Source organism: Triticum urartu, chromosome 3A (genome assembly GCF_056163025.1).
Source record: "Triticum urartu cultivar PI428250 chromosome 3A, HENAU_Tu73, whole genome shotgun sequence".
NCBI lineage: Eukaryota > Viridiplantae > Streptophyta > Magnoliopsida > Poales > Poaceae > Triticum > Triticum urartu.
Genome location: NC_141875.1, coordinates 187103913 through 187176001, shown reverse-complemented (window position 1 = coordinate 187176001; position 72089 = coordinate 187103913).

Genomic DNA, 72089 nt, shown 5'->3' with positions numbered 1-72089 from the left:
TTTGAGACACGTTTTGGTATAATCTCTTACAAACGGGAGATGGTTAATAACTTGCAACCAATATCTCATACGTATTATTTATTCGGGCCGTGTGCGTTGGACCATGCCATGCTTCGGTTAAGCAGTAAAGCGGCAGAATGAATCATGAATAACCGAAAAAATATACATGCTGCCATGGGCCCCGTGTGCCATGCGAGCAGGCATGAATTGACGGGACGCATGCGAGCAGCCCGCTGTGTAGGCAGACCGGGAGGCGTGCATGCAGGTTTGCGTATTGATGGGAGGCGTTTTTGCTGCAGCGTCACTAGGAGGCGTGCGAGTAGTTGTGTGAAATAATGGTAGGAACGGCAGAAGTTTGCCACGCAGGCTCACCGGGAGGCGAGACAGCCTTTAACCATTACCCGCCTTGCCCCCACTGGTCTGTATCAATTGCACATCTAAGCCGCCGACCATAATAGGCGGCCGCACCCCCGGTCCATAGTGGTCACCAACGTCTGGACTCTAGAGTGTATGAGGATGCCACCAAAGCATACCATCAGAGGGACTGGCGACGCCGAGGCTGGTGAAGCACCCACACAACGCGTGTAGCTGGTCACAGAGGTTGTCGTCACCGCCGATGAGGTCTCGCGCGGGCAGCAACATGACCTTGACTTCATCGGTGCTGTTGTGCCCCCCTAGCCAGAGCCGGAGGTCAATAGCAGCTCCGGCAATGACTGTGACTCTGACGGAAAACCGGTTAGTCATCTATATACCCATTTGTGCAGCAAACATATCATGTGTTTTCTCTAGTTACTCCCCCCTCTCTAATTTTTTTGGAATACAAATCCTATGGTTATGTTCTATCAGTCCATGAAATCAGAGTAATTAAGATCTGTTAGATGCATGTAGTGTATTTATTGTTTGAATGTTATCCGTATAGAGTGAGTGATTAATTGTTTGTTCTATACAAATGATTTTTGCTAATAATCTGACTAGGGTTAGTTTGCGTTCTAAAAATTCATGGCCAGATCTTGAGAATTGATTTTGAATTTCCTAAATATATGCTTGTGCCTTTTTTTCTTCTAGATCTTGAGAATTGATTTTGAATGTCCAACATGTATGTTTCTGCCATTTTTTGTTTCAGATTGTTATGTACATAGATGAGGCTCCGGCCAGCGCCGCCGCCGGATGTAGATCTTGGACCCAGCTGCGCGGCCAGAAGCGGCTACACCCTATGGACCTGAGGAACCTGTAGAATCTCCGGCAGACCGCATCAGCGATCTCCCGGACGGCATCCTTAGGGAGATCATCTCCCTTCTCCCCACCAAGGATGGCTTCCGCACACAAGTCCTCGCATCTCAGTGGCGCACTCAGTGGCGCGCCACACCTCTTAATCTCGACTGTCAGTTATCACTACAAAAAAAGACACATCCGTGACATTTTGGGCTGAACGATTTTTTTCTGTCATGCTTATGACACTTCTAAGACGATAATTGTGACAAAACCTGGTATCATCATAGATGTGGTGGGCTCCTACTTCTATGACAAAAAATCATGACAAAAAATGGGCTTTTCGTCCTGGGCGGGCCAGAGACGCAGTTGCATGACATTATTTCACTGGTGAAGAGACCTGCTATACAAATGGTTTTTAACCCCTTTCCATGATGGCGTTTGGAACTTTCGCCAAGTGAGTGTGGGCGATAGGGGGGTCCTTCCAACATGACCCAGAAACCGTCGGGGATAGGCCCTCCTGGCACACCGGCTGGGAAAAAATGAGCTCGTGTGCAATCTGGCGAGGCATCGAAACCCAATCGTTTCCGTTCGTATGTACATCCCACACGGCGAATCCCAGAAAAACATTTCAGTTCGTACATATGTCACACACAATTTTTTGTGTGGAAATGTTTGTGCAAGGTGGCCTAACGCAAACAATTCTCTGCCGGAAGACATGTGTGATTGTTAGTTGATCGAACACACCTACTTTCTAGAAACCATGTGGGTTGTTTGCGTTCATCGCCCACGGTGCTGACTGAGTAACCATCTGCAATAGAAAACCCCAATAAGCAGGGTAATTAGCCTATATTGATAATCCATGTACTAATCAAATGGATATTTCTTACAAAACATACCAGATATTTCATATCCGTATAACAACAACCAGGATTTCATAATCGAATTACATCAGATAGCTTCGGCACTCAGTTACGCCATTACACAACAACACCAAGTTTCACATGCAACATTGAAAACCTTTGGAAAGTAGAATTATACACAGTAAATAGACAGGTGAATCTCATCTGGGAAACTGCAGAAGCGGAAGGCAAATATAGAGCCTTCTGTGATGTTCAATGTCCTTGCAACTTTAGGCCAGTGGCTACGGATAATTGCCCGCCCAACCTTCATCCTCTTCAGGAAGACTACAATATTGTACCATGGGTGTTGAATTAATACCTTCCGCACCTCTTGACCATGCATGTGGTTTGAGAGGTAATCATCGGTGAACTGCTTGAAAAGACCGAAAACAAAGATATGCATGAATCGCTGTTATAAATTTTGAAATGGCGCAAGGGGTAAAAACAAGGTAAAAGAGTCAGTACAATCCTACAGTTGAATGATGTATTCTTTATTGTGCAAACAAAGATCTTGTTGTTATTCATCGCAAGTTTCTTCATCCTAACAATCTTTTTGAGTTTCTTGACTTGACTGATATTCATGGACATCTCATTTCACCATATGCAAAATGGGTCGAACAGTGGGTCTAAGCATCTGACAGTAGGACCTACATGTGCAATACCAAATTGTAACAAACCTAAATATTAGAATGATTCCTGCAACTGCACAATAATGTGTTATTAGTGAAAGGACCATGCATGAGCAAACCTCGATGGTAAACTGCAGTGTCTCCCATTGTTTCCCTGCAACCCACATAAGGAAGATCTTGATAAGGTTAGCTGAGAGTTGTCGTACTATCAGTAGAATATGTATTGAGTACAGCCAAATTCGATTTATTTCACATGCATATCAATACAAAATTGTACCCACAACAAATGAAAATCAAATTGCAGAATTGAACCAAACAGTTAAATGGATAGCAGACCAAATGAACCAAAACAGTTAACTGAACACAACATTGGAGAATAGAAACATGTACTAGAAGATAAGATAGTTAACAAAACAAAGAATTCTTCAGAACAGTACTATGAAATGTAGAAATTTGTCGGCGTTCCGGTAACGGGGGTCCCCTAGACTTGCCTGCCTGCGGCCCGTGGCGGGGCGGAGCCAGCAGGCCATACGGCCCATCTTCACCAACAACGCATCTAAGACCCTCGCGAGGGGCCAAGCCTCGCGAGGCGGATGACGCAAGACCTCCTCTCGAGCGGCCTAGTCACGCAGGCTCGCGAGGAGCGGAGATATCAAGGCGGGGCAAACCTCGCGAGGCTCTCGTGACGTGAGCCATGACGATCGACACTAGGCGGGCGCCAGGCGCGCAGCGTCCTCATTTCCTCTTTGGTGCAAAGGAGGCAAGCGCAGCCATGGAGTATTGAGGCCTCAGACAAAGGTTGCCATTTCGGTGCAAAAAGACCAAGACCATAGACTGCAAGACGGAGGTCATCGTGGAGCCCAAGACGGCGTCACCACCAGAGCTTTTCGCAGGCACATACTACCTTTTGTCAAGATAGCTTGTACTAGTTGTCCCCCTTCAAATTAGCCTGCCATTGTTGGCTCCTTCCCGCTCAATATTTGGGAAGAGGACCAGGGCCTATATAAGTAGAGCTAGCCACCACAGAAGAGGCACCTGATCTTAGGGGGATCGAATCCTCGCACTACAAGTTCATACGCACAAGAACACCTCAACCTCAGGAGGAAGCTCTCCCCTTGTAGTTTTCATCATCAGCCCGAGAGGCAATCCACCACCACCACACTGGAGTAGGGTATTACACCACAACGGTGGCCCGAACCAGTATAAACCCCATGTCTTTCTATGTTATGAGTTCGTCCGCAAGATCTTAGCGAGCTAGAGCGTGGATCGATAGGAGGTAAAGACTTTGCGCGCACCCAAGTGTTTGAACCTTAAGTGTTAGCCAGAACCCCACATCCGACATTTGGCACGCCAGGTAGGGGCGCGCCGTAGCTTCCTTTCCGCTAGTCCGTCGCTCCGTCGTCTCCATGTCATTCGCTCGCCGTGCTCGAGCTGAGCGTCGGGCTACACTTGCCGCCGGCGTCCCTTAGACGGCTCCCGTCAGCGGGCCACCTCGTCGTTCTCCGTCCCCTGCCGCCAACGCTGCCACCGGCCTGGTGGGGAACGAGCAGCAGGCGTCCTCGCAGCATCCATCGGTGCGGCAGGACGGCCGCACCGCTACTCCATCACTCACCCCTGCTGGTTCTTTGTCCCACGCGCACCATGCTCCCATGGAAGCACCGACCACGCTCATCGCGGCGAACGAGCTCCTGCGTTACCGCCCCGTCGACGACCTCTATGAGGAGTGGCTCGACCGCGTCGCCGAGCTCGTCCATGCCGCAGGGGGCTCTCCGGTGCTGTCCCACTCTCTGCCTCCCCCTCAACCAGCCGCGGGCGACGGGGCTCATGGCATGCCTCCACCGCCTCGACCCCAAGACGGTGCCTTGGCACCATGGCGCGCACCTCCGCGGCGTGATCCACCGCGCCCGGCGCCCGCGGGTGAAGAAAGAAGCTGCCAAGAAATCCCGTGGCCGCGAGAAGCTGAACCGGCGCTCCCCGCGCCACCTCGTCAAGACCTCGTGCCGCCTGCAGTGGCACAGCAAGGACCTCGCCAGGACCTAGCTCCACCTCCGAAGTGGGCCCCGGCAACCACGGCCGGCTGCCGCGCCTTCACCCCTGAGGTGCGTAGCGTTGCCTGGCTGGGCAAGTTCAATCCAGATCTACCTCCTCGATATGACGACACTGCCGACCCCGCGGAGTTCCTGCAGCTCTATGAGTTGAGCATCGAAGTGGCCAACAGCGACAAAAAAGTCATGGCGAACTGGTTTATCATGGCTCTCAAGGATGGGCCCCGCTCCTAGCTCCTGAACCTGCGGCACGGCTCGATCTCCTCCTATGACGAGATGCGCAACCGCTTCGTCGCCAACTTCCAGGGCACTGGCAACCGCCCACCGGCAGCGGGCGATCTACGCCGCATCAAGCAACAGCCAGGAGAGACCCTCCAGAAGTACATCCAGCGCTTCAACAACACACGCCTCAAGATCCCCAAGGTCACGGACCAGGCCATCATCTCCGCATTCTCCGACGGCGTCCGCGACGTCAAGATGAAGGAAGAACTGCCTATCCATGAGGAGCTTTGCACGTCTCGGGAGCTGTTCAACCGGCGACCAAGTGAGCAAGAGCTGACGAGGGGCGCCTCTCTCTCCTTGAGCTGCCAGCTGCAGGAGTGGAGGAGAAGAAGGCCAAGGCCAAGGACGTGAAGCGCAAAGAGGCAGTAGTGCTCCCAGTGGAGCCCAACACCAAGCGAGGCAGAGATCAGCCCGAGTCATCCAAGAGCGGCCGTCCGTTCTGCGCCTTCCACAACCTGAACACCCACAACACCGGTGACTATCAAGAGCTCAGAGCCATACGGGAAGGATGCTTCGGTCGACGCCCCGAGCGCAATGACCGGGGCTACGACCGCGGAGGAGGACGTGGAGGCGAACGCTGGGACGACCGTGGCCCGCGCCAGGAGTGGCGCGACCGGCCTTGTGAGGACCGCTGGCAAGACCAACCTCACGAGGGCGGCTGGAGGGACCCACCTCGTGAGGATCGCCCCCACTTCAATGCCGGTCGTCCCCCGTTGCCGCCACCAAGAAGGAACGGCCACCACCACCAGGACGAGGGGGCTGGGGGCTTCCAGAAGCCGTGTGCGATCACTTGCATCTTGGGCGGTACTCAGGCCCGAGCCTCTGAGCGCATCTCCAAACAGTTCGCTCGCGAGGGGAACGCGACGCTCCCCAAGCTCGAGGCCACGTGCCCGCTCAGGTGGTTGCTACCTCGTGAGCTTGCGTTGGATTTCCCCGAAGAGGAAAGGATGATGCAGCAGTGTAGCGTAAGTATTTCCCTCAGTTTTTGAGAACCAAGGTATCAATCCAGTAGGAGGCCACGCTCAATTCCCTCGTACCTGCACAAAACGATAGCTACTCGCAACCAACGCGATTAGGGTTTGTCAATCCCTTCACGGTCACTTACGAGAGTGAGATCTGATAGATATAATAATTTTGGTATTTTTGGAATAAAGATGCAAAGTGAAAAGTAAAGGCAAAGTAAAAAGCAAAGCAAGATTAAAGTAATGGAGATTGATATGATGAGAATAGACCCGGGGGCCATAGGTTTCACTAGTGGCTTCTCCTGAGAGCATAAGTATTCTACGGTGGGTGAACAAATTACTGTTGATCAATTGACAGAACTGAGCATAGTTATGAGAATATCTAGGCATGATCATGTATATAGGCATCACGTCCGTGACAAGTAGACCGAAACGATTCTACATCTACTACTATTACTCCACTCATCGACCGCTATCCAGCATGCATCTAGTGTATTAAGTTAAAAACAGAGTAACGCTTTAAGCAAGATGACATGATGTAGAGAGATAAATTCATGCAATATGAAATAAACCCCATCTTGTTATCCTTGATGGCAACGATGCAATATGTTCTTTGCTTCCCCTTCTGTCACTGGGAAAGGACACCGCAAGATCGAACCCAAAGCTAAGCACTTCTCCCATGGCAAGAACTACCAATATAGTCGGCCAAACCAAACGGATAATTCAAAGAGACTTGCAAAGATAACAAATCATACATAAAAGAATTCAGAGAAGATTCAAATATTATTCATAGATAGACTTGATCATAAACCCACAATTCATCGGTCTCAACAAACACACCGCAAAAAGAAGATTCCATCGAATAGATCTCCACAAGAGATGGGGAGAACTTTGTATTGAGATTCAAAGAGAGAGAAGAAGCCATCTAGCTACTAACTATGGACCCGAAGGTCTGAGGTAAAGTACTCACACTTCATCGGAGAGGCTATGATGATCTAGAAGCCCTCCGTGATGACGGCCCTCTTCCGGCGGAGCTCCGGAACAGGCCCCAAGATGGGATCTCGTGGATACAGAAAGTTGCGGCGGTGGAATTAGGTTTTTGGCTCCTCTTTTGTTCTTTTGGGGGTACGTAGGTATATATAGGAGGAAGGAGTACGTCAGTGGAGCTCCGAGGGGCCCACGAGGCAGGGGGCGCGCCCCACCCTCGTGACCGCCTCTGTTGTTCCTTGGAGCAGGGTCCAAGTCTCCTGGATCACGTTCGGTGAGAAAATCACGTTCCCGAAGGTTTTATTCCGTTTGGACTCCGTTTGATATTCCGTTTCTTCGAAACACTAAAATAGGCAAAAAAACAACAATTCTAGGCTGGGCCTCCAGTTAATAGGTTAGTCCAAAAAGTAATATAAAAGTGGAAAATAAAGCCCAATATAGTCCAAAACAGTAGATAATATAGCATGGAGCAATCAAAAATTATAGATACGTTGGAGACGTATCAGGCATCCCCAAGCTTAATTCCTGCTCGTCCTCGAGTAGTTAAACGATAAAAAGAGAATTTTTTATGCGGAGTGCTACTTGGCATAATTTCAATGCAAATCTTCTTAATTGTGATATGAATATTCAGATTAGAAAGATTCAAGACAAAAGTTCATATTGACATAAAAATTAATAATACTTCAAGCATACAAACAAAGCAATTATGTCTTCTCAAAATAACATGGCCAAAAGAAAGTTATCCCTACAAAATCATATAGTCTAGCTATGCTCTATCTTCACCATCCAAAATATTTAAATCATGCACAACCTCGATGACAAGCCAAGCAATTGTTTCATACTCTAACTTTTTCAAAACGTTTTCAATCTTCACGCAATACATGAGCGTGAGCCATGGACATAGCACTATAGGTGGAATAGAATGGTGGTTGTGGAGAAGACAAAAAGGGAGAAGATAGTCTCACATAAACTAGGCGTATCAACGGGCTATGGTGATGCCCATCAACAGATATCAATGTGAGTGAGTAGGGATTGCCATGCAACGGATGCACTAGAGCTATAAGTATATGAAAGCTCAAAAAGAAACTAAGTGGGTGTGCATCCAACTTGCTTGATCATGAAGACCTAGGGCAATTTGAGGAAGCCCATCATTGGAATATACAAGCCAAGTTCTATAATGAAAGATTCCCACTAGTATATGAAGGTGATAACATGAGAGACTCTCTACTATGAAGATCATGGTGCTACTTTGAAGCACAAGTGTGGTAAAAGGATAGTAACATTGTCCCTTCTCTCTTTTTCTCTCATTTTTTTATTTTTTTTATTTGGGCCTTTTCTCTTTCTTTTTTTGGCCTCTCCTTTTTTTATTTGGGCTTCTTTGGCCTCCCTTTTTTTATTTTTTTCGTCCGGAGTCTCATCCCGACTTGTGGGGGAATCATAGTCTGCATCATCCTTTCCTCGCTGGGACAATGCTCTAATAATGATGATAATCACACTTTTATTTTTCTTACAACTCAACAATTACAACTCGATACTTAGAACAAGATATGACTCTATATGAATGCCTCCGGCGGTGTACCGGATATGCAATATGACAATGATGGAGTGTGTCATAATAAACAGAACGGTGGAAAGTTGCATGGCAATATATCTCGGAATGGCTATGGAAATGCCATAATAGGTAGGTATGGTGGCTGTTTTGAGGAAGGTATATGGTGGGTGTATGATACCGGCGAAAGGTGCGCGGTATTAGAGAGGCTAGCAAAGGTGGAAGGGTGAGAGTGCGTGTAATCCATGGACTCAACATTAGTCATAAAGAACTCATATACTTATTGCAAAAATCTAGAAGTTATCAAAGCAAAGTATTACGCGCATGCTCCTAGAGGGATAGATTGGTAGGAAAAGACCATCGCTCGTCCCCGACCGCCACTCATAAGGAAGACAATGAATAAATAAATCATGCTCCGACTTCATCACATAACGGTTCACCATACGTGCATGCTACGGGAATCACAAACTTCAGCACAAGTATTCTTTAAATTCACAACAACTCAACTAGCATGACTTTAATATTATCACCTCCATATCTCAAAACAATTATCATGCTTCAATCTTTTCTTAGTATTCAACACACTCAAAAGGAAGTTTCACAAATCTTGAATACCAAGCATATTATTATTAAGCAAATTACCATGCTATTAAGAGAATCTCAAAATAATTTAAGTGAAGCATGAGAGATCAATAGTTTCTTTAAAGCAAATCCACCACCGTGCTCTAAAAGATCTAAGTGAAGCATATAGAGCAAAATTACATAGCTCAAAAGATATAAGTGAAGCACATAGAGCAAAACTACTTAGCTCAAAAGATATAAGTGAAGCACATAGAGTATTCTATCAAATTTTAATTCATGTATGGATCTCTCAAAAGGTGTGTATAGAAAGGATGATTGTGGCACACTAACAAACAAAGACACAAATAATACAAGACGCTCCAAGCAAAACACATATCATGTTGGTGAATAAAAATATAGCTCCAAGTAAAGTTACCGATAGAAGTAGACGAAAGAGGGGATCCCTTCTGGGGAATCCCCAAGATTTGGCTTTTAGGTGTCCTTAGATTATCTTGGGGGTTCCATGGGAATACCCAAGCTTAGGCTATTGCCACTCCTTGTTCCATAATCCATCAAATCCTTACCCAAAACTTGAAAACTTCACAACACAAAACTTAAGGCAGAAAACTCGTGAGCTCCGTTAGGGAAAGAAAACAAAAGAACACTTCAAGGTACTGTAATGAACTCATTATTTATTTATATTTGTGTTAAACCTACTGTATTCCAACTTCTCTATGGATTACAAACTATTTTACTAGCCATAGATTCATCAAAATAAGCAAACAACACACGAAAAACAGAATCTGTCAAAAACAGAACAGTCTGTAGTAATCTGTAGCTAGCGCAAGATCTAGAACCCAACAAATTCTAAAATAACTTTCTGGACTTGAGGAATTTATCTATTAATCATCTTCAAAAATAATTAACTAAATATCACTCTCCAAATAAAATGACAGCAGTTCTCGTGAGCGCTAAAGTTTCTGTTTTTTACAGCAAGTTCAACAAGACATTCCCCAAGTCTTCCCAACGGTTCTACTTGGCACAAACACTAATTAAACACAAAAAACACAACCAAAACAGTGGCTAAATAATTTATTTATTAAATAACAGCAAGGATAAATATTGGGTTGACTCCCAACAAGCGCTTTTCTTTAAAGCCTTATAGCTAGGCATAATATTTCAATGATGCTCACATGAAAGACAAGAATTGAAGCACAAAGAGAGCATCATAAAACAAGTGAAAAACACATTTAAGTCTAACATACTTCCTATTCATAGGCATCTTATAGGAAACAAATTATCCAGGCAAGCAAAAACTAGCATATGCAAGGAAGTGGAAAGAAACAATAGCAATCTCAACATAATGAGCGGTAATTTGGTAACATGAAAATTTCTACCACCATATTTTCCTCTCTCATAATAAATATATGTAGGATCATAAGGAAATTCAACAAAATAGCTATCACATAAAATATTTTCAACACGATCCACATGCATGCAAAGTTGACACTCTTCCAACATAGTGGGATTAACACTAACTAAAGTCATGACCTTTCCAAACCCACTTTTATCAAAACCTTCATAAGATTGAACAATCTCGAAATGTGTGGGATATAAAGTTGACATTCTTCCAAACCCACTTTCAATATTATTGCAAACATTATAATCAATCTCATATTCATCATGGGGTTTAAATAAATTTTCAAGATCAAAAGAAGAATCACCCCAATCTATTGCAACAAGTAGAGCACATAGCAAAACTAGCATCCCCAAGCTTAGGGTTTTGCATAATATTAGCACAATTGACATTAATAGAATTTATAATAGAATCATTGAAATCATGCTTTTTATTCAAAGATTTATCATGAATCGCTTCATGAGGTAATTCATCACACTTTTCAGATTCACGAATTTCAAGAAAAACATCATAAAGATAATCTAGTGCACAAAACTCACTAGAAATTGGTTTATCATAATTGGACCTCTTAAAAAGATTAGCAAGTGGATGAGGATCCATAGATCTTAGGTTCTCTATTTATTAATAAATAAACAACTATTCCAACCATATGAGCAAACAAGAAACAGGCAAAAGAAGCAAACAGAGAAAAAGAGGGAGGATAGAGAGAGATAGGGCAAATAAAACGGCAAGGGTGAAGTGGGGGAGAGGAAAACGAGAGGCAAATGGCAAATAATGTAATGCGAGAGATAGGGATTGTGATGCGTACTTGGTATGTTACCTTTTTGCGTAGACTCCCCGGCAACGGCGCGAGAAATTCTTCTTGCTACCTCTTGAGCTTGCGTTGGATTTCCCCGAAGAGGAAAGGATGATGAAGCAGAGTAGCGTAAGTATATCCCTCAGTTTTTGAGAACCAAGGTATCAATCCAGTAGGAGGCCACGCTCAAGTCCCTTGTACCTGCACAAAACGATAGTTACTCGCAACCAACGCGATTTGGGATTGTCAATCCCTTCACGGTCACTTACGAGAGTGAGATCTAATAGATATAATATTTTTGGTATTTTTGGTATAAAGATGCAAAGTGAAAACTAATGGCAAAGTAAAAAGCAAAGCAAGATTAAAGTAATGGAGACTGATATGATGAGAATAGACCCGGGGGCCATAGGTTTCACTAGTGGCTTCTCTCAAGAGCATAAGTATTCTACAGTGAGTGAACAAATTATTGTTGAGCAATTGACAGAATTGAGCATAGTTATGAGAATATCTAGGCATGATCATGTATATAGGCATCCCGTCCCTGACAAGTAGACCAAAACGAATCTGCATCTACTACTATTACTCCACTCTTCGACCGCTATCCAGCATGCATCTAGAGTATTAAGTTAAAAACAGAGTAACGCTTTAAGCAAGATGACATGATGTAGAGAGATAAATTCATGCAATATGAAATAAACCCCATCTTGTTATCCTCGATGGCAACGATGCAATACGTGCCTTGCTGCCCCTTCTGTCACTGGGAAAGGACACCGCAAGATCGAACCCAAAGCTAAGCACTTCTCCCATGGCAAGAACTACCAATCTAGTCGGCCAAACCAAACGGATAATTCGAAGAGACTTGCAAAGATAACCAATCATACATAAAAGAATTCAGAGAAGATTCAAATATTATTCATAGATAGACTTGATCATAAACCCACAATTCATAGGTCTCAACAAACACACCGCAAAAAGAAGATTACATCGAATAGATCTCCACAAGAGAGGGGGAGAACTTTGTATTGAGATTCAAAGAGAGAGAAGAAGCCATCTAGCTACTAAGTATGGACTCGAAGGTTTGAGGTAAACTACTCACACTTCATCGAAGAAGCTATGATGATGTAGAAGCACTCCGTGATGACGGCCCTCTTCCGGCAGAGCTCCGGAACAGGCCCCAAGATGGGATCTCATGGATACAGAAAGTTGCGGTGGTGGAATTAGGTTTTTGGCTCCTCTTTTGTTTGTTTGGGGGTACGTAGGTATATATAGGAGGAAGGAGTACGTCGGTGGAGCTCCGAGGGGCCCACGAGGCAGCGGGCGCGCCCTAGGGAGGGGGGGTGCCCCCCACCCTCGTGACTGCCTCTTTTGTTCCTTGGAGCACGGTCCAAGTCTCCTGATCACGTTTGGTGAGAAAATCACGTTCCCGAAGGTTTTATTCTGTTTGGACTCCGTTTGATATTCCATTTCTTCGAAACACTGAAATAGGCAAAAAACAGCAATTCTGGGCTGGGCCTCCGGTTAATAGGTTAGTCCCAAAAGTAATATAAAAGTGGAAAATAAAGCCCTATATAGTCCAAAACAGTAGATAATATAGCATGGAGCAATCAAAAATTATAGATATGTTGGAGACGTATTAGTGGTCCCAATGCGCCATCACCTTCAACTCGGCCGCCCAGCTCAAGTGCGCAGCCACCGCTGGCACCCTGCCTATGCTATGCTACCCAGTCATCAGCAATGTGCAAGTCACCAAGACTCTCATCGACGGCGGCGCAGGGCTCAACGTCCTGTCCGTCGACATGTTCGACAACCTCCAAGTGCCCTATGAGCAGCTCCAGCCAACCAAGCCTTTCTCGGGAGTGATCGACGGTTCCAGCACACCGATAGGGCGGGTCCGCCTGCCTGTCACCTTCGGGGAGCGCAAGAACTACCACACCGAGGTCATCGACTTCGACGTCGCGTACATCCGCCTGTCGTACAATGCCATCCTCGGGTATACATCCCTGGCCAAGTTCATGGCAGTCACTCACCATGGCTACAACGTCCTCAAGATGCCAGGAAGCGGGGGAATCATCACGGTCCCATGTGAAGAAAGGGATGCGGTGTGCTCCCTTGAGCGCGCCTTCCAAGCCGCAGCAATCGACAACCCTGACAGCAGAAGTGAAGGCCCTCCGGAGACCATCCCCATGAAGAAGCTGTCGTGCCACGCAGGACCCCAAGAAGATGGCGTCGCGTCTGGAGCCTCGTCAGGATCAGCGCCCGCTCCGGGGGCGCCTCCCTCCACCGCATAGGAAAGCGCGCCCGGTGCCCTCTTCGGGCAGGGCTCGGGGGCTCTCTTCTGGAGGGCCTCAGACCTTGTCAACCTCACGCGGGAGGCGCTTGGGCACCACTTGGAACCATGCTTCACGGCACACTTTCCTCAGGAGAGCACAGGGCAAGGAGTGCCCACCGCCCAGGAGTTCATCACCAAGACCACCGAAGAACTGCAAGCAACAAGGGCCATGCGCGGCCATGGCCGCTCACAAGGCGCAGCACCCCATCCAGGCGAAGATGCCGGGCTGCCCCTGTGTCGACATCCCAGGGCTCAACAGGGCCGCATCTTAGGAACGCTTCTGGCCATCACGTGCGGGCCGCTGTGAGGGTCCACCACACAGCTACGTTCGCATGCCCTTCGCCTTGCCGAGCGTAGCGTCGGCCTATCAGCACGACGCCTAGGAAGTCCTGGCGGCTCAGGAGGCCAGGTCCGATGCCGCTTTGGGGGAGATGGGGACGGTCTTCAGGGAACCTCCCGAGCCCCCAGAGCCTCCCAAGGCTCAGGGACCCGGTGGCTCATGAGGAACCATTCCTTCAACGCGCGGCTTCAGCTGCACCAACTCTACTTTGTCTACATGACCAGGTGATGTCTTCCAAGTGCATTTAAGCTGGGAGCGCCCCTCGGGCTGCATTATTCCCAGGCCACATGGGTCCGTCCCTGTGGCATGTATCCCTTTTGCTTATGTCTTTAGCTTACCTTGCTGGGGGCGCCCCTCGGGTTGCATCATCCCCACGCCGCTCGGGCCAGACCCAGTGGCACGTATCTTCCTACATTTATCCAAGTCGATCTGCTATTGATGCTTAACGTGCCAATTGCTATCACCTGCTCAATCATCGCCTCCCTCGGGGCCTCTACACAGGCACGACGCAGGTGCATGGGTCCGTCCCTGCCACAACCGAAAAATCTGAGTGGTCGAGCTCTGGCTCGCGGCACGCGTCGTGCACGTCACCTCACTAGGCCCACAAAGCCTTCACTTCATCCGGACCAACCAGCGGCAGGCATGCGGCAGTAATGGTAAACCATGTTTCTTCTTGTGCCTTCTCACAGGGACCCCACGGGAAGGATAGCAGGCGGCACCGCGAGTCTCCTTTTCTCTCGTGCGATTCTCTTGCGCGTTAAAAGGGGTGCTCCTGAGCATCGCGACTCAAGAGCTCTTACTGGCTCTCCAGCCCTCACCCCCTGGCCTTGACCACGGCATCACGACCTGGCATACAAGTGGCGGCTGAGCTCGCTCGAGGGCTGGGACCTGAGGACGTAGAGCACTAAGAAGGGCTCGGGAGAAGGAAAACTCATATGGACCAGCCTAGCTACGTCGCGTAAGTTGGCGCTCAGCCCTAGCGCAACATCAGGAATCACCGCGCAGTCGGCAAGATAAGTCTCGCCCTCGGATCGGCTAAATATTTGGGCCAAGTAGTTGCTCATGCCATGCCGCAACCCCGCTGCAGCCAAGTTATCTTCCTTTCTTTCCTTACAATGGCCGCTTGGGCGCTAAGGGGGACCTCCTGAGCATCGCGCCCCAGGGACGCTTACTGGACCTCAGGCCGCGCACCTCCTGGCCTCGACCACGGCATCGCGACCTGGCATACCAGCGACGACTGTAGCCACCTTGGGACCGGGACCCGTAAGCATAGAGCAACAAGCTATCGCGAGGAAAGAAAGGGGGGCCGAGCCTTAACGGGACACGCGTTCATCAAATCTTCATAACAAGGAAGATAAGTACAAAGGCATTGCAGATCCTTACATGCCCCCATGGGGTGATTCATGATTCTTCGTAGGAAACAGAAGCTGATGCTAAGGGGGATCCTATCTACATCCTTCCGTGGTTGACGCCATCATCAACAGTGGGCCACGGGAGGCCAGCGCCAACCCCATCCAGATCAGCGGTGGCGGTCGGACGCCGGAGCCCTGCACCGAGCACGACGGGAGCTCGGGGGGACGTAGCTGTCGTCGCTTGTCTCCGGAGTCTCGTAGAGCTTAGGAGAGCTGATGGACTCCCAAGGGCTGCTGCTACTGGAGTGGTCGCGAGCGGAGCGCGCGTCAGCCTCGCGCTCTTCTCCGGAGCAGCACTCCAGGTGACGGCCCTCGGCGTCGAATACCTTGAAGAAGAGCGTGGAGGCACCGTCGTACTCGAAGTGGATCGCGAGGGTGCCCCTCGCACGACAGACTCGAGCAACCTCGCCCCAGCCGCGAGTCATGAAGATCTTGCCGGTTGGACCGCTTCGATCTTCGCTCCAGTCGCCGGAGCACTGAAGTCGGCGTGCTGCAGCCAGAGCTCAAGAGGCCCCCTCAGCGGCATCACATCAGAGAAGAACCGCGGGAAGCGGATCCAGGAGCTCGAAGGCATCGACGCCCACAGCACCAACTCGCGCGAGCAGTCCGCGGCGTGGACGACACGCGTCGCCGAGGCGCGGCGACCCTGGATGCAGCATGGGCGGCGCTGCTCGTCGCTTCGTCCTCCCGAGCCCTCGGTTTGGGCATACAGGGGTAGAGGGTATCCTGGTGGAGGCCGCTTGCACAAAGGTCTCATCACCACTTGCATCGCCGCTTCGTCACGGTGATGCATCAACCTCTTCTTCGGCGGGAGTGGCTCCGGGACATCCCGGGGGGCTTTCCCCTTCTCTTTGGTGGAGAACCTTCTGATAGGAGCCATTGGAGCAAGTAGTAGAGTGAGGAAGAAGCAAGCAAGCGAGGAAGAGATGGGCGACGGGGGCTCGGCCCCCCTCTCCATTTATAGTGGGAGAAGGCCAACCGGCACCTCCCACGATTGCAGGTAATGATGGTTTCCCTTGCATGTCGCAGGGACTTGTCAAGTCGTGCAGTCGTCGAGGCAGCGTGGGGAAGCAGAGACGCCCACGTCCAATCAACCGCCATGCGTCAACCAAGGCCGCAGGCTTTTGGGGGGCCGTGGTGCTCCGAACATGACCCTTGGCTTCGCCGCGAAGCCAAGCCCATGCGCACCTTGGTCCTGGGGGCTACTGTCGGCGTTCTAGGAATGGGGGTCCCCAGACTTGCCTGCTTGTGGCCCGCGGCGTGGCGGAGCCAGCAGGCCGTACGGCACATCTTCATCAACAAGGCATCCAAGACCCTCGCGAGGGGCCAAGCCTCACGAGGCGGACGGTGCAAGACCTCCTCCCGAGCGGCCTAGTCAGGCAGGCTCGCGAGGAGCGGAGATATCAAGGCGGGGCAAACCTTGCGAGGCTCTCGTGACGTGAGCCATGAAGATCGACACCAGGCAGGCGCCAGGGGGGCGCCAGCGTGCGCAGCGTCCTTGTTTCCTCTTTGGTGCAAAGGAGGCAAGCGGATCCATGGAGTACAGAGGCCTCAGGCAAAGGTTGCCATTTCGGTGCAACAAGACCAGGAACATGGACTGCAAGACGAAGGTCATCGTGGAGCCCAAGACGGCGTCACCACCAGAGCTTTTCGCAGGCGCAGACTACCTTTTGTCAGGATAGCTTGTACTAGTTGTCCCCCTTCAAATTAGCCCGCCATTGTTGGCTCCCTTCCCTCTCAATATTTGGGAAGAGGACCAGGGCCTGTATAAGTAGAGCTAGCCACCATAGTAGAGGCACCTGATCTTAGGGGGATCGAATCCTCGCACTACAAGTTCATACGCACAAGAACACCTCAACCTTAGGAGGCAGTTCTTCCCATGTATTATTCATCATCAGCCCGAGAGGCAATCCACCACCACCACACTAGGGTTGGGTATTACACCACAACGGTGGCCCGAACCACTATAAACCCTGTGTCTTTCTGGGACGCGAGCTAGAGCGTGGATTGGTAGGAGGGAAAGACTTCGCGCGCACCCCAGTGTTCGAACCTTAAGGGTTAGCCGGAACCCCACATCCGACACAATTGTTGGACCAAACTGTTAACTGAACATTACATTTCAGAGGACCAAACTGTTAACTAAACATTAGATTGCATATTAACATTACGGAGGACAAATCACTAGAAGGCACTGGCGGTGGCCTCGAGAAAACAACACGAACTGCATTTTAAAGTAGACAACCGCGTGGCGGTGTTGACGGTGGCCTCAAAGACGAGGTGCTCCTCCAAGATCTGGCAGTCGGCATGCATGGCAGCCATAGTGACCTCGAGCGCGCATGCAACCGCGATTTGCTTCTTCGCTGCCAGATGCTACTGAGCTCAATGTTATACTACGTGCAAAATGGCTATGGGCGGCGCTTAATTGGAGGAGGGGGACAGTGATTTCGGCGGAAGGTGTCGCGCCGTCGGTTGGGGCATGTGGAACAGGGAAGGAGGAGGATGGTGTGGGTGGGGTGTGGATTACCTGGCCATATCGATGAGGCCACGCAACAAGAAGAAGGCTCAGCGGCAAGGAGGCGGCGTTGCTAGAAGAAGGGTTGCCGGCGAGGAGGCGACGTTGCAAGAAGAAGGGTCGCCGGTGAGGAGGCGGCACTGCAAGAAGAAGGGTAACCAACGAGGAGGCAGTGCTGCAAGAAGAAGGGTCGCTGGCAAGGAGGCTGAGCTGCTAGTAAGCAGTAGTGAAGGTTTGAACTTGGAAAGCAAGGAGGAACAGTGGAAATGTGGCTTTTCGTGGGAGGGAGGGGGCGGGGAGATAGATATTTCCGTGGTGGCAGAAAAGTTTTGCTCGATGCTGCATGAAACTGGCATGCAAGTGTGGTTCAAGTGGGGGCGGTGGACTGTAGACGACAAAGCTTCCTTCGTAAGCCAGAAAAGACAGTGTGCCAAGATATTTTATATCGCATCCCACACGATTCTTTCTAGTAAACGGTTTGTGGTATACCTGATTTGTTCATTATGTTTTGAAAGACAAAATGGTGTTATGGAGGGAAAGGATGGTGTTTGAATTGCTAGAACATTTATGTACAGTGAACATGCAACTACATGAGTGCCGTGTTTAAATTTGGAATTATTCCTGGTTCATTTGGAATTTTTAGGCATTAATTGGGTTTCTAGGCATTTAATGTGCATAATTCACAATTGAACTACAAGCACATGTTCGACTGCACCAAAGTTTGTTGAAAAATGACATGTGTGTCTTTGGGTAAATTTATAGCTCCCATGCAAGAAATGGGAATGAAATTCAAACATTTGGGCATCGTGGCTCGGACAGGAAAATTGATAAACTTAGTTTTAAAATTCCTGGAAATTCAAAACTCGCCTGAAAATCATGAAACTTGGCATGGTGTCATGACATGGCGCCAACATGATGTGGTAAATTTTTTGGCCGATTTGGGACAAGCTTTGGTACAAGATTCTTACAAACCATAGCTTCTCTCAAGAAGGCTCATGGTTCCGAGAGGGAACGCGTCACCTCCGTGTGCGAGACGACATACATACGCTGCCTTCTCCCGCCTTAATATTTTTACACAGGCAGATTAGACCAAATAGAAGTATCGTGCTAAATTTTGGAATTATTCTGGGTTTGTTTGGCCTTTTTTATACATTAATTGAATTTCTAGGCATTTAATGTGCATAATTCAAATTTGAACTACAAGCACATGATCCAGTGCACCAAAGTTGGTTGAAAAATCACATGTGTGTCCTTGGGTGAATTTCTAGGTCCCATGCAAGAAATGGGAATGAAATTCAAACATCTGGGCGTCGTGGCTTAGCTGGAAAGATTGAGAAACTTGGTTTTTTTTAATTCCTGTAAATCCAAAACATGCCTGAAAATCATGAAACTTGGCATGGTGTTTCATGACATGGCACCAACATGCTGTGGTAATTTTTTTAGGCGAATTAAGACAAGCTTTGGTATAAGCTTCTTGCAAACCAAAGCTTCTCTCAAGAAGGCTCATGGTTCCGAGAGGGAATGTGTCACCTCCGTGTGCGAAAATACATACACTGCCTTCTCCCGCCTTCATTTTTTTACACAGGTAGATTAGACCAAATATAAGTATCGTGCTAAATTTTAGAATTATTCGGGTTCGTTTGGCCCTTTTTATACATTAATTGAATTTCCAGGCATTTAATGTGCATACTTCAAATTTGAACTACAAGCACATGCACGAGTGCACCAAAGTTGGTTGAAAAACCACATGTGTGTCCTTGGGCGAATTTTTAGGTCCCATGCAAGAAATGGGAATGGAATTGAAAAATCTGGGCGTCGTGCGTTGGCTAGAAATATTGAGAAACTTGGTTTTTAAATTCTCGTAAATCCAAAACACGCCTGAAAATCATGAAACTTGGCATGGTGTCATGACACGGCACCAACATGCTGTGGTAATTTTTTTGGCCGAATTGGGACAAGCTTTGGTATAAGCTTCTTGCAAACCGGAGCTTCTCTCAAGAAGGCTCATGGTTCTGAGAGGGAACGTGTCACCTCCGTGTGAGAAACGACATACACCGCTTTCTCCCGCCTTCATTTTTTTACACATGCATCTTAGACCAAATAGGAGTTTCGTGTTTAAATTTGGAATTATTCCAGGTTCGTTTGTAATTTTTATGCATTAATTGACTTTCTAGGAATTTAATGTGCATAATTCAAATTTGAACTACAGGCACATGCTCCAGTGCACCAAAGTTTGTTGAAAAATCACATGTGTGTCTTTGGGTAAATCTAGAGGTCCCATGCAAGAAATGGGAATGAAATTCAAACTTCTGGGTGTTGTGGCTCGGCCGAGAACATTGAGAAACTTGGTTTTAAAATTCATGGAAATTAAAAACTCGCCTGAAAATCATGAAACTTGTCATGGTGTCATTTCATGGCACCAACATGTTGTGGTAATTTTTTGTCCGATTTGCGAAAGCGCACACATTAACAATCAACAAAGTCATTTTGGAACAAGTGCTGTCATGTTACAAATCGGAAACACAAGTATTATTGAAACCGTGGGCATTCTCATTACCAATTACGTGCCGCCACACGTCCCTTTTTTTATTGGCTAGGAGGTGTCGTGCGGGGTAGCTATTTGAGTACGGGACGCATGCGATCAGACCCTTGCGCGTACTTGATGTAAGATCCGACGGACCTATATAGCATCGACTGCGACTTATAGCAAGACTGATGAATATAAGGACAATGGAATGGATAATAATTGTCTTACATATTTAGGAACATAATTAAAAAGCCACATGCGGCAAAACCCGAAATACACAAGGGCAAAAGAAGAAGGAAGACAATGATTTGGCTCACTGATCTCTATTTTCTTGATGCGTTGCTGTAGGCCACGGGAACTAGTCTCCACGACGAGCGGCGATGAGCTCCTTCTTGTCCTCAAGATGCTGCTTGAGAGCATCCATGGATTTCTCCACCAGCGTATTGCGCTTGATGCACAACATGCCATTCTCGTCCATAAGTTTCTCGACGATGACGTGGGTCCTCTTCAACAAGGCAGTTGTCTCCTGCTGCTGCTCCGCACTTCTGACGATCTTGGCCCTCAGCAGGTCGCGCTCTGCCTGGAGCTTCGCACTACTCTCCCTTAGTTGCCAGATGATGCTGGTAGCCTCTTCTAACGAGGCTTTCATGTCGTCCTGCATCCTCGCCCAGCCGGAGATCTGATCCATCTGGCTATGGATGATCGCATGCATACAATTGTAAGAGTTCTCGCCTGCCCACGAGACATTTTTCTAGGCTGCCGCGGCGTGGGTGACATCTCTCCTGTATATGCGGCGCAGCGGGACTTCTCTGCTGCTTCCGCGGTGCAGCCGGACCAGTATGCTACATCGACGACGCGGCGGGACCTCCGTGCTGCTTTGGCGGTGCTACATGACCTGTGTGCTGCTACGGACGCATGGCGGGACATGTCGGTTGCTTTCGCGGTGAGGCGGGACATCTCTCGTGCTTCCGCTTCCATGCTCGCCTCTCCCTGGTGGCAATCTCTCGACCCAGAACTCACGCTGGCCATGGCAGACGCAAGGGAACGATGATGAATGACTTGTTTGTTTTTGTGGATGAGGAGTTGAGGAGGAATGTGCAGTCATCTTGGAGTAGTAGTATTTATTACCGAGTACTAATAAGTTGCTAAGTGGGAAACCGTTTAGGTTTTGATCAGTGTGAATAGGTTTGCAATTAAATATAGCATGGTAGTAAGTTGGAATGTGACGGGGCGCAGGCTCAAAATTTATTGACGGTTCTATAACTTCTAAGTGCGGCACTATTCCCGGACGACGTAACGTGGGCACACTTTCTCGGCCGCGTACATGGCGTTTGCACCATAGGGTGCACTGCAATAGGCAATGTCAACACACGTGTTGTTCCAACAACCATGTGCGCTCGTTATTACCATTGCGCACGCTTCTTTTAATTAGAATGTGTGCCCATCTAGCGCACACACGTTTATCTGTCTAACTGTTTCTGTTTGTTGTGGCTGATCGCAAATAGTTCATTCGTGTGATGTGTATGCCATCAATCACAGAAACTTTGATATAGCTGACCATTTCTGTCATGTTGCCTAATCGCAAACAGTTAATACTTCTGAAGCGTATGCCCTCAATCGCACACACCTTTATCTAGCTACCCATTTCTGTTGTTCCTCCTCATCACAAATAGTTAATCCGAGTGAACTGTTTGTCGTATATCGCACAAGCATTCATCTGGCTGCCCATTTCTGTTCTTCTTCCTCATCGCAAATAATTCATTGAACTAAACCGTATGCCCTACATCACACACGCATCTAAAATCTGAACCGTGTTTGATGCATCCGTCGTCGCAAAAGTTTTGCACCTTTTTTGATGGTATTTTACACCACTTTTTGCGATTATTGCATCACACAAAATTTCATCAAAGGGTCTCTGATCATTGTGTCGCGTTAGCAGCATCCTGCAGTAGTGTTTCGGCCGTCCATGATGGAGAAAATCGTGGTAGAAGCGAGGGCGAGGAAAATTTCAGAGAATTCCCGGTTATAGTGGGTGGTCAGGGCCGAGCGATGCACAGAGGGATTGCATGTTTCTCTCGTACACGTACGCGCACCCATGTGACCCCGGAGATGGGCTAGCTTGCCAATAATCATGCAAGTAGCTAGTCCCCGAAGACAACCAATGCGTGCGTGTGGCCCAAACATATGTATGGAGAGGTGTGTTTTGAATACACAATATGGAACAACTTTTTTGCGGCACCGTGCTCTCGAACCAGAAATCCCCACACTGAGTGAGGGTTAGGTTGATAATGCATATGTATGTCACACCACACTTCAAGCCGATGACGGGGATTCATGCATGCATGCGTGCATAGTATGCACTCAAACTTGATTAGGTCTGAATCTCACCATGACCTATACTATGATAACACGAACCAAAGGAAGAATCTGCCAGGGTAACCTATCTTGTTGTCAGTCAAGATGATCATGGATGTACACGCGGGCCCACGAATATATAGGCTTGGCACCAATAACCACGTGAGGGAGTGTACCGTTCAAAGACAACCACTACATGCATATGTATGGAGGTGATGCATGCGTGCATGCATGTTTGAATACCATTTCACAACATTGATATGGCGCGTGCGTCGAAAATCGTACAGTCCCCACACAGAGCGAGATTGGTTCATGACGTGTTGTGGTACTAGCCACTTCGACTCGATGGGAGGGATTCATGCGTACACTTGCATGTGTGTGCTCAAACTGTATCATGTCATCCCAGAGCATGACCTAAATATATGCTATATTACAAACAAAAAAATCCCCACCTAAGTCAAATTAACCTCTCTCGTTGGCACGCAAAGTAGTGATGGACCAAGCGGGCCCATGGATGGAAAGCATAGATATCACTGATAACCGCTTAAGTCGCTGCGAGAGGACAACCACCATCACTTTGCATGTGGGCCAAACATATGTTGAATACCCAAAATGGACAACTTTGATGTGGCACGTGCCTCGAAAACCGTAAAGTCCCCACACAAAGCGAGGTTCATGAAGCATACTACATATGATGGGCCCCTTCCCCCTCTTCGACGCATATTATATGCTCCTACCGTAATACAACCCAAAAAGAATCCTCCTTGATGGTGAAATTAATTAACCTCTCCCGATGTAGGTCAAAGTGATGCATTCATCGACGATGGCCTCGTGGGCCCACAGATGGAAGCGTCACATGTGAGTGTCCTAGGATAACCACTGCCTGTATGCATGTGGCCCAAAGAGGTGTTGTGTGATGTTTGAATAGACAATTTCACAACTTTGATGTGGCACGTGCCTCGGAAACCAAAAAGTCCTGACACTGACTGAGGTGTACTTGTTCATAGACGCGTACATATAGTATATATGCTAGTCCCCTCCCACCTCTTTGACGCGTACTATGTATATACTCCCACCATAACACAAACAAAAAAGATTCTAACTTGCTGGTCAAATTAACCTCACTCCCTGATTTTCATCAAAGTGATGGATGACAACCTCGCGGGCCCATAGAAACCGTCACACACGAGTACCGAGTGTCGTGTAGGACAACCATCGACTACATGTGGCCAAAACATGTATGTATTCACGACTCTGGTTTTTTAAATAATGAATTCATGACTCTGATGTGGCACCTGCCTCACAAAACGGCCAACCCACACAGTGGCCCGCGACTCGTAGTGTACTGCGAGCCACCCGCCACCCCCAGACGCACGCGCACGCGCGTGCACACACACACACACACTGCGAATCCACCGCAACTATGATGCATGTTAAATTATCCCGCGGTGAACATATGTTACCAAAGCATTGACGTTTTAATTTTGAAAAAACAGAGATCATTAAGACATTTTAGTACATTGATTGATTTTCTAGGGGTATAATGTGCAAAAATCAAATTTGAGCTACATCACACATGACAGTGCATGCCTAAATGGATTGCAAAAACACATGTGTCTCAGTGGGTGCATGTTTACTGCCCGTGCAAGAAATTTCAAACATTGAGGATCTTGATTTTTAAATTCTAGGACATCCAAAACTTATTTGAAATTCATAAAACTTATCGTGTTGTCATATGGACACCAATATAAAGTGGAATTGTACTATTTTTGTCGAGACCGATTTTGATGTAATCTTTTTCTTCTTACAAATGGGAGATTATTATTAATTGGGAACCAATATCCCAAACGGATTATTTATTCAAACCATGAGCGTTAGACCAACAATGGATACGTGCCATGCTTCGGTGAAACAATAAAGTGACAACATTAATCATCCAAATAGAAAAACAATATACGTGCCGCCACATGATCCGTGTGCCGTGCGAGCAGGCGTGAGTTGACGGGACGCATGCGAGCAGTCCGCCGCGCAGGCATACCGGGAGGCGTGCATGCAGGTGTGTGACTTGACAGAGGCGTGCCCGCTATGCAGTGTCATCGGGAGGTGTGTGAGTAGCTGTGTGAAACGCCGGTAGGCATGCCAGCAGTCTGGTGCGCAGGCTCACCGGGAGGCGAGCCAGTGGTTTGACCGTCACCCACCTCTCTCCCACTACATATTAATGGCGTGCCCGTGCGGGCGCACCCCCATCCTCGCCACAAACACAATCTCTCACTCCGCTTGCATCCTCGAGGCCACTCTCAGTCCTCAAACCGTCAATGTATGAGGATGCTTCTGGAGCGCCCCATCGGAGGGAGTGGCGATGCCGGGACTGTTGAAGCACCGGACCATGGTGTGTAGATGGAGACAGAGGTTGCCGTCACCGCCGGCGAGGTATCGCTGCACCCTGACGTCGTCGACGACGTTGAGCTTCCACAGCCGGAGGCGGAGTTCCACACCGACTCCGGTGACGACTCAGGCGACGACCCCGGCAATGACTCCGACGACGACGGACAACTGGTTAGTCATCTATTACCATTTAAGTGTCAGATAGATCCTAGGGTTTCTATGGTTACTCTGCCTCCCCCTTTTCAAAATAGAAATCATATGGTTATGTTCTCCCAATCCATGAAATATGAGTAAGTTTCGTTTGATCCGTGTAGTCTATTGATTGTTTGAATGGTACAAGTGATAAGTGATTAGTTGTTTATATGTGCAAATGATTTCTGCTAGTAATCCGACTAGGGTTACTGTCCGTGCTAATTATTCCTAGACAGGACTTGACAATTGATTTTGAATGACCTACATACATGCTTGTGCCATTATTTTCTTCAAGATTGGTCTATACATAGACGACTGTGCTTAAAAATCGAACCATAATCTTTGGATATGTATAAATAAATAGCCATAAATTCCTAATCCTACTTCACGGCATGTAAACAATGATTTGATGCCATTTTTTACTATTTGTATAGGTGTTGTCTGACGATGTGGACAGCGAGTGAAGATGGCCAAAGGAGGTACAAGAGGCAAATCTTGAGGGAGCTTTATGCGGGAATGCATAACAGGCATATTAGGACCTGGGACGACGGCCACCGATGCCCATTTTGTAACGACAAGATTCATGCCATGTATTAGTGTGTTCTGGCGCATGCAAGAGGACGGGTCGTTGGCTCCTTCAAGTAGAAGTATTTTCGTAGGATGGCGCATGGCACGTACGCCGAGTACCTAGTGAAGCTTTAGGATCGTGCCGACAGATGAGATGAGATGTGGGATCGAACTATGTACGCTTGAGTATGCTTAATGACGGTTGAACTATCTAATTATGGTTGAAATATGCTTGTGTACACTTATTATCTATGTCTGAGTATGTTTAATCTATGTTTACTTATGTCTAAATGTGGGATATGGATGCAATCAGTTCGGTTGATGGAATCTACCTCCGTCCTAGTTTATTGGTCCCCTTTATAATTTTTGTTAGATTTTGACCAAAGATTTAACTGACAAAATGTTAGTGCCGGTCATCAAAAATTATATAGTTGGATGCATATTTAAACATAGTGTTCAATGATATAATTTTTGGTGACATGCATAAACATTAGTTAGTTAAATATTTGGTCAAAATTCGGTACAAATTACAAAGGGGACCAATAAACCAGGACGGAGGTAGTACGTCAATCACACACGGTTCCCAAAATTGGAACCGTGTGCAATGACTTTCATTTTGCCTATTGCATCAATCACACATGGTTGGCTTTAGCAAACCATTGCCTTCGAAATTCTTTGTGGGACAGAAAACCCTCACCACCCAATTCAAAAAAGAAAAAAAATGAAAACCCTCACCATCTCCACGTCACAAAAACCCTCACCCCGCCCGCCACCCCCTCTGGTTCCCATTCACACCTGCGCAAGCTCCTCCGCGTCTACGCACGGTACCACCTATCGCGGCGGCAACCACTTAGCTCGACGCCTGCCGTTGCTGCCAGGCTTCCGGCAAACCCCACTGCATTTCGCCACTTCCACTTACCGCCGCCTATCGCCATCGACTTTCTGGACATTACTCGTGGTCGACCGAGCTCCACCCGGTTGGGGAATCTGCTATATTGAGTGTTTTTTCTCAAGGACAACAAGGTAACTAATTTAATGAGATATTATCTTATCTCTTATCCGAGTTCATCTGCCTCTTGTAATCAGTCGGCCGAAATTGCTGCGAATTCCTTTTTTATTCGAGCTGATTTGAGGGTATTCTTTCATTCATAGAGTGTACAGTGCGCGGCCACATCGGGACTTTGCCGCCTCGGACAGACATCCAGGGAGTTCCGTCTCACCGTATCAGATGGCTTGAGGATGCGCGTGGTATGTTCAATCTCACCCTAAATCGGTTGGCATGGCCTACTTTCTTGAACCTATACTAAGTATTGCTACATTTGGATAAAAGGTGCCCCATGAACCATATTGCACAGAGTTGGTTTCTTCAACTGTGTGCCCTATAGAGCGCAGAATTAATTATCGCACTCGAGTGTCCATCATCACCATTATGTGTAACTTTGACATCATCACCCACGGGTAAACTTATGATCAAAGTCATTCAACACACTTTGTTTTTACAAAGCTTTTTGCCAATAAATACCCATGTTTTGTCCCTCTTCTAGCCGACGCATGGCCAAACTAGCTAGGCGGGAAGCTTGCACGGTAAACTGCGTGGTAGCACGGGAACAGTCTCACCGATTATATATTTGGTGCCTCTTCGAGCCCACGTGTGGTCAAACAAAATGCGTGCGATGCGGTGTTGTCAAGCATGCACTGGAATCCTCTGCTATGAACGTCGTGATAAGACGTGACGATTACAGGCCGGCCGGCCCCCATTTATTACAGCGGCCATTTTACCCATGTGTCCCTTCAACCTTTCGATCGCGCCCCACCATTGCAACAAGCACACCCACCAAGACAAATTCTTAGAGGGTATCCTGCGCGGCTCCAATGGCGCTCCGAGCGGCTGCCGACGATGAGTAGCAGTTCACCATGCATGTTGTGGTGAACACCCACAGAAGGTTCAGGGAGCTCTCGGTGGTGTACACCAACAACCCGGTCTGGGTGGAGCACTCCATCCACATGATGGAGTTGTTGCTTGCCGAGGAGAAGTACAAGGTGGTCGAGTTCGACCTCGAGTACACCTGCGCTCGTGTCGGGTCTTGTCCCAAGGTCATCGTTGCCCAGATATGCGTGTGCAACCACGTCCTCGTCTACCACTACTGCCTGTCCACAAGGCCTTGCGAGAATTTTGCCAGGTTTGTCAACAACCCCCACTACATGTTTGCTACAATGGACATCACCAATGATGTAAAGGTGCTCAAGAATTCGAGCATCGCCCGCCGGAATCTTGTTGACATCCAGGGCTAATACAAGATCTGGGGCAGCAAGTGATGTCTACTATGCAACTTTATCCTTGTAGACGTTGTTGGGCCTCCAAGTGCAGAGTTTTGTAGGATATCAGCAAATTTCTCTCAAATGGCTGACCTATGGTTTATCTATCTGTGGGAGGCGTAGGATAAAGATGGTATCTCTCAAACAACCCTACAACCAAATAATAAAGAGTCTCTTGTGTCCCCAACACAGCCAATGAAATGGTAAATTGTATAGGTGCACTAGTTCGGCGAAGAGATGGTGATACAAGTGCAATATGGATGGGATATATTGGTTTTTGTAATCTGAAAATATAAGAAGAGCAAGGTAGCAAGTGGTAAAAGTGAGCAAAAACGGTATTGCAATGCTTGGAAACAAGGCCTATGGTTCATACTTTCACTAGTGCAAGTTCTCTCAACAATGATAACATAATTAGATCATATAACAATCCCTCAACGTGCAACAAAGAGTCACTCCAAAGTCACTAATAGCGGAGAATAAACAAAGAGATTATTGTAGGGTACGAAATGACCTCAAAGATATTATTTTCTGATTGATCTATTGGGCTATTCCTATAAGTGTCACAAACAACCCTAGAGTTCGTACCAAAATAACACCTTAAGACACACATCAACCAAAACCCTAATGTCACATAGATACTCCAATGTCACCACAAGTATCCACGGGTTTGATTATATGATATGCATCACACAATCTCGGATTCATCTATTCTACCCAACACAAAGAACTTCAAAGAGTGCCCCAAAGTTTCTACCGGAGAGTCAAGACGAAAGCGTGTGCCAAACCCTATGCATAAGTTCACAAGGTTATATAACCCGCAAGTTGATCACCAAAACATACATCAAGTAGATCATGTAAATATCCCAATGTCACCACAGATAAGCACATGCAAGACATACATCAAGTGTTCTCAAATCCTTAATGACTCAATCTGATAAGATAACTTTAAAGGAAAACTCAATTCATTACAAGAAGGTAGAGGGGGAGAAACATCATAAGATCCAACTATAATAGCAAAGCTCGCAGTACATCACTAGTGCAGAACCGAGCATTAGCACCGGTTCGTAAGGCCCTTTAGTGCCGGTTTGGTAACCGGTGCTAAAGTGTAGGCACTAAAGCCCCCCCCCCTTTAGTACCGGTTCAGCACGAACCGGTGCTAAAGGGCAACCACGTGGCACGAGCCAGCTTCGGGGGCAGGTAGCCCTTTAGTACCGGTTGGTGTCACCAACCGGTATTAAAAGATTGGGGGGTTTGGGTTTATGATTTCTTTTTCATTTAATTTTGTGTTTTCCATTTAATTCTTTTTCATTTGCTGGTATTTTACTATACTACATATTGTACACGTTATGCATATATATAAATAGAATTTCTAGTAGAACCGATCATAATATATATATATACAATTTCTCCTAATTGGTGCCTTCGGAGCCAGTGGCATTAGCCTAATTGGAGCCTTCGGAGCACGATAACAATTGGAAGTGGTTCATGGGGGCGGTAGCGAGTAATAGTATTCTCCTGTGGGATCTATGACCTGGTCGAGCAAAAATCCCGCTATTTCCTCTTTAATTACTTCTATGCGCTCCTCTGTTAGGAGCTTCTCCCGCACCTCTTTGAACTGTTAAGGAGATCAATATGCATGTGTATTAGTCGTGTGACTAGATATCGATAATGGTGTAAAAATTGTGAATAGTGTTCTGACAAACGTACCCACTCCTGTCTTTGAGATTTTCTCCTTTCGGACGCCATCATGCGAATGTTCTCGCAAATGTAGTATGCACACAGATTATCCCCGGCGCCTGCTTCAGGGCCTTTACGAGAATGGAATTTGATCAGATAATAATTAATCAAGCATGATAATTAAAGAGATGGCAGCTAGCTAGCACTACTTAATTACTTACCTGGAGTCGATACCATTTCAGATTTTGTTTCCATGGGCCTGGAGTGACCCTGATGAACTTTGCCCAAGCCCTGCCCGCCGACAAAGAAAATGAATAAAATGGGTTATTAAATAGTTGTTATCAGGAAATGTCAAACTAATTAAATAGGCCGAGATATAGTTAATAATGATTGAAATTACCTGTTGACTATCCCCTTCACGATGGTGTAGTCACTTGCTTTCTTAAGTAGTGAGTCTAGTACTTCAACTGTTCCTTCATCAACTTTAATGATTAGCAAGATCCAGTGAAATCTACATGCACACACATTTGCATGTCTTAATTAAGCGGCATATGTAAGCAAAAACATGTAGCTAGCTAGTAGGCAAAAACAGAATTTGTAGTACAAGACAGTGTGACTCACTCGAAGTTGTAAGGAAGTAGTATATCTTCATTGTATTTGAGGTGCTTGAAGAAGTCTAGCATGCTTTCCTCTACACTTTTTTCATAATATGAATCTATTTTCCATGTGTATTCATTAATGGTATTTGAGTCAACGAACCCAATGCCATAGCGTCCACCTTTTTTCATTTCATAAATCTTCATCCTACATAATACCACAGAAAAGAATATAGTGAGGATAATTACAGGTAATGATTGATCAAAATGATCACTACAGCTAGCTTGAGACTTAAGTTATAGAAAGAAATCACTTACAGACAATAGCAACTGACGATAGATTTGTCGAGTGCATCTTGATTGTATAGCTGAAATAATTCTGAATACTCAACGGTCACAGCTTTCTCATGGTAGTAATGATCCTTCTTGACATTCACCATGAGGGACTCTCGATTGGAAATCTTGGTAATGTCCATGTACCATTGATGCAATTCATACATTCTCGTTGGGAGCTTATTGACCTCGTCTGGCTCGACCAAAGGTTGGCCCCAGACATATTTCTGTTTTATTTCCTCCTCTCTAGTCAAAGACATGGGCTCGACATCGAGGAGTTGTCCAACAGTGATCCCGATCGTTTCAGCCTGCGCAATATGCTCCTCGGTTATTACCACATCGCCCACCCCAGGAACGTTAACCGTTTGCCCACAATAATATTGGGCGCGCCTACTCTCATGTGTTGTTGGCACAACAAGCGGGGGGATTGATTGCGCCGCCTATTCTCCCAGCTGGGGAACGGTTTTACCGCTCCTTTTGCCAGCTGATTTGCTCGAGCTCGAGCTCGCCTCTTTCTGTAGACGTGCTCGATTTAACTTCTTGATGTGGCGCTCATAGTCTGTGTCAACGGGCTTGGGAGCTGGTGCTCTAGCCATACGAATGAAGTGGTCAATCTTTTCCACACGCACTTTCTCCCTTGGCGGCGGTGGCGGTTTCGGTGCAAAATGGGCTTCCACCTCAGCCTTCGATATCGCTACGTTTTCCTCCTTGGAGTTGTCGTAAGGCCTATGCGGAAGAGGTGCGAGGCTTGGACCATATTGAAATCGCTTGCCTCCGCCTGTACCTCCAGTACTACCTCAACTTGTACCGCTACACACCATAGCGGGGGCGGCTCTCTTCCATGATTGCTGAGGCGGCAAAGACGGCTAATGTGGCTGAGTTGGAGGAGGAGTGGCCTGAAGCTGTGCCAAACTTGGAGGAGGAGTGGCCTGAAGCTGTGCTGGACTTGGAGGAGGAGTGGCCTGACGCGTTGGTGGACTTGGAGGAGCGGGAGTCTGCTGACTCGGTGGCGGACTTCGACGAGGAGTCGGATGACGCGGTGTCGGTGGCCTTCGAAAGATGATGCAATCCTTTATCCATAGGATGATACGATGGTTGGCCTCTCTCCCAGTGTGTGCTCATCGTCACCTCCAGGAATGTCAAGCTCTAGCGCCGAATATTGGTCCACCACCTCATCAACCAAGACACGAGCATAGCCCACTGGAATCGGGTTGCAATGGAAGGTTTCCTCGGGGGGATTTGTAAAAGCAAGGGAGTCTGCCACCTTCATGGATATGTTCTTCATTTTGAAGTGTAGCTCGCAGTTAGTGTTCTCCATGATGTCATCCACTCGGTAGCTATCCAGCAATGCGTCGCCCGGGGCGGAACCCACGCTGCTTCTCGGCATGGATGGGACGGTGCTATCCAATGGTGGATCATTCGCTAGCTCCTGAGACCCCCTTTGCTGGCTAAGTGAGTCGATCTACTCCTGCTGCCGCTGGAATTTGACTGCCAAGTCCGCGTGCGTTGATTCTAGGCCTTGAAGGCGTTCATAGTCTAGCTTCCTCTGCTCCTCCTCCATCTTCCTCTTCTTCTCCTGCGCAATCTTCTTTCTCGCACGGGTTCTGTAGTCGGCGTTCCAGTCCGAAAACCCCTCATACCATGGAATAGTGCCCATGCCTCGTGTTCTTCCCGGGTGTTCAGGATTTCCCAGGGCACGCGTAAGCTCGTCGTCCTCTCTGTTGGGCTCGAACACCCGCGTGCTATGTGGGTGAAATTATGATACCATGCCAACTTTCAACCTTTTATGAGTTCATTTGAAATGCTTTTCAATTTTAGGGTCATTTAGCTGAAAAAATCAGTAAATACATGAAAGAATTTGCTTGCACATAAAATTTCTTCGCGTTTCAACTGCCAAAACACATAACTAGCTACCCTAACTATTACAAAGATTCCCTCCTGGGTGTGAAACACAGAAGAAAGTGATGATAGTGAAGCCGATCACATCCCAGATCTTTGGGTGTGAAACGTTTTCTTCGCGTGTGTCCCTTTGCGCCGTAGCCATGGAAAATCTTCATCATTTAACTGGATGCTCGGGTCAATATTCACTGTGAATGGAGCAATTTCATCAAACATTTCATAATCTCCTGACATGTCTGTCTTGTCATCCACTCCCATGATGTTTCTCTTCCGAGAAAGAACTATGTGCCCCTTTGGCTCATCGTCCGATGCATTCGCTTCCTTATCTTTTCTTTTTCTCGGCTTGGTAGACATGTCCTTCACATAGAAAACCTGTGCCACATCCTTGGCTAGGACGAATGGTTCGTCTGCATACGCAAGATTGTTGAGATCCACTGTTGTCATTCCGTACTACGGGTCTTCCGTTACCCCGCCTCGTGTCATATTGACCCATTTGCACTGAAACAAAGGGACCTTCAAACCACGTCGATAGTCAAGTTCCCATATGTCCTGTATATAACCATAATATGTTTCCTTTCCCGTCTTGGTTTCTGCATCAAAGAGGACACCACTGTTTTGGCTGGTGCTCTTCTTATCTTGGGCGATCGTGTAAAATGTATTACCATTTATCTCGTACCCTTTGAAAGTCATTATGGGACAGCAAGTACAGGTCATCTTCAATAGAGGCGTCATGCATGGTACGTGTCTGCAACCAGCTGGCAAAACTCCTGGTTTGTTCACGTGTAATCCAGTCATCAGACCGCTCTGGGTGTTTGGAGCGTAGCAAATTCTTGTGTTCATCCATATACGGAGCCACCAAGGCGGAATTCTGTAGAACTGTGTAGTGTGCTTCAGTGAGAGAATGTCCGTCCATACATATTATTTGTTCCCCTCCTAGCGTGCCTTTTCCATCCAGTCTGCCCTTATGCCACGATTCAGGAACACCAATCGGCTTAAGGTCAGGAATAAAGTCAATACAAAACTCAATGACCTCCTCATTTTCATGGCCCTTGGAGATGCTTCCTTCTGGCCTAGCACGGTTATGAACATATTTCTTTAAGACTCCCATGAACCTCTCAAAGGGGAACATATTGTGTAGAAATACAAGACCCAAAATGTTAATATCTTCACATAGGTGAACTAGGACGTGCATCATGATGTTGAAGAAGGATGGTGGGAACACCAACTCGAAACTGACAAGACATTGCACCAAATCATTCTCTAACCTTGGTATGGTTTCTGGATCGATTACCTTCTGAGAGATTGCATTTAGGAATCCACATAGCTTCACAATGGCTAATCGAACGTTTTCCGGTAGAACCCCCCTCAATGCAACCGGAAGCAGTTGCGTCATAATCACATGGCAGTCATGATACTTTAGGTTCTGGAACTTTTTCTCTGCCATGTTTATTATTCCCTTTATATTCGACAAGAAGCCAGACGGTACCTTAATACTAAGCAGGCATTCAAAGAAGATTTCCTTCTCTTCTTTGGTAAGAGCGTAGCTTGCATGACCCTGATGTATGCCGTCTTTTCCGTGCATACGTTGCTGGTCCTCCAGTGCCTCAGGTGTATCTTTTGTCTTCCCATACACGCCCAAGAAGCCAAGCAGGTCACACAAAGATTCTTCGTCACGTGCATCACGTCGATTGCGAAGCAGACCTCTAGGTCTTTCCAATAGGGCAGGTCCTAAAATATATATTTCTTCTTCCACATGGGTGCGCGTCCGTCAGCGTCATTCGGAACAGGTTGTCCACCAGGACACTTTCCAAAGACCACCTTCAAATCCTTGACCATATCATGTACATCAGCACCAGTACGGTGGCGAGGCTTCGTCTGGTGATCCGCCTCACCTTTGAAATGCTTGCCTTTCTTCCTTATGGGATGCCTGCTCGGAAGAAATCGACGATGTCCTAGGTACACATTCTTCTTACAATTAGCCAAATATATACTGTCGGTATCGTCCAAACAGTGTGTGCATGCACGGTATCCCTTGTTTGTCTGTCCTGAAAGGTTACTGAGAGCGGGCCAATCATTGATGGTCACGAACAGCAACGCCTTTAGGTCAAATTATTCCACCATGTGTTCATCCCACGCACGTACACCTGTTCCATTCCACAGTTGTAAGAGTTCTTCAACTAATGGCCTTAGGTACACATCAATGTCATTGCCGGGTTGCTTAGGGCCTTGGATGAGCACTGGCATCATAATGAACTTCCGCTTCATGCACAACCAAGGAGGAAGGTTATACAAACATAGAGTCATAGGCCAGGTGCTATGGTTGCTTCTCTGCTCCCCAAAAGGATTAATGCCATCTGCGCTTAGACCAAACCATACATTCCTTGCGTCATCTGCAAACTCCTTCCCATACTTTCTATCAATTTTTCTCCACTGCGACCCGTCAGCGGGTATTCTCAACTTTCCGTCTTTCTTACGGTCTTCTCTGTGCCATCGCATCCCCTTGGCATGCTCTTTGTTTTGGAACAAACGTTTCAACCATGGTATTATAGGAGCATACCACATCACCTTGGAAGGAATCTTCTTCTTGGGGCGCTCGCCCTCGACATCACCAGGCTCATTGCGGCTGATCTTATAGCGCAATGCATCGCATACTGGGCAAGCGTTCAAATCCTCGTACTCACCGCGGTAGAGGATGCAATCATTAGGGCATGCATGTATCTTCTGCACCTCTAACCCTAGAGGGCAGACAGCCTTCTTTGCTTCGTACGTACTCTCGGGCAATTTGTTGTCCTTTGGAAGCATATTCTTTATCATTACCAGCAACTTTCCAAATCCCTTGTCAGATATACCATTCTCTGCCTTCCATTGTAGCAATTCCAGTGTGGTGCCCAGCCTTTTCTTGTCACCTACGCAATTCGGGTACAACAATTTTTTGTGATCCTCTAACATGCGCTGCAACTTCTTCTTCTCCAAATCACTTGCGCAGTTTCTCTTTGCATCGGCAATGGCCCGACCTAGATCATCAACGGGCTCATTCGATGCCTCTTCTTCAGCTTCTTCCCGCATTGTCGGCTCAGCTTCTTCCCGCATTACCGACTCAGCTTCTTCCCTCATTGTTGTATCATCATATTCAGGGAACCCATGGCCAGGATAGCTGTCGTCCTCCTCTTCTTCTTCATTGTATTCCATCATAACCCCTCTTTCTCCATGCTTGGTCCAAACATTATAGTGGGGCATGAAACTGGACTCAAACAGGTGGATGTGAATGGTTCTTGATGTAGAGTAATTGTGACCATTCTTATAGCCAGCACATGGACAAGGCATAAAACCATCCGCTCGCTTGTTTACCTCATCCGCAAGCAGAAAAGTACGCATGCCATTAATGAAATCGGGAGAGCATCGGTCATCATACATCCATTGCCGGCTCATCTTCAATACACAGCACCGAAAACACCAAATTAATACAATACATAAAGTTCATACATAATGATCATACAACACTTAAATGCAACAAACAAATAACTCTCTAGCTAAAGAATTTAAATGCAACAACAAATGCGATCAAGATCGCAACTAAGGTAACAATTGATCCAATAGCATAATGATACCAAGCCTCACTATGAATGGCATATTTTCTAATCTTTCTAATCTTCAAGCGCATTTCTCCATCTTAATCTTGTGATCATCGACGACATCAGCAACATGCAACTCCAATTCCATCTTCTCCCCCTCAATTCTTTTCAATTTTTCCTTCAAATCCTCGTTTTCTCTTTCAACTAAATTAAACCTCTCGACAATAGGGTCGGTTCGAACTTCCGGTTCAACTACCTCCTACATACAAATATCTATGTCAACTTGATGGGCATAATTTGTCATAAACACGAAATGCAATGAATAGTTTTAAAAGAGAATATACCACATCCGAATCATAACCCGGATGAGGGCCGACGGGGACGGATATCAAAACCATGGCACTATGTACAACAAACAACGTATGGGTAAGATAATTATACGAGTAACTATATATCCAAATCACATAAACATCAATTTTTTATATAAAACATCATGAACAAGAGGCTCACCACAAGGTGGTTCCGGCGACGGGACGTTGCGAGCGATCGACGGTGGTTACGACGGAGATTACTATGTAAACCACACCGACATATGCAAACTAAGTGTTATTTTTGACCACAAATTGCATATAACTCAAATACTAGCACATATATATAATTCCTCCCAAATTACTAAACTCAAAAATCAATCACTATATAAAGCATTGCACGAGCTAATCTAGCAATGAGAGATGAAAGGACAAAGTTGCTAACCTTTGTGATCATTTGAATGGATGGGGGCCTTCAAATCTTGACAAATTTTGGGCAAAATGTGTGATGAGCTTGAGAGGAAGAGGGAAAAGAACAGAGAGGAGAGGGGAAAGGGGAAGAACAGAGTGAGCTCGGGTGGACGAAGGGTCTATGTAGGACGACCTTTAGTACCGGTTCGTGATACGACCCGGTACTAAAGGTGCTGGAGGGGCCCCGGACTGACAACATCCTGTCACCACTCACTTTAGTACCAGTTCGTGGCACGAACCGGTGCTAAAGGTTCGCCACGAACCGGTACTAATGAGAGCGGTCGGCTAGCCGTTGGAACCGGCACTAATGCACACATTAGTGCCGGCTCAAATTCAAACCAGCACTAATGTGCTTCATGTTTGACCCTTTTTCTACTAGTACATCAAGATCATGCCAAATCAAGAACACGAGAGAGAGGGAGAGATCCAACACATAGCTACTGGTACATACCCTCAGCCCCGAGGGTGAACTACTCCCTCCTCATCATGGAGAGCGCCGGGATGATGAAGATGGCCACCTGTGATGATTCCCCCCTCCGGCAAGGTGCCAGAACAAGGTCCCGATTGGTTTTTTGTGCCTATAGAGGCCTGCGGTGGTGGAACTCCCGATCTAGGTTTATTCTGGAGGTTTTGGGATATATATAAGAGGTGTTGGCGTCGAGAACAAGTCAGGGGAGTCCACGAGGGCCCACAAGGTCGGAGGGCGCGCCCGGGGGGTAGGGCGCGCCCTCCACCCTTGTGGAGGTCTCGTGGCTCTTCTGGCCCAACTCTTTTGCTTCGGGGGCTTCTTCTGGTCCAAAAACAATCGTCGTGAAGTTTCAGGTCAATTGGACTCCGTTTGATATTCCTTTCCTGCGAAACTCAAAAACAAGGAAAAAACAGAAACTAGCACTAGGCTCTAGGTTAATAGGTTAGTCCCAAAAATCATATAAAATAGCATATAAAACATCCAAGATTGATAATATAACAGCATGGAATAATCAAAAATTATAGATACGCTGGAGACGTATCAAGCATCCCCAAGCTTAATTCCTACTCGTCCTCGAGTAGGTAAATGATAAAAACAGAATTTTCGATGTGGAATGATACCTAACATATTTATCCATGTAATATTCTTTATTGTGGCATGAATGTTCAATTCCATAAGGTTCAAAACAAAAGCTTAATATTGACATAAAAACAATAATACTTCAAGCATACTAACAAGGTAATTATGTCTTCTCAAAATAACATGGCCAAAGAAAGCTCATCCCTACAAAATCATATAGTCTGGCTATGCCATCTTCATCACACAAAATACTCAAATCATGCACAACCCCGATGACAAGCCAGGCAATTGTTTCATACTTTTGATATTATCAAACTTTTTCAACTTTCACGCAATAAATGAGCGTGAGCCATGGACATAGCACAATAGGTGGTATAGACGGTGGTTGTGGAGAAGACAAAAAGAAGGAGATAGTCTCACATCAACTAGGCATATCAGCGGGCTATGGAGATGCCCATAAATAGATATCGATGTGAGTGAATAGGTAAAAGTGCAATCATGCCCTTAATCGTATTTTCATGTTGATGACAACATGCATTTTGGGGCTAATCATGTTTATCAAGTAAATCTCAGGATTATGTCTCAAGGGCCGTGTGTGGATCGTGACTACGAACATATATATATATATATATATATATATATATATATATATATATATATATAACGCAAGAGCGGAGATACAAGACAACAAAGACAAAAAGCTTCGACTCCTTTTCGATTCGTTCTTGAGTATAGGGATCACGCACTATGAATGTGACAAGACACAAGATGGATTCAACTTGACTATGCGATTTCTCGTGGATAAGTTGCTTCACGCTCTTGCTCCGTATCATCACCAAATGGTGTGGGACATAAGACAACACCATTGATTAAAGGAAATGACTCCGGATGACATCATATCCACCTTCCAACTCTTTGAAGAGTCAAAGGCAAATGCTACAAAACATCTTGCCATGCATGGTACCTCAACATCAAAGATCAATCTTGCATTGAAGGCCAAGCATGTATGTGAAGAAGGAAAAAGTGGAGAACAAGAATAAGAAGATGATGATGAGGATGGTGATGAGATTGATTCATATGAGAGCCCATCATATGAAGACATTGCTCTCTTTTTCAAGAAGTTTAACGCGAGAAAATTCAAGGGAAGATTCTAGAAGAAGAAAGTGAGGAAATGCTACAACTGTGAAGAAACCAATCACTTCTCCAACGAGTGCCCTTATGAGAAGAGAGAAGATAAACCAAGGTTTCCCAAGAACTTTCCCAAGAAGAAGTTGCCAAATCCTTTGAACTCCATGCTCAAAAATAGAGATGGGAAAGCAATAGTTGATCACGAAGAATCCGATCCGGATGATGTCAGTGGTGTTGCCGGAGTTGCTCAAGATTCTCAAAACACGTTGAGGCTAGTCAACAAGAGTGGTGATGTTGTCACCTACAACTATATGAAGGACAACAACGGCAACGCTCACAAGTGCCTAATGGCAAAGGCCGTGGTAGAAGACGGAGAGAACCAAAGCTCTCCTGACAAGGTCAAGGTAACCCCACGATCAAACCCTCCTCTTTTCACTCCTCCTACTCCTAGTGATGAGTATCTTGATGCAGAGGATAGTTATGAGGATGATGATATAGATGGTCCTATGCATGCTAAACTAAATAAGTTCATGTGCTCCCTCAAAGGAAAGAAGCTCACTATGTTTTGTATGCTTATGGAAATGGTGAGTAAGCACACCATCACCATTAAGGAACACGAAACCCTCGTCATCGAGGAAAAGGAAAATATGAAATCCTTGAGCGGAAAGTCCAATATGAGGAAGCACGAAATGATGAACTATGCTTGAAAATTTGTGCAAACATTGATGTTCATACGAAATATCTTGCCTCCATGAAAAAGGCTATTGACTCTTGCAAAGAGTTGATGAATGATAAAAGTAAGCTTGTGAAGTCTAATGCTTCTCTCTCTAAGGATTGTGAGCTCCTATCCGTGTCCCTCAAGACTAAGGAAGAAGAGCTCACCCTTCTTACAAAGATTTTTGAGATGCTCAAGCTTACTTATCTTGAACTCTAGCCAAGGCTTACTCTTCTCCTATTATAAATGTTGATTCTTGTACTACTAACTCTAGTAGTGATCTAGCATCTATTCTTGAGGAGAATCGCTTTCTCAAAGCTCAAATCGAGAAAGGTCTCATGACATGTGCTCAAGGGCAAAAGAACCTTAATGAGGTATTGAGCCAACACAATGAGGTGTTTGCCAAAGAGGGACTCGGGTTTGACCCAAGCACAAGCAAGAAGAAGACGTCTTCTCAAAAGTGCACCACCCCTCTAAAAGAAACTTCTATACGAGAAGGGCACAAGGAGAAAGGTAAGGTTGTTAGTGGGAAGGCCACAAGGGGCATGCCCACTCTCAACAAGCCAAAAGAGTTCATGCCTCCATCCTATGTACTTCGTAATACTAAGGATGGATAGGTTTATGAAAAGTTCGTTGGTCCTCAAAATGCATTCTGGTTTTATGTTATATGGGTCCCTAAGACCCTTGTGACTAACTTGAGAGGTCCCATTGCAAAATGGGTGCCTCTAAACAAGTCATAATTGTGTGTAGGTTGCCTTCTCCGGTGGAGTAAAATGGGTGATTGATAGTGGATGTACCAACCATTTATGAACATTATGTTTGGTGGAGGATCAAAAGGACAGGTACTCGGGTTAGGCAAGGTGGCTATCATGAATGACATGTCTCTTACAAATGTCATGCTTGTCCAATCCCTTAATTACCATTTTCTTTCTGTTCGCCAATTGGCTTCTGTTGGTTATGATACACTCTTTGGACTAACAGATGTGAATGTCTTTAAGAGAGGAACTCTCGAAGTGGTCTTTGCTGGAGAGTTGGATGGCAACCTTTACACAGTTGATTTCTCAAAAGAGAGCACATTCCATGCAACTTGTCTAATGGCCAAGGCCGACAAGGGGTGGCTATGGCATCGCCGGCTAGCCCATGTCGGTATGAGAAATCTTCAAGATCTCTTAAAGGGTAATCACATCCTTGGACTAACAAATGTCTCTTTTGAGAAAGATCGTGTGTGTAGTGCATGAATAGCCAGGAAGCAACATCAATCAAAGCACCCACCCCAGAATATTGTGTCTACTTCAAGGCCTTTGGAGCTCCTTCATGTGGATCTTTTTGGGCCTCCTTCATGGGATAGTCTTGGTGGGAAAAAGTATGGGCTTGTCATTGTTGATGACTACTCAAGATATACATGGGTCTTCTTCCTGAAATCCAAGGATGAGACGAAGATCACCTTCATTGATTTTGCCAAGCAAGCACAACGCAAGTTTGATAAAGAAATCTTGGCAATAAGAAGTGATAATGGCTCTGAGTTCAAGAACTACACATAGGAAGAGTTTCTTAGTGATGAAGGGATTGAGCATCAATATTCAGCTCAATACACTCCCCCACAAAATGGTTTAGGAGAAAGGAAGAACCGGACACTTGTGGAGATGGCAAGGTCCATGTTGGATGAATACAAGTCGCCACATAGTTTTTGGGCCGAGGCTGACGACACCGCATGCCATGCATCAAACCGGCTCTTCCTCCACACTGTATTGGAAAAGACTCCATATGAGCTCCTAACTGGGAACAAGCCAAATGTCAAGTACTTTCGTGTATTTGGGTGCAAATGTTTCATCCTACACAAAAGAGAACGGTTAGGAAAATTTCAATCCAAAACCATTGAGGGCATATTTGTTGGCTATGGATCAAACTCTCACGCATATAGAGTCTACAAAAAATCCAATGGATGTGTTGTAGAAACTTGTGACGTGGTGTTTGATGAATTTAATGGCTCCATTGGGAGCAAGTTGATCTAAGTGATGTAGGTGAAGAAGATCCTTCTCAAGATATCTTGACCACGGGTGTTGGTGCACTTCTTCCAATGGAACAAGAACCTCATGATGATGAAGAAGAAGATGGAAGCTTCATGCATCATCAAACTACTTCAACACCCTTACCACCACAAGCTCCTATTGCTCAACCAATGCCCGTAGACCAAGTACAAGACGATGATCAAGTTCCTCTTCATGATAATCATCAAGAACAAGATCATCCTCAAGGGCAAGAACAAGAAAGTGCAATCATTGATGATGAATCTCAAAAAATGCAACATGAAGAAGAAGATCTTCCACCACACATTAATGATCCATATGTTGAGGACATGGATGATGGACATGTAGTTGAACCCTGCGAAAACCTCACCTCCATCATGCCTCGAGTGGCTGGTCGTGTTGATGTTGACAAAATTCTCACCGGCATATCGGAAGGTAGAGTCACTCGTAAACATTTGACAAACTTTTGTGCTCACTTCTCGTTTGTGCCTAGTGTTGAGCCTCTCAAGGTATAAGATGCATTGATGGACAATGATTGGCTCGTTGCTATGAAAGAAGAGTTGAACAGTTTTGAATGCAATCAAGTGTGGTCATTAGTTGAAAGGCTAACTACCGAGCACAACGTCATTGGAACAATGTGGATTTTCAAGAACAAGCAAGATGAGAATGATCTAATCATCCATAACAGGGCAAGGTTAGTGGCACAAGGGTACTCACAAGTTGAAGGTTTGGACTTTGGTGAGACCTTTGCCCCCGTTGCCCGTCTTGAATCCGTTCGCATCCTACTTGCTTATGCTTCTTTCAATGGTTTTACATTACATCAAATGGATGTGAAGAGTGCTTTCCTTAACGGTCCTCTACAAGAAGAAGTATATGTATCACAACCACCCGGGTTTGTTGATCCCGATCACAAATACTATGTGTATAAAATTCATAAGGCTTTGTATGGCCTCAAACAAGCACCTCGTGCTTGGTATGATCATCTTAAGAATTTTTTACTCGATGATGGTTTTGTTAGAGGGGTGATCGATCCCACTCTTTTTACTAAGAGGGACAAGGGTGATTTGATCTTATACCAAATATATGTAGATAATATCATTTTTGGTTCTCCTAACATTCAGTTGTGCATGAAGTTTGTGGCTTCCATGACCAAGAATTTTGAAATGTCACTCAATACGGATTTGAAGTTCTTCCTTGGATTTCAAATTCAACAATTTCAAGAAGGAATTTTCTTGTCTCAAGCAAAATACCTCAAGGATATCCTAGAGAAGTTTGGCATGTCTGATGCTAGCCCATGTAAGACACCCCTGCCAACCAAAATTGTACTCACTGAAGACACAAATGGTATTCCTTTCGACCCATCTATTTACCACTCTATGATTCGATCATTGCTTTATCTTTGTGCATCTAGACTAGACATCATGTTTAGTGTATGCATGTGTTCTAGATTTCAAGCTTTCCCTAGGGAAAGTCATCATAAGGCGGTTAAGCATATTCTTAGATACCTTGTTCACACCCCAAAGTTGGATCTATGGTACCCCAAGGATGCTAAGTTTGATCTCACTGGGTACACGGATGCGGATTGGGCTGGAGACAAAGTGGATCGTAAGTCCACCTCCGGTGCATGTAAATTTCTTGGATGCTCCTTGGTAAGTTGGTCCTCGAAGAAACAAAATTGTGTTTCCCTCTCCACCGCAGAAGCTGAATACATTGTAACCGCCAGTTCTGCAACTCAATTACTATGGATGAGGCAAACTTTAAAGGATTACAGTATCACCTATAGACATGTGCCTCTTCTATGTGATATGAAAGTGCCATCAATATTGCTGAGAACCCCAAAGATCATACCCGCACCAAGAACATTGATATTAGGTACCACTTCTTGAGAGATCATGTGGAGAAGGGTGATATTGACATTGCTCATGTTGGCACGGATATGCAACTTGCAGATATTTTCATGAAGCCATTGGATGAAGCAAGGTTTTGTCAACTTAGGCGTGAACTTGGTATCTTCGAGCTTGACAACATTATGTGAAAACTAGTACCCATGCATGCATTGTCATAATGTCTTGTCTCGATGTAGGCATATATTTAGGGGGAGACACTCAACTCATGAGTACTCTCACCCTATGAAATGCATAAATACAACAGACACTCTCAAAGCTAACATGTTATTCTAATTATGGTGCTTTCAATGATAGAGTACTGGTTATGCACCCAAAGTTCCAATCTTTGCGGAGCCATGTCACGTATACTCATACATGGTGGTTTTGGCCACCGCAATTGTCATTTAGAACAATATCTGAGCGGTATGTGTCTTATTATTGTTGGCATAGGATACTCATTACTTAACATATTATGTCTTTGCATCTTACTACGTACTGTAATCATCATCTCCCCATCATTGTTATTGGCATCAATAATTGCACCCTACTCTTCTAAAAAATTCCTACATGCTTCTGGACGTTGCTATGTACCGGACGTCCGTAAAATCCTTTCTGTTGCCCTCATACCAGACGTTCGATGAGACCGAACTTCCGTTAATTTCTGCCCTGTCCCATCCCGTCGGATGTCCGGTGTTTCCGGTTGTCCGCTATCTGGCGCTCTAGCCGGTTTTCTTAGGTCCCTAACGTCCGTTCCACACCGTTTGTCCGGTCAATTCCTGGCCCGCGTATATATAGCAGAGTGCGTGATTGAGCAGTTCCTAAACCTAAATCCGCCCGTTCCTCATCCCTTCTCTACCGCCGCTGCTACTCACTCTCCTCGCTGGAGGTGCGCGCCGGCCATGCTCCTCGCCGTCTTTGCGTAGGTGGGGTCGTCCCGGCTGCCGTTGGGGCTCCATTTGTCCTCGTCTTGTCCCCGGCGCATCTCCTCCTCGTCCGTTCGTCCTCCCGAGGTAGCACCTCCACTTATTCTCCCTCATCCATCGAATTTATTCAATCTATGACGATGGATAAGTGATTTGGGTCTTCCTTCTCCTCTAGGTCGAGATGCCAAAGACCAAGCACTGCACGCGCAAGCAAGTCACCGGTGGGCCATCTCGTCTGTCTCGTCATGGTGGCTCCGATGATTCACATGAGCGGGCTCGTCCTCGGAACCATGTCGCCCTCCCTCACAGCTCGGCTAGCGACTCCTCATCGGAGGAATCCGACTGTGAGGACGAGCTCGAAGATTTGGAGCATCCCGAGTTCATTGTTGTTCTCACCTATGCACCCAATCCGGGAACACGTCGTCCTACCTTCAAGCCTCCTCCTCCTTCGGTACAACCTCAAGGTGATGCCTGTCGCATCTCTCTTGAACCTCCACTTCCTCTCGGCCACAAAATTAAACGGTTCAATGAGGTTCCCATAGCTTCCTATCTTAATATTTGTCGTGACATTGATCAGTTCTCTGTTTTGAGCGATTCACACGATGCTCATTTTCGAACTAATGTCCAGGCAGACATTTTTACCACCATCATCATTCCTAAGGGTCTATCTCTCCATGTTTGCATTGACTTAGAGCATATTCGTGCTCATCCGGTGAAATATCCAGGTGCTATTGAGCTCATTGAGTCATCTAATCTTGCTGCTCCATTTGCATTTCAACATGATTTTAACCAAGCTGCCATTTGCTACCTCTTGAGCACTGCGTTGGATTTCCCCGAAGAGGAAGGGATGATGCAGCAAAGTAGCGTAAGTATTTCCCTCAGTTTTTGAGAACCAAAGTATCAATCCAGTAGGAGGCTGCGCTCGAGTCCCTCATACCTACACAAAAACAATAGCTCAACGCAACCAACGCGCTTAGGGGTTGTCAATCCCTTCACGGTCACTTACGAAAGTGAGATCTGATAGAGATGATAAATAATATTTTTTTGGTATTTTTGGTATAGAGATGCAAAGTAAATAAAGTAAAAGCAAAGTAAAAGCAAAGCAATAATAAAGTGATGGAGATTGATATGATGAGAAAGAGACCCGGGGGCCATAGGTTTCACTAGTGGCTTCTCTCAAGAGCATAAGTATTCTACGGTGGGTGAACAAATTACTGTTGAGCAATTGACAGAATTGAGCATAGTTATGAGAATATCTAGGTATGATCATGTATATAGGCATCACATCCGAGACAAGTAGACCGAAATGATTCTGCACCTACTACTATTACTCCACTCATCGACCGCTATCCAGCATGCATCTAGAGTATTAAGTTAAAAACAGAGTAACGCCATCTTGTTATCCTCAATGGCAATGATACAATACGTGCCTTGCTGCCCCTTCTCTCACAGGGAAAGGACACCGCAAGATCGAACCCAAAGCTAAGCACTTCTCCCATGGCAAGAAAAACCAATCTAGTAGGCAAAACCAAACTGATAATTCGAAGAGACTTGCAAAGATAACCAATCATACATAAAAGAATTCAGAGAAGATTCAAATATTATTCATAGATAGACTTGATCATAAACCCACAATTCATCGGCCTCAACAAACACACCGCAAAAAGAAGATTACATCGAATAGATCTCCACGAGAGAGGGGGAGAACATTGTATTGACATCCAAAAAGAGAGAAGAAGCCATCTAGTTACTAGCTATGGACCCGTAGGTCTGAAGTAAACTACTCACACTTCATCGGAGGGACTTGGATGATGATGTAGAAGCCCTCCGTGGTCGATGCCCCCTCCGGTGGAGCTCCGGAACAGGCCCCAAGATGGGATCTCATGGATACAGAAAGTTGCGGTGGTGGAATTAGGTTTTGGATCTGTCCCCGATCATTTGGGGGTACGTGGATATATATAGGAGGAAGAAGTATGTCGGTGGAGCTTCGAGGGGCCCACGAGGCAGGGGGCGTGCCCTAGGGGGGGCACGCCCCCAACCATCGTGACCACCTCGTGGCTTCCTTGACGGAGGGTCCAAGTCTCCTGGATCTTATCTGATGAGAAAATCACGTTTCCAAAGGTTTCATTCCGTTTGGACTCCGTTTGATATTCCTTTTCTTCAAAACCCTAAAACAGGCAAAAAACAACAATTCTGGGCTGGGCCTCCGGTTGATAGGTTAGTCCCAAAAATAATATAAAAGTGGATAATAAAGCCCAATAAGTATAAAACAGTAGATAATATAGCATGGAGCAATCAAAAATTATAGATATGTTGGAGACGTATCAAGCATCCCCAAGCTTAATTCCTTCTCGTCCTCGAGTAGGTAAATGATAAAAACAGAATTTTTGATGCGAACTGCTACTTGGCATAATTTTAATGTAATTCTTCTTAATTGTGGTATGAATATTCAGATCCGAAAGATTCAAGACAAAAGTTCATATTGACATAATAATGATAATAATTCAAGCATACTAACTAAGCAATTATGTCTTTCAAAATAACATGGCCAAAGAAAGTTCATCCCTACAAAATCATATAGTTTAGTCATGTTTCATTTTCGTCACACAAGAATGCTATCATCATGCACAACCCCGATGACAAGCCGAGCAATTGTTTCATACTTTAGTAATCTCAAACCTATAATCTTTCACGCAATATATGAGCGCGAGCCATGGAAATAGCACTATGGGTGGAATAGAATATAATGAGGGGGGTTATGTGGAGAAGACAAAAAAGGAGAAAGTCTCACATCAACGAGGCTAATCAATGGGCTATGGAGATGCCCACCGATTGATGTTAATGCAAGGAGTAGGGATTGCCATGCAACGGATGCACTAGAGCTATAAATGTATGAAAGCTCAACAAAAGAAACTAGTGGGTGTGCATCCAACTTGCTTGATCACGAAGACCTAGGGCACTTGAGGAGGCCCATTGTTGGAATATACAAGCCAAGTTCTATAATGAAAAACTCCCACTAGTATATGAAAGTGATAACATGAGAGACTCTCTACTATGAAGATCATGGTGCTACTTTGAACCACAAGTGTGGTAAAAGGATAGTAACATTGTCCCTTCTCTCTATTTCTCTCTTTTTTTTGTTTTTTTGGGCCTTTTCTTTTTTTATGGCCTTTCTCTTTTTTTGGGCCTTCTCTTTTTTATGGCCTTTCTTTTTTTATTCCTCACTTGGGACAATGCTCTAATAATGATGATCATCACACTTCTATTTATTTACAACTCAATGATTAGAACTCGATACTAGAACAAAGATGACTCTATATGAATGCCTCCGGCGGTGTACCGGGATATGCAATGAACCAATAGTGACATGTATGAAATAATTATGAATGGTGGCTTTGCCACAAATACTATGTCAACTACATGATCATGCTAAGCAATATGACAATTATGAATGTGTCATGATGAACGAAATGATGGAAAGGTACATGGCAATATATCTTGGAATGGCTATGGAAATGCCATAATAGGTAGGTATGGTGGCTGTTTTGAGGAAGATTTAAGGAGGTTTATGTGTGAAAGAGCATATCATATTATGGGGTTTGGATGCATCGGCGAAGTTTGCACCGACTCTCAATGTGAGAAAGGGCAATGCACGGTACCGAAGAGGTTAGCAAGGATGGAAGGGTGACAGTGCGTATGATCCATGGACTCAACATTAGTCATAAAGAACTCACATACTTATTGCAAAAATATACAAGTCATCAAAAACCTCGGCACTACGCGCATGCTCCTAGGGGGGTAGATTTGTAGGAAAAGACCATCGCTCGTCCCCGACCGCCACTCATATGGAAGACAATCAAATAACACCTCATGTTTCAAATTTGTTGCATAACATTTACCATACGTGCATGCTTCGGGACTTGCAAACCTCAACACAAGTATTTCTCAATTTCACAACTACTCAACTAGCAGGACTTTGATATTATTACCTCCATATCTCAAAACAATCATCAAGGATCAAACTTTTCTTAGTATTCAACACACTCATACGAAAGTTTTATTATTAATCTTGCATACCAAGCATATTAGGATTTTAAGAAAATTACCATGCTATTAAGACTCTCAAAATAATCTAAGTGAAGCATGAGAGATCAATAGTTTCAATAAAACAAATCCACCACCATGCTCTAAAAGATATATAAGTGAAGCACTAGAGCAAAACTATAAAGCTCAAAAGATATAAGTGAAGCACATAGAGTATTCTATCAAATTCCAAATCATGTATGGCTCTCTCAAAAGGTGTGTACAAAAAGGATGATTGTGGTAGACTAACAAGCAAAGAATCAAATCATAAAAGACGCTCCAAGCAAAACACATATCATGTGGTGCATAAAAATATAGCTCCAAGTAAAGTTACCGATAGAAGTAGACGAAAGAGGGGATGCCTTCCGGGGCATCCCCATGCTTTGGCTTTTAGGTGCCCTTATATTATCTTGGGGGTTCCATGGGCATCCCCAAGCTTATGCTCTTTCCACTCCTTGTTCCATAATCCATCAAATCTTTACCCAAAACTTGGAAACTTCACAACACAAAACTTAAAGTAGAAAACTCGTGAGCTCCGTTAGCGAAAGAAAACAAAAGACCACTTCAAGGTACTGTAATGAACTCATTATTTATTTATATGGGTGTTAAACCTACTGTATTCCAACTTCTCTATGGATTATAAACTATTTTACTAGCCATAGATTCATCAAAATAAGCAAACAACACACGAAAAACAGAATCTGTCAAAAACAGAATAGTCTGTAGTAATCTGTACCTAGCGCAATATCTTGAGCCCCAAAAATTATAAAATAAATTTCTGGACGTGCGGAATTTATCTATTAATAATCTGCAAAAATAATTAACTAAATAGCACTCTCCAAATAGAAATTACAGCAGTTCTCGTGAGCGCTAAAGTTTCTGTTTTTTATAGCAAGTTCAACAAGACTTTCCCCAAGTCTTCCCAACGGTTCTACTTGGCACAAACACTAATTAAACACAAAAAACACAACAAAAACAGAGGCTAGATAATTTATTTATTACTAAACAGGAGCAAAAAGCAAGGAATAAAAATAGAATTGGGTTTCCTCCCAACAAGCGCTATCATTTAACGCCCCTAGCTAGGCATAACAAGCAAGAATAGATCTAGGTATTGCCATCTTTTGTAGGCAATCCATAAGTGGCTCTCATGATAGATTCATATGGTAATTTTATTTTATTTCTAGGAAATTGTTCCGTGCCCTTTTTAATGGAAATTGAAATCTAATATTCCCTTCCTTCATGTGAATAATTGCACCAACCGTTCTAAGGAAAGGTCTACCAAGATTAATAGGGAAAGAAGGATTGCAATCTATATCAAGAGCGATAAAATCTACGGGCACATAATTCCTATTTGAAACAATAAGAACATCATTAATTCTTCCCATAGGTTTCTTAATAGTGGAATCCGCAAGATGCAAGTTTAGAGAGCAATCATCAAAATCACGGAAATCTAGTAAATCACACAAAGTTTTGGGAATAGTAGAGACACTAGCACCCAAATCACACAAAGCATAAAACTCATAATTTTTAATTTTAATCTTAGTAGTTGGTTCCCACTCATCATAAAGTTTTCTAGGGATAGAAACTTCCAATTCAAGTTTTTCTTCATAAGATTGCCTCAAGGCATCAACGATATGTTTAATAAACGCTTTATTTTGACTATAAGCGTGAGGAGATTTTAACATGGATTGCAACAAGGAAATACAATCAATCAAAGAGAAATTTTCATAGTTAAATTCCTTGAAATCCATAATATTGGGTTTAGCAACATCTAGGGTTTTAATTTCTTCAATCCCACTTTTATCAAATTTAGCATCAAGATCAACAAATTCCGAATTCTTATAACGCCTTCTAGGTAAAGGTGGATCATATTCAGTCCCATCATTATCAAGATTCATATTGCAAAACAACGATTTAATAGGGGTCACATCAATAACTTTTAGATCTTCATCATTATTTTCATAGGAATCCGGTTTAGCGGCCACCTTATTAACTAAGGTAGTTTGCATATCCGAAATTTGAGCAGTTAATTTTTCAAGATTGGCAATTTGGGACCTTATACCATAAAATTCTTTAGACATATCATCGAGCTCTTCATAGATATAATTCATGAAACTTTTTTGTTCCTGAAGCTCATTTCTAAAGAAATTATTATGCTCAAATTGCAAAACCATATAAACTTCATGACGTTGTTTTTGATCTCCTCTAACCTTTTAAGGTGAAGATCACCAAATCTTGGTAGAGCCATCACGACAGACAAGCAAATTAACACACGAGCAAACAAAAAGCAAACGGGCAAAAAGGAAAACAGAGAAAGAGAGGGAGGATAAAGAGAGAGAGGGCGAATAAAATGGCAAGGGTGAATTGGGGGAGAGGAAAACGAGAGGCAAATGGCAAATAATGTAATGCGGGAGATAGGGATTGTGATGGGTACTTGGTATGTTGACTTTTGCGCAAACTCCCCAGCAACGGCGCCAGAAATTCTTCTTGCCACCTCTTGAGCACTGCGTTGGATTTCCCCGAAGAGGAAGGGATGATGCAGCAAAGTAGTGTAAGTATTTCCCTCAGTTTTTGAGAACCAAGGTATCAATCCAGTAGGAGGCTGCGCTCGAGTCCCTCGTACCTACACAAAAACAATAGCTCAACCCAACCAACGCACTTAGGGGTTGTCAATCCCTTCACGGTCAGTTACGGAAATGAGATCTGATAGAGATGATAAATAATATTTTTTGGTATTTTTGGTATAGAGATGCAAAGTAAATAAATAAAAGCAAAGTAAAAGCAAAGCAATAATAAAGTGATGGAGATTGATATGATGAGAAAGAGACCCAGGGGCCATAGGTTTCACTAGTGGCTTATCTCAAGAGCATAAGTATTCTACGATGGGTGAACAAATTACTGTTGAGCAATTGACAGAATTGAGCATAGTTATGAGAATATCTAGGTATGATCATGTATATAGGCATCACGTCTGAGACAAGTAGACCAAAATGATTTTGCATCTACTACTATTACTCCACTCATCGACCGCTATCCAGCATGCATCTAGAGTATTAAGTCAAAAATAGAGTAACGCCTTAAGCAAGATGACATGAAGTAGAGGGATAGTTTCATGCAATATGATAAAAACCCCATCATGTTATCCTCGATGGCAACGATACAATACGTGCCTTGCTGCCCCTTCTCTCACTGGGAAAGGACACCGCAAGATCGAACCCAAAGCTAAGCACTTCTCATGGCAAGAACAACCAATCTTGTAGGCCAAACCAAACTGATAATTCGAAGAGACTTGCAAAGATAACCAATCATACATAAAAGAATTGAGAGAAGATACAAATATTATTCATAGATAGACTTGATCATAAACCCACAATTCATCGGTCTCAACAAACACACCGCAAAAAGAATATTACATCGAATACATCTGCAAGAGAGAGGGGGAGAACATTGTATTGAGATCCAAAAATAGAGAAGAAGCCATCTAGCTACTAGATATGGACCCGTAGGTCTGAAGTAAACTACTCACACTTCATCGGAGGGGCTTGGATGATGATGTAGAAGCCCTCCGTGATCGATGCACCATCCGGGGGAGCTCCGGAACAGGCCCCAAGATGGGATCTCGTGGATACAAAAAGTTGCGGCGGTGGAATTAGGTTTTTGGCCCCGTCCCTGATCGTTTGGGGGTACATGGATATATATATAGGAGAAAGAAGTACGTCGGTGGAGCTTCGAGGGGCCCACGAGGCAGGGGGCGCGCCCCCTACCCTCGTGACCACCTCGTGGCTTCCTTGACGGAGGGTCCAAGTCTCCCGGATCTTATCTGATGAGAAAATCACGTTTCCGAAGGTTTCATTCCGTTTGGACTCCGTTTGATATTCCTTTTCTTCAAAACCATAAAATAGGCAAAAAAACAGCAATTCTGGGCTAGGCCTCCGGTTAATAGGTTAGTCCCAAAAATAATATAAAAGTGGATAATAAAGCCCAATAATGTATAAAACAGTAGATAATATAGCATGGAGCAATCAAAAATTATAGATATATTAGAGACGTATCACCATTCATCAATTCTATGCCACATGTTACTTTGGTCCAAATAACAGAGTCACTTGGATGACTTCCGACACCGTGCTCACCACGTCTTATTCTCAGTTTGTTGCTGCCCTTGGGTTTCCTGACACCGGTTTCAAAATCCATAAGGATGACCCCAACCATAGGCCCAAGGGCATTGATGTTTGTGCGGATCTTCTCAAACCAATAGAAGACATGACTAATGAGGAGAAACAAAAGGGTCTAAACTAAGTCTCCATTTGGCGCTCCCATTTCTAAATCATCTATCAGTATGTCATTCGCACCATTTATCCCAAGATGGGTGACAAGGGGTCTTGCAATAGCTACTGCATTGATCTCATGCATCGCCTCTATGCATCTCCAAAGGGGAAGATAAATGTTCCTCGTTTTCTGTGGCATGAGATCCGCCTCGCTTATTTTTAGCACAAGCGGGCCTTTCCTCATGCCCCCTTTCTTGAGGCTTTTATTGAGAGTGTTGCTCCATTTCCCATTGCCCGCACTCACTTGCATGAGCGGTGGGTCATTCCACCTCACATGGCGGATGATTGGGTCCCCAAGGACTCTTCTGCTCTTGCTCGTCGCACTGCAGCTAGTGTTCCTCCTCCCATTGCTCGTTCTACTCCTTCTGGTTATGCATCCTTTGGGTGCATTTCTCGCTTTCTTGGGAAGGCTCACTCTGCCATGATGAAGGTGTTTACCTTTCATTGCTCCCAAAATCAGGACGTTGTCACTCTCATGGTCACTTCCAAGAATGCTCTGAAGGCTTGTCTAAGAGACTCCGGAGTTTACGATGTGAGTGACGATGAACGTCTCCCTGACGAACCACCTTCTGACTTTGGTTTTCCCTCGGGTCCTAAGTGGTTGACTTCTTTGACGTGGCTGGTGGCAGTGGTGCTCATGATGATGATGATGATGATGCTCTTTGATGATGTTATGACCCCTTTTGGGTATTTGATGCCAAGGGGGAGTAGGCACTTATTTATGTGATGCTATGATATTAGCTTGTATCGAACTCATGTTATGTCTTTTATCAACTTATGTTCTATGCTATGAGTGATGAACCTATATGGAGCCTATTATGGTTTTATGTTATCTTGTTTATGAGATTTGTTTGTGATGGTATAAAATTGAGGGGGAGCTCTCCTCATGCTTATTTTATGTATGCACATGTTTTGGTGGAGCTCCACAACAAATCCTCTTGATATTCAAAGTTTTTATTTTTTATTAAGAAGTGCATGTCTGTTGTCATCAACTACCAAAAAGGGGGAGATTGAAAGTGCAATCATGCCCTTAATCATATTTTGATGTTGATGACAACATGCACTTTGGGACTAATCATGTTTATCAAGTAAATCTCAGGATTATGTCTCAAGGGTCGTGTGTGGATCATGAGTACGGACAAATATATATATATATATATATATATATATATATATATAACTCAAGAGCAGAGATACAAGACAACAAAGACAAAAAGCTTCGGCTCCTTTTCGATTCGTTCTTGAGTATAGGGATCCCGCACTATGAAGAGGGGATCGTTGGATTTCATGAAAAAACATGCTCCAACCAACAAAATATTGTGACGCTCAGATAATTAGGCTACAGTAATCCCACGTTAAACGATGCCACATCACCACAGTTACTATTGTTAGTCTCGCGTTAGTTCAAAACCGATTCAGATTCAAATTTAAAATAAAGTCAAACACTAAAAGTAATTATGGTGGAGGATCCACATTATTATAAAATAATTAAAGGAACTAAAATAAATAAAACAATGACCGAAACAATAACTTAAATGTCTTTTTAATGAATAGAGAATACAAGGTACTTTACTTTTGTCCCAAACTTTTTGTGAGAACAGTTGATTTTACAAATCTAATTGAGGGGTGGGTTTCACTTTTTCTAAAAACTATAAACTATTAAATAAGTAACAGAAAACAGAAACAAGAAAATAAATAAAAGACAAAAAAACACAAAACCCCCTGGGCCAAGTGGCCCGGCTAGCCTCAGCCGCCCGAACGGGCCGGCCCACCTCCACCACTTAACTCACCGACACCCCGAACCCTAGGCCACCCAACCGCCCACCCGATCCCACTCCCCCTCACTCCCTCGATCTTGATCGAGATCGGGGCGACCACACACCCGACCCCGTCGACGCTACCACCCCGGATTGCCGCCGCCGTTCACCGGAGGAGCCTCGCCGCTGCACCTCGTCATCACGTCGTCGTCGTCTTCGACTTCCTCCTCGACTCCCATTGCCCCGTGCCCTACAAACCCCTCGTGAGGCCCCTCTTTCTCCTCTGCCTCGATCCCGCCGTGCACCGTGAGCCCCGTGCCGCGCACTGCGCGTCCCTGCCATGCTACTCCTCCTGCCGTCCGCGTACCCACGCGCGCTCACACGCGCGGGGCCCATGTTTGGCCCCGCCCCGCCTCTCGCTGCGGCCTGCTGCTGTTGCGCCCGACCCTCGCCCCACGACCATCGCTCCTCGGTGTCGCCCGCCGTGTCCCTGCCTTGCCGAGGCCGCGCCGCCTCTCACTCATCCCCGCACGCTGACCGCCTCGCTGAGCCACCGCGACTACTCGCCGCCCCTGCTCCCGCTCTGCGGATCTGCTCCACCGTGTCGCCCCGCTCCCACCGGCCGCTCGCGCCGCCAGCTCGCGGTGTCCTCGCGCCTCGCTTGCCCGTGCTGCTTCGCCTTCCGCCGCCCCTGTTGCATGTAGCCGCCGGCGCATACCACGCTCCCCTGCGCCTGCCGAAGGCCGCCACGGCTCGTCTCGTCGGCGCCGTGCCACGCAGCTCCCCGTGCTCGGCGTTGCTCCCGTCGTCGCCGGCCACCGAGGCCCCGGGCGCGCTCGCCCTCACCTCTCATGACCTCGGTTGCGAGCACCCGCAACCATGAACCTGGCGCCCGCTAGCCCCTCTGGGCCACAGACACATGGGCCCCGCCCAGAACGTTATTAAAAAAAGAAAAAGAGGAAGTAATAAAAAAATAAATATTAATTAAATTAATTAATTAAAGAATTTATTAAAGAATTAATTAAGTTAATCAATCATAATTAGATTAATCTAATCACTAATTAACTCTAAATAAACCTGCTAATTAAATGTTAACAAAAAAACTAGCCCGGGTCTATGACAGGTGGGTCCCACTTGACCCACGGCCAGGTTTGACTCTGGTCAGCTGGGTTTGACCCGCTGACATCACAGTGATGTCATGCTGACATCACCTTTCACTGTTCTGGATAATGTTCTATTAAAATAATTAATTAAATGCTAAAAATGATTTAAATCTTTTAAAATCAATATAAAATAAACCGTAGCTTGGATGGAAAAACTTTGTACATGAAAGTTGCTCAGAACGACGAGACAAACCCGGATAAGCAGCCCGTTCGTCCGCCACGCATCCCTAGCATAGTGAACATGCAACTTTCCCCCTCCGGTTCATCTGTACGAAAACATGAAACACCAGGAATATTTTCCCGGATGTTTGCCCCCTTCACCGGTACCACCTCATACTGCGTTAGAGCACCCCTAGCATCGCTACTTGTCTTGTCATGCATCACTATGCATCTGATTGCTTAATATTTATTGTTTCTGCCCCTCTTCTCTCGCTAGACACCGAGACCGACGCCTCTACTACCTAGTACGACTACAGTGTTGATGACCCCTCTTTGTTGCCAGAGCAACCAGGCAAGCCCACCCCCCTTGATCACCAGATATCGCCTACTTTTCTCTCTACTACTTGCATTAGAGTAGTGTAGCATGTTACTACATCCCGTTAATCCTATTCTGTTGCATAGCCTGTCATTGTTGCTACAACTGTTGATAGTTTATCTTCTATCCTAATGCTTAGTATAGGATGCTAGTGTTCCATCAGTGGCCCTACACTCTTGTTTGTCTGCCATGCTATACTACTGGGCCGTGATCACTTCGGGAGGTGATCACGGGTATATGCTATATACTATATACTGTTACATTACTTATGTTACTGTTCGGAGATGGGGGCTGAAGGGGCAAGTGGCTCCATCTAGGTAGTGGTGGGCCTGAGTTCCCGACGGCCCCCGACTGTTACTTTGAGGCGGAGCGACATGGCAGGTTGAGACCACCTAGGAGAGAGGTGGGCCTGGCCCTGGTTGGCGTTCGCAGTTATTTCAAGTTAACACGTTTAAAGAGATCCTTGTATTTGATCTGAGTCTGGCCACTGGCCTATACGCACTAACCATCTACGCGGGTACAGTTATGGGAACTCGACGTCGTGGCATTAGTCGAAGCCTTCGTGACGTCAGCGACTGAGCAGCGCGCGCTGGGTTGGACCGCGTAACGCAACTTCCTTTGTAATGGAGGTTGCTAGGTCTGCTCTCCGGCCGCCCACGCAACGTGCAGGTGTGCAATGGGCGATGGGCCCAGACCCCTGCGCGCATAGGATTTAGACCGGCGTGCTGACCTCTCTGTTGTGCCTAGGTAGGGCTATGACGTGTTGATCTTCTGAGGCCGGGCATGACCCAGAAAAGTGTGTCCGGACAAAGGGGATCGAGCGTGTTGGGAAATGTGGTGCACCCCTGCAGGGAAGTTAATATATTCGAATAGCCGTGATCTTCGGTAATAGGATGACTTGGAGTTGTACCTTGACCATCTGACAACTAGAACCGGATACTTAATAAAACACACCGTTCCAAGTGCCAGATACAACCGGTGATCGCTCTCTCACAGGGCGACGAGGGGAGGATCATCGGTTAGGATTATGCTACACGGTGCTACTTGGTGAACTTACCATTTACTCTCTCCTACATGCTGCAAGATGGAGGTGGCCAAAAGCGTAGTCTTCGATAAGGACTAGCTATCCCCCTATTATTCTGGCATTCTGCAGTTCAGTCCACATATGATACCCTCATTCCATTTGATACCAATGCATACATATGTAGTGTAGTTCCTTGCTTGCGAGTACTTTGGATGAGTACTCACGGTTGCTTTACTCCCCCTTTTCCCCCTTTCTATACCCGTTTGCTGCGACCAAACGTTGGAGCCCAGGAGCCAGACGCCACCGTCGACGATGACTACTACTACTCGGGAGGTGCCTACTACTACGTGCAGCCCGCTGACGACGACCAAGAGTAGTTTAGGAGGATCCCAGGCAGGAGGCCTGCGCCTCTTTCGATCTGTATCCCAGTTTGTGCTAGCCTTCTTAAGGCATACTTGTTTAACTTATGTCTGTACTCAGATATTGTTGCTTCCACTGACTCGTCTATGATCGAGCTCTTGTATTCGAGCCCTCGAGGCCCCTGTCTTGTAATATGATGCTTGTATGACTTATTTTATTTGTAGAGTTGTGTTGTGATATCTTCCCGTGAGTCCCTGATCTTGACCGTACACGTTTGCGTGTCTGATTAGTGTACGATGGAATCGGGGGCATCACAAGTTGGTATCAGAGCTGACTGCCTGTAGGAATCCCCCTTCCACACTCTTTGGCTGAAGTCGAGTCTAGAAATTGCAAAACTTTTACTAACATGGCTGTGTGTCTTACAGGTCCACGTCGCCATTTGGGGGTATTGGGATCTTTATTCTTCGTCTATACTCTGGGACTCTGATCTCTCTTCTACTCAGGTTTAAATGGTTTTACTAACTCTAACACTAGTATCTCGTGATCACGTCCACCTGGAGTTCCCCTTATTACAGATGATTGCCTGCTGCACCAGAAGATTCTGAAGATAATCTCCGATGTTCTTTCAAGACAGTTGTGTCCACCGCCTTTGCAAATTCCCTACCACTGTTGTATCATTATGGATAACTACATACACTTGCCCTTTCAAATCCCATTGATCTTGTTATTACAAGATACGCCGAAAATTCTCTCTATTGTTCCGAGAATACTTTGTGCCTGCTGCCTTGCAGTTCTAAGCCACCTGAGTACCCCTACAGATAATTCCTCGCACTTACCGAGTATCCGCCCTTCCCCAGTTGTTTATGTGTTTCACTAAGGTCTTCGAAATAATATTCGATCTTTCGAAAATCCTTAGCACTTATTGCTCTTGAAATTCTTGCTTGCTTGCATTATGGTTAAGCCCATAAGTATAGTAATCTTATTGGCAGCCTTTGTCACTATCATTTTGAGTCCATTGATTTAATATGTTGCGACTGCTCGCAATTCTCAATCAGATCCTAGAATTCATCCTTTCGGCTCAGACGTCATTTTAAACACGAGCTGAATCTCGACCAATCAAATTGTTGTCAATTTTACCCCTAAGCTTACTCAACTTATCCATCCTTAATCAGAGCATTTGCTTCTGATCCTTTGATTTGGAAATCATAATTCCTTTACATGTGAGCTTTGAATTAGCCAGTTGCTTCTATAATCCAATGCCTTCACATTGTTTCTTCATCTAGTTGTGTGTCGATACTCACATTAGCTTTGCTAGGGACCGTCAGATCCTTTGTTGAAATATCATCTGACAATCTCCTTCGTATACAAAAACCTTGAGAAGTTCTTTCCCTGATATATAATGCTTTTGGCAATTTGTATCCTGTGCTTTGATAACCATACTCTAGTTTCGAGCTTGTAGTATTTACTCTAAAGTTTGATGTATGTGTTCATAAGATGCCCCGATGGGTTAAACCTATGCCTTCCTTACTCTGTGTGAACCTGAAAGATTTCACGGGTCATACTTATCTGGTATTGCACCACGTAAAACTTTCAACAACTAATGCCATTTTCAAAAGGCGAGGGGTGAATGGAAAGCTATACATTGAAGAAGTGGGAGTCGACCTTGAACCTTGTGTTCATGCCCATGGACACGATGTAGATCCTATCATTGAAGCTTCTTGTAACTATTTACTTGATATAATATCCATTGGTATCAGTGAATTGATCCTTTGCAATCGTGGTTCCGACCATATGTTTCTTGTTATATCACATTTCTCGGGCAAGTTTAAGCACTTGTCGTCTGTGGATCAATACACCAGTCCAATCTTTACATTGATCTTTCGTCGAGTATTACCCCTGGTATATCGAGGATATCAACCCATTGCACCTCATCTTATGAATTTTTGATGAAGTAGTACCTTTCCCTGTCATAGTCACTCCACGGGTTCTGGGTTGTCGTCAACCAAGAACACCGATTTGTGAATTGAATCAACACTGAGATTTAGTACTGCCAGTACTTTGTTGTTGAGGAGTTTAATACTCCATCACGTCACTCCTAGCCTGATTGGCTATATCATTACCATGTTAAATTTTAACTGTGCTCCATGGTCCTTCCTCCCGGAGCACAATTATTTGACGATGAGCTAAGCTTACGTTGATCTTCCTCATCATATCATTTTGCTTTGGGTAGCAAGCTTGATTCCGAGTTGGTGTCGTATCCATAGACCCAATAATCTTTCACTGCATGAGTCCTTTTGCTTGATGCAGTCGTTGTTCGATTGCTTCTTCATGGAGCCTCTCGACAAAATTTGTCATGATCATTATCAACATCTTGACTCCTTCCTGGATATCAATTGAATTCATTATTAGAAATAACATCCTTGCCCTCGATGATTGGTGCTATCATCGACCACTTTATCGCCTTCCGTTCAACACAAACTTGTTCGTGTTTTGTGTATACCTTGAGATCCTTGCTATCCAACATTTGTTCACCTTTACCTTGGAGTATTACCATCTTTTCTGTCAAGAATGTCGTGAGAATTTCATCACCTCTTAAGAATTCCTGATACAGGTGATAATTCTTGCCATCTCACCATTCCTTCTTGGTCCCCGCATTGTTTCTAATCGGAATACCAGCAAATGGACTAAGAGGTATAAATTTCAAGACTTATAGCAACCCTATTGCTTGAAGTTAATGGTCGATAGTTTCATTCTAAGTCTATTGCTTATTGGATCATCATTCAAACATTGATCGTGCTACCTAGTCCAGATTTCCAGGTGCACCCTTCTATCATTTTTAAATTGTGTATGTTTTCCTCGAGCATACCTCATTATATCATTTGATATGACTATTGTTATCGCCTTGTTCACATAATTGTGGAAATCCATCCTTTTGGAAATCCCAATGAATTGTCGCTGAGACCATAGCCACCCCTCATTCTCTCGGTTTAATGATGAACTCTTGTTTTGGAACTCTTTTCCATAGTTCATTTCCTAAGAATCTTACAATGTCATCTCGACAATAGGTGTTGCACCTTCTTCTCACGCATGCTGAGTAGGAGGTATGACACCAATCAGATCTGAATCTCGGTCAGATTTGATGGTTGGAACATATTTTCAGGAGTTATGACATTGGTCTTTGTATGACCCAGTAAGGTGATGTCACCTAGCACACCTGGCCGGAGAACCTATGGTTATAGATTCCCTTTCAGCAAAGTTATCCATTCTTCCATGAGGAAATTGTAAGACTTATTCTACAAGTTATTCCTGATGTATCCTTTGTGTTTCCAAAGTTTGATCTTCACCTGTTGACCTTGTCAATGCTATCTCGAAGCATGTCTATGGTACTCCGATTTTCAACAAGAACATTTGAAGCCCAATGTTAAATGTTTCCTGCTCAATTATCCAAACACCGCTGTATGGATAATGTCATGAAATTTCTCTCCCCTTACCTAAAGAGTTTTCTACATTATATCCTGTCATGGATATCATGCTCTACTTGTCCTTCCGAAGGATATACCCTTAAAATATGTGTTTAAACACATTGGCCTTTCCATTGTTCTATTTAATCTAATGATCACCTTATTGTTTTGTTTAACCGTACTGGTGATCTATATGATCTAAGCAGTAATATCCTTCTGCTTATGTAAAACATCTTGGTGTACAACCGTGTCAGTAAGACCCTGTTGCTTTTGTTGATAGCATTCCGGTAACCATCGATGGCCGAGAACTTTGCCTATTGGTTCGCCTCGTTCAACGAGCAAGAAAATGGTTCTCTTCGTCCCTTGCCTTGGTACCGATGTTGTTGCCGACATAACCGATAGACTATCCTCTGACATGCCTAGCTTTCATGATCGTGCAAGACGTCACCGCCCTTCCTCCTTTTAATCCACATGGTGGGCCCATAACCCACAGTTCCAGAGGATCGAAACCTGACTCTCCTGTACACCCCCTATTCCCAAAGTTATTCCTCGCGTGTGGCCTCATGTGTAATTCATGAGCCACCTTCCGATGAGATCGTCAATCTGATATCAGACGCAATACTTATTCCTATTGCTCTAAACCCCTTTCGCACGTCGCCTCAGGCACTAAACGATTTCCTATGCGCTTGAAACTTCTATTTTGCACCTTTTTACTTTGCTCTTGATATTGACTTAATTTCAATTCGAGAGTTACTTTCTGCCACCTTCCCCGATGTTATCGACCAGATAGTCGACCTTGTAGAGATCTGTTCTCCCAGAATGCCCACCCTTTATTCTTTGGTAAATACGATGGAGTTCCCGAAGAAAGGATGCCGACTTCATCATGATGACGTGAAGCAGAGAAATGAAGACATCAATGTATTGGACCGGCCTCTTCGAGAAGGGCAAGCCAGAATGAGAAGACCCGCTAGATTCGTTACCAAACCTTCCCCCCTTTCACTACCTCTTAAATCTCGGGACGAGATTTCTTATAGTGGAGGAGAACTGTGACGCCCGGATAATTAGGCTACAGTAATCCCACGTTAAATGATGCCACGTCACCATGGTTACTGTTGTTAGTCTCGTGTTAGTTCAAAACCGATTCAGATTCAAATTTAAAATAAAGTCAAACACTAAAACTTTTCAAAAGCTAAAACTATAATGTTCCCAATGTGACAAATAAATCATAAGTAATTATGGTGGAGGATCCACATTATTATAAAATAATTAAAGGCACTAAAATAAATAAAACAATGACCGAAACAATAACTTAAATGTCTTTTTAATAAATAGAGAATACAAGGTACTTTACTTTTGTCCCAAACTTTTTGTGAGAACAGTTGATTTTACAAATCTAATTGAGGGGTGGGTTTCACTTTTTCTAAAAACTATAAACTATTAAATAAGTAAAAGAAAACAGAAACAAGAAAATAAATAAAAGATAAAAAATAGAAAACCCCCTGGGCCAAGTGGCTCGGCTAGCCTCAGCCACCCGAACGGGCCGGCCCACCTCCACCACTTAACTCCCCCACACCCCGAACCCTAGGCCACCCAACCGCCCACCCGATCCCCACTTCCCCCACTCCCCCCTCACTCCCTCGATCTAGATCGAGATCGGGGCGACCACGCACCCGACCCCGTCGACGCCACCGCCCCGGATTGCCGTCGCCGTTCACCGGAGGAGCCTCGCCGCTGTCATCACGTCACCGTCATCTTCGACTTCCTCCTCGACTCCCGTTGCCCCGTTCCCCACAAACCACTCGTGAGGCCCCTCCTTCTCCTCTGCCTCGCTCCCGCCGCGCACCGCGAGCCCCGCGCCGCGCACTGCGCGTCCCTGCTGTGCTACTCCTCCTGCCGCCCGCGCACCCACGGGCGCTCACACGCACGGGGCCGCGCCCGCGCATCCAGCGCTCATGCGCCCGCGCACCCGTGTTTGGCCCCGCCCCGCCTCTCGCTGCGGCCTGCTGCTGTTGCGCCCGGCCCTCGCCCCACGACCATCGCTCCTCGGTGTCGCCCGCCATGTCCCTGCCTCGCCGAGGCCGCGCCGCCTCTCACTCACCCCCGCACGCTGACCGCCTCGCTGCGCCACCGCGACTGCTCGCCGCCCCTACTCCCGCTCTGCGGATCTGCTCCACCACGCCGCCCTGCGCCCATCGGCCGCTCGCGCCGCCCGCTCGCGGTGTCATCGCGCCTCGCTTGCCCGTGCTGCTGCACCTTCTGCCACCCCCTGTTGCCTGTAGCCACCGGCGCATACCGCGCTCCCCTGCGCCTGCCGAAGGCCGCCACGGCTCGTCTCGCCGGCGCCGTGCCACGAAGCTCCCCGTGCTCGGCGTTGCTCCTGTCGTCGTCGGCCACCGAGGCCCCAGGCACGCACACCTGCGCCTCTCATGGCCTCGGTTGCGAGCACCCGCAACCGTGAACCCGGCGCCCGCTAGCCCCTCTGGGCCACAGACACATGGGCCCCGCCCAAAACGTTATTAAAAAAGAAAAAAGAAGAAGTAATTTAAAAAAATAAATATTAATTAAAGAATTAATTAAGTTAATCAATCATAATTAGATTAATCTAATCACTAATTAACTCTAAATAAACCTGCTAATTAAATGTTAACAAAAAATTAGCCTGGGTCTATGACAGGTGGGTCCCACTGGACCCACAGGCCAGGTTTGACTCTGGTCAGCTGGGTTTGACCTGCTGGCGTCATGGTGATGTCATGCTAACATCACCTTTCACTCTTCTGGATAATGTTCTATTAAAATAATTAATTAAATGCTAAAAATGATTTAAATCTTTTAAAATCAATATAAAATAATCCATAGATTGGATGGAAAAACTTTGTACATGAAAGTTGCTCAAAACGACGAGACAAACCCGGATACGCAGCCCGTTCGTCCGCCATGCATCCCTAGCATAGCGAGCATGCAACTTTCCCCCTCTGGTTCATCTGTCCGAAAACGCGAAACACCGGGGATATTTTCCCGTATGTTTCCGCCCTTCATCGGTACCACCTCATACCGCGTTAGAGCACCCCTAGCACCGCTACTTGTCATGCCATGCATCACTATGCATCTGATTGCTTAATATTTATTGTTTCTACCCCCTCTTCTCTCGCTAGACACCGAGACCAACGCCGCTGCTACCTAGTACGAGTACGGTGTTGACGACCCCTCTCTCTTGCCAGAGCATCCAGGCAAGCCCCCCCTATCACCAGATATCGCCTACTTTTCTCTCTACTGCTTGCATTAGAGTAGTGTATCATGTTACTACTTCCCGTTAATCCTATTCTATTGCATAGCCTGTCATTGTTGCTACAACTGTGGATACTTTATCTGCTATCCTAATGCTTAGTATAGGATGCTAGTGTTCCATCAGTGGCCCTACACTCTTGTCCATCTGCCATGCTATACTACTGGGCCGTGATCACTTCGGGAGGTGATCACGGGTATATGCTATATACTTTATACTGTTACAATACTTATGATACTGTTCGAAGATGGGGGCTGAAGGGGCAGGTGACTCCACCCAAGTAGTGGTGGGCCTGAGTTCCCGACGGCCCCCGGCTGTTACTTTGAGGCGGAGCGACAGGGTAGATTGAGACCACCTAGGAGAGAGGTGGGCCTGGCCCTGGTTGGCATTCGCGGTTATTTGAAGATAACATGTTTAACAAGATCTTGGTATTTGATCCGAGTCTGGCCACTGGCCTATACGCACTAACCATCTACGTGGGGACAGTTATGGGCACTTGACATCGTGGTATCATGCAAAGCCTTCGTGACATCAGTGACTGAGCAGCGTGCGCCGGGTTGGACCGCATAACGCGACTTCCTTTGTAATGGAGGTTGCTAGGTCTGCTCTCCGGCCGCCCACGCAACATGCATGTGTGCAATGGGCGATGGGCCTAGACCCCTGCGCGCATAGGATTTAGACCGGCGTGCTGACCTCTCTGTTGTGCCTAGCTAGGGCTGCGACATGTTGATCTTATGAGGCCGGGCATGACCCAAAAAAGTGTGTCCGGACAAAGGGGATCGAGCGTGTTGGGAAATGTGGTGCACCCCTGCAGGGAAGTTAATCTATTCGAATAGCCGTGATCTTCGGTAATAGGATGACTTGGAGTTGTACCTTGACCATATGACAACTAGAACCGGATACATAATAAAACACACCATTCCAAGTGCCAGATACAACCGGTGATCGCTCTCTCACAGGGCGACGAGGGGAGGATCATCGGTTAGGATTATGCTACACGGTGCTACTTGGTGAATTTACCATTTACTCTCCCCTACATGCTGCAAGATGGAGGTGGCCAAAAGCATAGTCTTCGATAAGGACTAGCTATCCCCCTCTTTATTCCGGCATTCTGCAGTTCAGTCCACATATGATACGCTCATTCCATTTGATACCAATGCATACATATGTAGTGTAGTTCCTTGCTTGCGAGTACTTTGGATGAGTACTCACGGTTGCTTTGCTCCCCATTTTCCCCCTTTCTATACCCGTTTGCTGCGACCAGACGTTGGAGCCCAGGAGCCAGACGCCACCATCGACGACGACTACTACTACTCGGGAGGTGCCTACTACTACGTGCAGCCCGCTGACGACGACCAGGAGTAGTTTAGGAGGATCCCAGGCAGGAGGCCTGCGCCTCTTTCGATCTGTATCCCAGTTTGTGCTAGCCTTCTTAAGGCATACTTGTTTAACTTATGTCTGTACTCAGATATTGTTGCTTCCGCTGACTCGTCTATGATCGAGCTCTTGTATTCGAGCCCTCGAGGCCCTGGCTTGTAACATGATGCTTGTATGACTTATTTTATTTGTAGAGTTGTGTTGTGATATCTTCCCGTGAGTCCCTGATCTACACGTTTACGTGTATGATTAGTGTACGATCGAATCGGGGGCGTCACAAATATCATCACACATCATCTATGTGCCATCTCAAGTTCTTCCTCTAATGTGTGCACAATTTCTGGTATGGTTCTAAGCTGGTAGGTTCGGCTATCACCGGACGACCGATATTCTGTGGACGCCCGATTACTCACAGCCAACCGGTCATCCGGCACTTCCATGATGTCCAGTGCGTCCTCATAAAGCTAAATTAGTGGAAATCTGGTCTCACCAGACAACCGGTCTCCGGACGTTCGATCCTCTCCGGATTTCCAGTTCTGCCTCAATAGAACGTTAATTAGCGGATTTCCAACCACACCAGGTGTCCGGGCTCCGGACGACCGGCATCTTCCGGACGTCCGCTGGAGGTGTCTCATACCTCGTCTGTGGCCTAGTAGGTGTTCCAGTGAGCGGACAACCGGCCGCTCGGCCGGACGTCAGTTCCAATCTGAGTCAACGGTCGTCTGGTACCCATCGGACATCCGGTCCAATCTGAGTCACCGGCCGTCCGGTGCCCACCAGACGTCCATCAGCCCCTGTGCACTATGTGGTTCAATAGTCTGTTTTGTACTCACACTATATATAGCCCTTCTCCCTCACGAGAGAGGGTTGACCATTCACTTTGAGATTTCTAAGAACACATCACACTCCCTCTCTTGATTCCCTACACCAAATCCTAGATCCCAAAGGGATTTGGGAACATTTGAGAGAAGTTCTCCAATCAAGTGATAGATCCACTCCTTCTCCTTCTTCTCACCAAAGGAATTCGTTATCTGAGCAAGTTCTTGAGCATTTTCCAACGTTCTTGTTACTCTTGAAGGTTAGAGACTCCTAGGCGGTAGGAGTCTTTCGGAGAGGAATCGACCATTGTGATTACCCCCAGAAAGTTTGTGAGGGTTTGGAGACCACCCCAAGGTCTACCACTAGTGGTTGAGAAATGCCTCTATCGTGTTGTCTCAAAGGGAGAATAGGGTGAGCCTTCGTGGAGTTGGTGTGCCTTCATGGTAACATCCACCTCTCTAACGGTGACGTAGCTTCCCTCCAAGGAAGTGAACATCGGCATACATCCTCGTCCCCCGAAGTTGCGGTTATTCCTAACTCTAACTCCCTACCTAGGTTACTTGTATCTTAGCACTTACTTATTTCATATGTGCTTGCTTAGTTACATACTTGTGTTACTTGTTTATCTTGCTTGGCTCTTAGCATCACACTTGCAATTGTTAGGCTCACTTTCATATTCCGCACTTTACCCTAAAATTGCTAAGTAACAATTAAAATTTGTAACTGTACCTATTCACCACCCCTCTAGGTCCATCTCAATCCTTTCAGTAGGGATTGCCATGCAATGGATGCACTAGAGCTATAAGTTTATGAAAGCTCAAAAAGAAACTAAGTGGGTGTGCATCCAACTTGCTTGCTCATGAATACCTAGGCATTCTGAGGAAGCCCATCGTTGGAATATACAAGCCAAGTTCTATAATGAAAAATTCCCACTAGTATATGCAAGTGACAACATAGGAGACTCTCTATCATGAAGATCATGGTGCTACTTTGAAGCACAAGTGTGGTAAAAGGATGGTAGCATTGCCCCTTCTCTCCTTTTCTCTCATTTTTTGTTCTTTTTCCTTCTCTTATTTGGCCTTTTCTCTCTTTTTTATTTTTTTATTTCCTCACATGGGACGATGCTCTAATAATGAGGATCATCACACTTTTATTTACTTACATCTCGAGAATTACAACTCGATACTTAGAACATAATATGACTCTATATGAATGCCTCCGGTGGTGTATGGGGATGTGCAATGAATCAAGAGTGACATGGATGAAAGAATTATGAACGGTGGCTTTGCCACAAATACGATGTCAACTACATGATCATGCAAAGCAATATGACAATGATGAAGCGTGTCATAATAAACGAAACGATGGAAAGTTGCATGGCAATATATCTCAGAATGGATATGGAAATGTCATAATAGGTAGGTATGGTGGCTATTTTGGGGAAGGTATATGGTTGGTTTAAGGTACCACCGAAAGTTGCGCGGCACTAGAGATGCTAGCAATGGTGGAAGTGTGAGAGTGCGTATAATCCATGGTCTCAACCTTAGTCATAAAGAACTCACATACTTATTGCAAAAATCTATTAGTCATCGAAACAAAGTACTACGCCCATGATGTTTAAAGACTCTCAAAATAATATAAGTGAATCATGAGAGTTCATCAATTTCTTCAAAATAAAACTACCTCGTGCTCTAAAAAGATATAAGTGAAGCACTAGAGCAAATGACAAACTACTCCAATAGATATAAGTGAAGATCAATGAGTAGTCGAATAATTATGTAACTATGTGAAGACTCTCTAACATTTAATAATTTTAGATCTTGGGATATTATTCAAACAGCAAGCAGATCCTAATAAAATAAAATGACACTCCTAGCAAAACACATATCATGCGGTGAATAAAAATATAGCTCCAAGTAAAGTTACCAATGAACGAAGACGAAAGAGGGGATGCCATCCGGGGCATCCCCAAGCTTAGGCTCTTGGTTGTCCTTGAATATTACCTCGGGGTACATTGGGCATCCCCAAGCTTAGTCTCTTTCCACTCTTTATTTCGTAGTCCATCAAAACTTTACCCAAAACTTGAAAACTTCACAACACAAAACTTAACAGAAAACTCGTAAGCTCCGTTAGTATAATAAATCAAATCACCACCTAGGCACTGTGAAGACAAGATTCATATTTTTTCTCACATTATGCCTACTATACCCTATCATTTCTACAATTTATATTTAGCAATATAAGCCATAGAAACTAGAAAACAAGCAAACTATGCATCGAAAACAGAATCTGTCAAAAACAGGACAGTCTGTAGTAATCTGTAACTCTCAAATACTTCTGTAACTCCAAAATTCTAAAAAATTAGGAAAACCTGAGAAATTTGTCTATTAATATTCTGCAAAAAGAATCAGTATTTTATCACACTACTGCAGGATGCTGCTAACGTGACACTACAATCAGAGACCCTTCGAGAAACTGTGTGGGACGCAATGATCGCAAGCGGTGGTGTAGGAAAACCGTGAAAATGTATAAAACATTTGAGATGATGGATGCATCAAACACGGTTCAGGTTTTAGTTGCATGTGCGATGAAGGGCATACGGTTCAGTTCAATTAACTGTTTATGATGAGGAGGAACAAAAGAAACGAGCAGCCAGATGAAGGTGTGTGCGATGTATAGCATACGGTTCACTCGGATGAACTGTTTGTGATTAGGCAACACAAAACAAACGGACAGCCCGATCAAGGTGTGTATGATGTACAGCATATGGTTCGCTCGGATGAACTGAACTGTTCGTGATTAGGCAAGAGAACAGAAATGATTCAACATAACAAGATGTGTGTGATACGCGGCAAACAGATCTGTAATCAGAAATGTGTGCGAAGACCGATAATAACGTAGACGATTGCTTCTAATAAGACGTATGTGATATGATCTGTCTACACAACATCTATTGGCCATTGTGGGACGCCCGGTCATCCGGATACACCATAAGGATGCGAAGAGGCATTCCTATCAGCAAGGACTAGCTGTTCTAGCAGTAGCTCATGTAAGAAAACTATCAAGTTAAGTGTGCTCAGGCTGGAGCAGCCATCGGATGGGTGACTGGATGGGAAGTTGTGTCGATGTTAAATTCCCTCAGCTAATTTAACCTCAAGGTCATTGTTTTTTATTATTTTTATTTTTTAACACATGTTAAAGAAGGTCTACCGCATTACTTTTTGACAATGTGCGATACGTGGCATACAGTTGATCCATCCAACCTATTTGTGATGGAATAGGCCATGTGTATTGTGGGAAAATGCTTGCTAGTATTCAACCATTTGGGATTGATGAATTCATCACCGATGGGATCCCTGCTGTGGTCCGTGTTCATCTGATCATCATCTACTTCTTGTGCTAGCTCGATGCTAAGTTTCCATTAATTGATGGTGTTTTATGAACACGCCACCGTTTCTCGCCATTTCCTCACCTGTTTCCCGCCACCCTGCTATATTGCGCATAGGGAGCGCGCGATGCACGGAGGTGACAAGCGCAGCCTGTAGCACATCCCCCTTTTCCAAGCATGCCAACCCACCAACGTGCCACCTCTACAATCAACCTCGTCGACGAGGAAAACGAGCAGGCGCCACGGCACGTCCTAGCCGAGCGCTCCCTAGCAATGCGATGGACGACGCTGTGATGCGCGTCATCGCCAGTGTTGAGCAGACCTTTGGCGTATGGCGCTTGAGCGCCGCGGATCAAGATAGGCATGTCAGCACCGACAGGCTGCAGCTCGCCGCACAACATGATCGAAGGCGCGCTGCAGAGCAAGATAGGCGTGTCTGTGCTGATGTGACGCCCCAAGACCGGAGCTTCAGATGCCTTCCAGGGTTCCCGGGTTTCGTCGTGTGATTTTTTTGGTTCTTTGCATTCATCATTGCATCATGTCATCATGCCATCATGTCATTTCTTTTCTTAAATCAACTGAATAAATCATATGGATCTTCGGTCCACTTAAACCGAGGGAATTCACATGGTGATTCTCTTTATAACATATCCTCCCAATATTAGGGAGCTATATTAAATATTTCTTTAATTTGAAATCCACCATAACACACTTGCAAAATCCTAATGCCTTTGTTATCACAACTCTTGGCCTCTAACTTTGCCATATATCCTTTCGTCATTTTCCGGAGCTCCACCTAAAATTTCAGCATTTTTGGTCACTACTAAAACCTCGTCCCAGTTCAAACCCATTTGAATTAAATTAAAATGAGTTTGAAATCTTTTGTTCGATCTGGCTTTTTCTATTTTTCTCGGAACGAGCATATTTTTGTGAGTTCGGGAAAATTAGCCCCATGCGCAAAATCCTTCCCTAACCCTCTTTTTCTTTTCCTCTCTCTACTTTTTCTTTTCTGCTAAAGAGTTAAGTTCTAAGGAGAGAGAGGGAGAAAAGAGTCCAGGCCCATTTTTTCCGCAGCCCAACCAACCGCCGGCCTCCCTATGCGAATCTCTCCCTCCTCCCTCCTAGGCCTCCCAGGCCAGCCAAACCATCTCCTGTTTCGCTCAGCCCACCAAATCCCTAAACCTAACCTAGAGCCCGATCCCATCTCATTCCCTCGTCTCCCCTTGCGCCGCCAGAGTCCCGCATCGCTCGATCCCCTCCTTCTCTCCCTCTCCCTCGCTCACGCGCACAGGGCTGCGCCCGAACCCCGGTCCCCATCCCTCGACCTCACCACTCGGCGGTGACCAAAGCAGGGGCGCCACCCACCTCCCTCCGCCATCAAGCTCCAGCACCATGTCGACGCTCCACCTCCTGCCGACTTTCCCCAGCCACCAGTGCGCCACGGCAAGCCCCGCCGCCGTGTCCGATCACTGCCGGTGACCACGACCAGCACAGCGCCTCTGCTGCCCGCCTTGACATCCTTTCCCGGAGGCCGCCACCCGCTCCTTCCTCGACCACGCAAGTCTAGCGTCGACCAGCGCCATGCCCTGCCTCCTCTTCTCTGTTTTTTCTTCTACCATCCCCGCCACGTTCCCGGAGCCGCGACGCCCTGCTT